We start from the raw sequence: 72,089 nt of genomic DNA, 5'->3' as shown, positions 1-72,089 counted from the left end.
TGCTCCTAGGGGGATAGATTGGTAGGAAAATACCATCACTCGTCCCCGACCGCCACTCATAAGGAAGACAATCAATAAATAAATCATGCTCCGACTTCATCATATAATGGTTCACCATACGTGCATGCTACGGGAATCACAAACTTTAGAACAAGTATTTCTCAAATTCACACTACTCAACTAGCATGACTCTAATATCACCATCTTCATATCTCAAAACAATCATCAAGTATCAAACTTCTCATAGTATTCAATGCACTTTATATGAAAGTTTTTATTATATCCATCTTGGATGCCCATCATATTAGGACTAGTTTCATAACCAAAGCAAACTACCATGCTGTTCTAAATACTCTAAAAATGATATAAGTGAAGCATGTGAGATCAATTATTTCTATAAAATAAAACCACCGCCGTGCTCTAAAAGGATATAAGTGAAGCACTAGAGCAACGACAAACTACTCAGAAAGATATAAGTGAAGATCAATGAGTAGTGGAATAATTATGCAACTATGTGAAGACTCTCTAACATTTAAGAATTTAAGATCTTGGTATTTTATTCAAACATCAAGCAAAACTAAATAAAATAAAATGACGCTCCAAGCAAAACACATATCATGTGGTGAATAAAAATATAGCTCCAAGTAAAGTTACCGATGAACGAAGACGAAAGAGGGGATGCCTTCCGGGGCATCCCCAAGCTTAGGCTCTTGTTTGTACTTGAATATTACCTTGGGCTGCCTTGGGCATCCCCAATCTTAGGCTCTTGCCACTCCTTATTCCATAGTCCATCGAATCTTTACCCAAAACTTGAAAACTTCACAACAGAAAACTTAACAGAAAACTCGTAAGCTCCGTTAGTATAAGAAAATAAATCACCACTTAGGTACTGTTGTGAACTCATTCTAAATTCATATTGGTGTAATATCTACTTTATTCCAACTTCTCTATGGTTTATAAACTATTTTACTAGCCATAGATTCATCAAAATAAGTAAACAACACATGAAAAAACAGAATCTGTCAAAAACAGAACAGTCTGTAGTAATCTGGATCAAACGTATACTTATGGAACTCATAAAATTCTCAAATAAATTGCTGGACCTGAGGAATTTATCTATTAATCATATGCAAAAAGAATTAACTAAATATCACTCTCCAAATAAAAATGGCAGCAATTCTCCTGAGCGCTAAAGTTTCTGTTTTTTACAGCATGATCGCAAAGACTTTCCCCAAGTCTTCCCAAAGGTTCTACTTGGCAGAAACACTAATTAAAAGCATAAAACCATATCTAAACAGAGGCTAGATAAATTATTTATTACTAAACAGGAACAAAAAGCAAGTAACAAAAATAAAGTTGGGTTGCCTCCCAACAAGCGCTAACGTTTAACGCCCCTAGCTAGGCATGATGACTTCAATGATGCTCACATAAAAGATAAGAATTGAAACATAAAGAGAGCATCATGAAGAATATGACTAGAACATTTAAGCCTAACCCACTTCCTATGCATAGGGATTTTGTGATCAAACAACTTATGGGAACAAGAATCAACTTGCATAGGAAGGTAAAACAAGCATAACTTCAAAATTTTAAGCACACAGAGAGGAAACTTGATATTATTGCAATTCCTACAAGCATGTATTCCTCCCTCATAATAATTTTCAGTAGCATCATGAATGAATTCAATAATATAACCAGCACCTAAAACATTCTTTTCATGATCTACAAGCATATATTTTTTATTACTCTCCACATAAGCAAAATTCTTCTCATTCGGAATAGTGGGAGTATCATAAGAAACTCGAATACTATAAATTGTTTCCATATTAAAAGAGTAATGTTCAGAAAAAGGATAACCATAATCATGACAAGTTTTATAAATATAATCACTACTTTTTATAGCATAAGTATCATCACAATAATCATCATAAGTAGGAGGCATGCTATCATCATTATAAATTTGCATATCAAAACTTGGGAGACTAAAAATATCATCTTCATTAAACGTAGCTTCCCCAAGCTTGGGAAAAACATTAATTGCAGCAAATATATTCTCAAAAACATCATCTTCATCAAACGTAGCATCCCCAAGCTTGGGCCTTTTCATATCATAAGCATAATCACTCTCATCATTAATAGTATGGATAGCACCAATAGTATATCAATTATCATATTCTTCCAAGCAAGTGCCAAAAAGATTTTCAAGATCATAAGAAGTATCATTATCTTCCACAATTATATTTTAATGAGGCACAATAGTAATAGGAGTAGCACTATTTGGGGTATATATCTTTTTACCTCTCTTCCTTTTTCTTTTCTTCTTCTTCACCACATCACGTGTGGGTTCAATCCTCTTTTTGGAGCTCCTTATTAATGAGATTGGTTGAATAGGAGGCTCCTCCTCGTTACCTAATTCATCATAAGAAATAATAGGAGGATATTGGGAAGTCTCTTCCCTTTCGTTAGTATTCTCTTCATCTTCTATTTGTTTTCTTTTCTTTATGTAATTGGCAATATAAGGGTTTTCAATGCAATTTACAGCACAGTACATATAAATTTCCCCTAGATCAAAGCCAAGAAGTTTGTAACGGGCAAATTCTAGAAGATGATTAGTTAAACATTTCATTTTTTTCAAAACCCATAAGCAAACTAAGTTCATTATAATGTGCAAGGGAAATCAAGTCATCACAATTTTTGGACACGGTTAGATCATGAAACAATTTGCATCGGATGGCTAAATGACCCTGTTCATTGCAAAGTCCACAAGTACGGCCAAGAAAATTTAAATTTTCAGCAAAATCATCTAGTATTTCTTGCAAAAATTTAGTTTCTAAGTACTTATGCTTCTTGCAATATCTATCTTCCCTTTTTGGTGTGTACTTACAAACCCAATGCACTCCACAAAAATTGACATGTTTATAGGAGACATTTTCATCATAACTAGTGCAATCATCATTAGTATCATGGATATTCAAACAATTCGTACTAACAACATTGCAATCATGCTCATCATTCACATATTTTATGCCAAGCATTCTATGTAATTCTTCTTCTAGTATTTGAGCACAATTTTCCTTTCCATCATACTTACAAAAGATATTAAAAAGGTGAAGCGTATGAGACGGACTCAATTCCATTTTTTGTAGTTTTCTTTTATAAACTAAACTAGTGATAAAACAAGAAACTAAAAGACTCGATTGCAAGATCTAAAGATATACCTTCAAGCACTCACCTCCCCGGAAACGGCGCTAGAAAAGAGCTTGATGTCTACTACACAACCTTCTTCTTGTAGACATTGTTGGGCCTCCAAGTGCAGAGGTTTGTAGGACAGTAGCAAATTTCCCTCAAGTGGATGACCTAAGGTTTATCAATCTGTAGGAGGGGTAGGATGAAGATGGTCTCTCTCAAGCAACCCTGCAACCAAATAACAAAAAGTCTCTTGTGTCCCCAACACACCCAATACAATGGTAAATTGTATAGGTGCACTAGTTCGGCGAAGAGATGGTGATACAAGTGCAATATGGATAGTAGATAATGGTTTTTGTAATCTGAAAATATAAAAACAGCAAGGTAACTAATGATAAAAGTGAGCACAAATGGTATTGCAATGCTAGGAAACAAGGCCTAGGGTTCATACTTTCACTAGTGCAAGTTCTCTCAACAATAATAACATAATTGGATCACATAACTATCCCTCAACATGCAACAAAGAGTCACTCCAAAGTCACTAATAGCAGAGAACAAACAAAGAGATTATGGTAGGGTACGAAACCACCTCAAAGTTATTCTTTCCAATCAATCTGTTGGGCTATTCCTCTAATTGTCACAAACAGCCCTAGAGTTCGTACTAGAATAACACCTTAAGACACAAATCAACCAAAACCCTAATGTCACCTAGATACTCCAATGTCACCTCAAGTATCCGTGGGTATGATTATACGATATGCGTCACACAATCTCACATTCATCTATTCAACCAACACATAGAACCTCAAAGAGTGCCCCAAAGTTCCTACCGGAGAATCACGGCGAAAACGTGTGCCAACCCCTATGCATAGGTTCATGGGCGGAACCCGCAAGTTGATCACCAAAACATACATCAAGTGAATCACGTGATATCCCATTGTCACCATAGATACACACGGCAAGACATACATCAAGTGTTCTCAAATCTTTAAAGACTCAATCCAATAAGATAACTTCGAAGGGGAAACTCAATCCATTACAAGAGAGTAGAGGGGGAGGAGAAACATAAATCCAACTATAATAGCAAAGCTCGTGATACATCAAGATCGTGCCACCTCAAGAACACGAGAGAGAGAGAGAGAGAGAGATCAAACACATAGCTATTGGTACATACCCTCAGCTCCGAGGGAGAACTAATCCCTCCTCGTCATGGAGAGCACCGGGATAATGAAGATGGCCATCGGAGAGGGATTCCCCCCTCTGACAGGGTGCCGGAACGGGTCTATATTGGCTTTCGGTGGCTACGGAGGATTCTGGCGGCGGAACTCCCGATCTATTGTGCTCCCTGATGTTTTTAAGTATATGGAGATATATAGGCGGAGGAAGTACGTCAGGGGAGCCACAAGGGGCCCACGAGGGTGGAGGGCGCGCCCAGGGGGGTGGGCGCGCCCCCTACCTCGTGGCCTCCTCGAAGCTTCCCTACGTGGACTCCAAGTCTCCCGGGTTGCTTTCCTTCCAAAAATAAGTTCCGTGAAGTTTCAGGTCAATTGGACTCCGTTTGATTTTCCTTTTCTGCGATACTCTAAAACAAGGAAAAAACAGAAACCGGCACTGGGCTCTAGGTTAATAGGTTAGTCCCAAAAATCATATAAAATAGCATATATATGCATATAAAACATCCAAGGTTGATAATATAATAGCATGGAACAAACAAAAATTCTAGATACATTGGAGACGTATCATTCACCAAGTTGTTCCAACAGAGCAACGAAGTGCTTCTTGGATTTACCCTTGAGCTTACTCATAAAAGACTCGAATTCATTCTCCTCCACACTAGACCCCTCGTGTTCATCAATGCAATCCATCAAAGAAGGATTATTAATGATGGTAGTTTTGATATTTGGTGTTACCTTGTTAGTAGCTTTAGCCATGAGGCACTTGGCGGTGATGTTCTCATTGGGTGAGTCGAAGAGAGACACCCATGGAGTTGTCGCAATGGCAATGGAGGCCACGGCAACCGACTCACCATCTTCATCATCATCATCATCCTCATTGTACTCTTCTTATGCCACCAACCCCTTGGGAGGAGTCTTCTTGGTGAAGTTGCTCTTATTGGGGAAAGACGTGGCCTTGTCCTTTCGGATGAGCTTGCCACCATTGTCTTCCCTCTTCTCATAAGGACATTCCGCAGAAAATGGCTCACATTGCCACAATTATAGCAATTCCTCACTCGTTGCTTGACCTTCGCGCCACTTGAGTTGTTCTTGTTGAAGTTGGGTCTTGTGTTCTTCTTACTCCAAAATTGCCTTGAAGCAAGAGCCATGTGTTCATGATAAGCATACTTTGTGTCTTCGGGGTTGCTCTCCTCTTCTTCCTCTTCTTCCTCTTATTCCACACTAACCTTGGCCTTCAAGGCGAGGTTGGGCTTCTTTGCTCTTTGAGAGCGTAACACCGCATTGTCGGCGGTCTTGTCCAAGATGCTCATAGCCACAAACTCATCCAACACTTCACTTGAGGAAAAGGTGTGGAAGTCCGACCTTTGACAAATGACGGAGGACATGGCCTTGTGATAAGGCATCATGGCCTTAAGGAATTTGCGCTTGATCCAATTGTCATCCGTATCCTTGCTCCCATGATCTCGGAGTGAGACCGCGAGAGTAGTCAATCTCCGATAAAGCTCATGAGGTTCTACATCTTCTTTCATTACAAACTCATCGGCTTCATCTTGCACCACTTCATAGTTGGAGCGTTGAATGCTTGCGCTTCCCCGGTAGAGGGACACAACATGGCGCCATGAATCCTTGGCCATGGTGAAGGGTCAGAGATGTGCAAGATCTTCCAGTGGAATTGCATCTTGGATGATGAAGAGAGCATTCTCATTGAATTGATTATCCGCGGCTTCTCTAGGGGTGAAGTTGCTTCGGTCATGCGGATAAAATCCTTCTTCAATGATTCTCCGAAGGTTAGTATTAACATGGTTCAAATGACGCTTAAAACGATAAACCCAAGAATCAAAGTCCTCATTTTTCACAATCTTAGGGGGAGGACCGGCATGATACAAATGTGTGGAAGGAATCGGTCCACCGTAAACAAGCGGAGGTTGCACATGGGCAAAGATGTCGGTGCCATTTTTACCACTAGAAGAAGGAGCCTTTTCACTAGTAGCTTCCCCCTTGTTGGAGTTAGCATCCGTCACCTTGTTAGTGGGATCACCCACTTTCATCGGTGCGGTGGATAGTTTAAGCCCTTCTATAAATTTGTTAAACATGCTTTCAACCTCGGTCGTCATGGAGGTTTTCAATGTGTCCAAAGCCACACTGAATTGCTCACGAGAGACCGCGGTTCCCCCATCGGCCGTAGACGAGATCGGATTCACACCGGAGTGCTCCTCCCCACCGTCTACGGTGTCAACCATACTCTTCGGAAGGCAAAGTCCTTAATAAAGAGACGAGGCTCTGATACCAATTGAAAGGATCGAATAGTTGACTAGAGGGGGTGAATAGGCAACTAACAATTTTTAGCTTTTCTTTACCAATTTAAACTTTGCATCAAAGTAGGTTGTCTAGATATGCAACTAGGTGATCAACCTATATGATGCAACAACAATAAGCACACAAGCAAGCAAGGGATATCACACAAATAAGCTTGCACAAGTAAAGGCACGAGATAACCAAGAGTGGAACCGGTGAAGACGAGCATGTGTTACCGAAGTTCCTTCCTTTTGAGGGGAAGTACGTCTCCGTTTGAGCGGTGTGGAGGCACAATGCTTCCCAAGAAGCCACTAGGGCCACCGTATTCTCCTCACGCCCTCACAAAATGCGAGATGCCGTGATTCCACTATTGGTGCCCTTGGAGGCGGTGACTGGACCTTTACAAACAAGGTTGGGGCAATCTCCACAACTTAATTGGGCGCTCCCAACGATACCACGAAGCTTCACCACAATGGACTATGGCTCCACGGTGACCTCAACCGTCTAGAATGCTCAAACAGCCAAGAGTAACAAGATCCGTGAAGGATTAGTGGGGGAATCAAATTTCTCTTGGTGGAAGTGTAGATCGGGGCCTTCTCAACCAATCCCTAGAAAATCAATAAGTTTAATTAGCTAGGGAGAGAGATCGGGCGAAAATAGAGCTTGGAGCAACAATGGAGCTTAGAACTGGAAGAGGTAGTCAACTCGGAGAAGAAGACACCCCTTATATAGTGGAAGAACAAATCCAACCGTTATCCACCAACCCAGCCTGCGAAGCACGGTACTACCGCACCAGGCCCGCGGTACTATCGCAGGGCCCCGCGGTACTACCGCCCGAGCAGCACAAACCAGGACAGCCCAAATGCACTGAAGCAGAGGGTGGTAGAACCGCTGGCGCGGTACTACCGCTCCCCCTTGCGGTACTACCGCAAGACAGGGATGTTCCAAATTACGGGAAGGCACGGACATATAAAAATACATCCGTGGCAACTTCCGCTAAGTTGGAGTCAATGCAAAAATCCGACACGGTAGTACCGTAAGCCAGGAGCGGTACTACCGCGCGGGGTGCGGATGTAAAAAATTACATCCGCTCCTACTGTCGTGCAAGCTGCTGAGCTAGGCGAGAATGCACGGTACTACCGCGCACCGGGCGTGGTACTACCGCGTAGGCCGCGGATGTAAAAAATTACATCCGCCCCTACTACTGCAGCTGCAGCAGTGCTTGGCCTGGGGCCACGGTACTACAGCTCCAAAGGAGCGGTACTACCATGGGCGCTTGCGGTATTAGTGCGCCTGGGCCCGGTACTACCGCTCCTAGGAGCATTACTACCGCATGCCCAAGCTCCGCAAACACGACAATTTGCATAGACGAGAAAAGACGGAGGATGCTCCAAAGAGCCAGAGGAAAGGAGGTGCAAAAGGAGTAGACGTGTACGTGATGATTCCACCCAAACCTTTCCAAAGCGGACCCCTCTTAATAGTACGGCTTTCCTACGACTCAAATTCACCGAAAAGAAACATAGAGAAATGTCGTCTTCAATAGTTTTCGAGGGGCACCAAATCGTCTTGTGGGTAGTGATGAGATGTCTGGAATACTCAACGCACACGATTAGTCTGCAAAAGCATTGTCATCAATCACCAAAACAACTAAGGGGTAAATATGCCCTTACAAACATTCTCTGTCTGTCTCCCGCCTCGTCAGTGAGAGGGCCTGACCGCAGCAATTCCAACTCAGCCTTCAGCTCCTTCAAACGCCAATGGGGAGCCTTCAAGATCGAATGATCCCATTCATGCATGGTGGCGTGTACACTTGCTGTGCGCTCTACAATGGGTGCCAATGGATTGGTTCGATCCCAAGCTTCGCACACAATTTGCATAACATTCTCCTCTTGCAGCCGCCTAGATTCAAAGTACCTCTGATGGGTTTGCTGATGGTCCCCCTGTACATCTCCCTCCGTATCAATGAATATCGGTCTGTGATCAGACTTGGTGTGTGCAGCATTAGTAATCTTTGCCTCGGGAAAAAGCCCATGGAACTGATCATTACATACCTCTTTGTCAAGTCGTTATCTAAGCCTCCTCCTCCTCCAAGTATATAAATCACCACTACAACCCATGTCCTCCAATTGGCAATCAACAAGGGCATCTCTGAAATTTTGCATCATGTGCGTTGGCCTCGGTGCACCGTCCTCCTTCTCGTGGGAGTATAAGAGCTCACCATAAAACCCTGTAAACCTCCAAACCTCATGCGTGCCATCCCCCACGGTAACAACTATGAAATTTTTATCCTTATCTCTGAGTTGAATTGCCAATGATCTCCGCCAAAACAGAAGCAAACCACCACTCACCCCATTACTTTCATGCACCTCCATGGCTATCCATCTTTAACTTTTTTCGGAGTTTTTCCGTCTTAGCTTTGTTCAGATGCGTCTCAGACAGAAAGACGACATCCGGCCCCCACTGCTTCTGGACGTCCAGAAGCGCTCTTTCTGCCGCGGCACTAGCCATGCCACGGCAGTTCCAACATATGAGTTTCATTATCCATGACGATCACCCACCAGTCAAACAAGCCAAAACTTCGTACGTCCAAACCCTAACTCGCAAGAAGCAGAGTAGACGGAAATCAAGACTGCACGAACCTTGCCAAGGGATCGGCCAGAGCTGCAGCACAGAAAACCCATCGCTGCTGAAAACAACGATGGGACGAAACACCGCTCGCTGCCGAGGCCAACGTCGGGACAGAAAACTTGGACGAACTTGAAGTTGTCTCCTGATCCGGTCATCAGCCAAGTTCCTGATGCATAAGCACCAGAAGGAGCAAACGCAACAACGCCGTGGTAGTAGCCATCATGACGAAGAGGCAACACGTGAGAAAAAACGGCCTGCCGGCGCCCCCGCAGGCGGCGGCCGCGCCCAGCTCTAATCCGAGAGATCTGGGAGTAGAAGACTAGTATGATTTTATTTAAAAAATTTAGTAGTCGTTCTACATCCAATTGTCTTTGCAGTATAATTGTCTTTACAGTAAATTCATTTAAAATAGTAAAAAAGTTTTTATTTTTTTTATTCTTTTGTGATGCTAGATGCTCACGTGCGTGAAGTCCATGCCAAATTTCATAAAGTTTGGACATTTCAGTAGCTCTCAGCAAAAATAATAATTTTTGGAGCCGTAAGGAAGTGTATTGTTCATGTACTATTTTGACCGGATTTTTCATTTTTGCCTGGGCTCCTCAGATGTCCAAACAAATTGAAATTTGGCATGGACATCACGTATCGAAACATCTACCATCTAAGAAATTTCGGAAATTTATAAATTTGTTTAGTATTTTTTTTCGAGTTTATTTACTGTTTGCCTGGTGCAGATGAGCGTGGACATCGAATTGAATATCTGTATTGAAGCTTAATTTACTCTTCCCGCTAAAAAAGAGGTAATATCACTCGGAGTCATACAACTTGCGCTCAATGTTTAATTTGGTTCTAAAACTTGCAATATATGAAATTATGGTCACGTAACTTGTTCCAAGGTGCAAATATGGTGTTTTCTGCCGTATCCAAATGTCTGTCGTGCACATGGGGAGTGCCGGTGCAGCGTAGGCCCACCTGTAAGTGGCTGGAAGCGTTTCTTTGCAGATAAATGCCTTGCATTTTATTTATTCAAGTACATAATTCCTCAAATAAAATGAAAAAAATTGCATTTGGCGAGATTCGATCCCACGAAATTCCTGGTAAGTGACTAGCGTAGATAGCCACCAAATCAGACGCACTAGACGTTAAACGTTCACAACTGTTGCTTATCTCTACTATATTAAAGGAGGATCGAACGTTGTGATGGTTTGACCTCCTCGATCTCTCCTCCCATCGCTCTTTTTTCCCATCCCCGCTCGAAAAAAAGAACAAAAAAGGAAGCAACCCACGAGGCCACGACCCACGAAAGCACGTCCCACGCACACGCGGCCTCCTCATCTTTCGCACTCCGTTGCTCCCGATCTCATCTCTCTGCTCGCTCCAATTTTTTCCTCTGACTACCCCCTCCTCGTCCGCCGCTGCGGTCGCGGTCCTGGCCGTTAGCGGTAGGAGCCAGTCTCATCGAGAAATTCTTCACTCCTCCCTCTTATGTGCACAAATCTTGATCACGTCCGTCCATGGGCGAGCTTGGCAGCGACGCAGAAGGAGAGTTCGTAAGCAATTGTGTAACGAACCACTGAAGCAGAGGATCGCTACAAGGGGGAGGAATCGGGATCGAGATCCAAATCAAGTTCCTTGCCGAAGAAGATGGTGAGGTAGAGAGAGAGGTAGGTGAGGTACAGAGAAAGGGAGGGGAAAAAGGTTCACACTACACGCATGCCGTGGCTGGGTGCCTAGCACCAATACTTATACAGCCATCCACACCTGCCCTGTGGGCCCTAGCTAATCGGTCCAGCCACTCCCGGTTGTCCACCTACATCAGGGAATGGAGGTGTGACACTCCCCTCTTCTTCAGAAAAAGCCTCCTCTTCAACAGCAGGTTCGTCGGGCTCCGACATCACCGGCTCATCGTCGTGCCAGATGCTGGCGCCGGAAAGCGGTGCCGCAGTGTGTCGTAGTCCTCCCAGGTGGTGTCCGTAGTGGAAGAAGACCAGCGGGTGCGGAGCTGGACCAGGGCGTTTTTGCCGCGCTTGACCATGCGGCTCTCGAGGATCTCCACCGGTTCGACGTCGCCTGTCGCCAAATCTGGTGGCTTGGGTAGCTCGGCGAAGACCGTCATGTAGTTGGGCGTGAACGACTTCAACTGTGAGACGTGGAAGACATCGTGGATGTGGCTGTCCGGCGGCAGCTCGAGCTTGTAGGCGAGGGTGCCGATCTTCTCCAGAATCTTGAAGGAGCCGAAGAACTTGAAGGAAAGCTTGGCACACGGCCTGTTGACGACGGAGGACTGTGCATACGGTTGTAGTTTGAGCAGGACGGAGTCGCCCACCTGGAAGCTGCGCTCAGTGCGGTTGCGATCGGCCTGCTTCTTAAAGCGGTGCTGGGCGCGTTGGATTTGCTCCTGCAGGCGAGTCGTGTTGGCGCCCCAGTCCTAGTGCTTGGTGTCGAGCACGGGTGTCGTCTTGTCGTCCCATAGCGCCATGCCCCCGAGATTGGGATCGGTGCCGTAGAGGACCTTGAACGGAGTACAGTTGATTGCCGAATGGAAGGAGGAGTTGTACCAGAACTCCGCGGTGGGCAACCAGCGTCGCTAGCGGTGAGGCGTGTCGTGGATAGCACACCACAGGTACATCTTGAGGCATTGATTGACGTGTTCGCTCTGGTCGTCAGTTTGCGGGTGGTATGCTGTGGAGTAGAGTAACTTGGTACCCGCCGTGGTGAACAGCTCCCGCCAGAGCGCGCTGGTGAACACTCGGTCGCGATTGGAGAAATGGACTTGGGAACACCGTGCAGCTTCACAATGTTGTCCCAGAAGACGCGCGCCACCTGCACAGCATTGAACGGGTGGCGAAGGGGGATGAAGTGGGCAAACTTTGTCAGGCGGTCGATGACGACCATGATCGAATCGTGCCCCTCGGACTTGGGCAGGCCTTCGATGAAATCCATAGTGAGGTCTTGCCATGGCGCGGTGGGCACTGGCAGAGGGGCGAGAAGGCCCGCTGGGCGGCGGTGTTCGTGCTTGGCATGCTGGCACACGGCACATTGCTTGATGTAGTCGTCGATGTCCTGTTTCAGACATGTCCAGATGAACAGCTTCTTGACCCACTGGTAGGTAGCCGTGGCGCCGGAATGCCCTCCCACAGCGCTGTCGTGCAGGGAGCTGATAAGCTTGGTGCGCAGCGCTGTGTTGCTGCCAATCCAGAGCCGGTTCTGCTTGCGGATGAGGCCCTTTTACAGCTCGTAGCCTTCGTCATCAGGGCTACGGATGGCCAGGCGTGACAGCAGGTCTTGTGCATCAGCATCAGTGGCTTACGAGTTGGCCACTTCTTGCACCCACGCAGGCTGGCACAAGGACAGGGAGTTGATGTCCATGGCTGCGCCCACCCGTGAGAGCGCGTCGGCTGCGCCGTTGTCAACGCCTCGACGATACTGGAACTTGAACTGCAATCCCACCAACTTGGACATGGCCTTGTGTTGTAAATCTGTTTCCAGTTGCTGATCCCCCAAGTTGCACAAGCTTTTATGATCTGTGACGATTGTAAACTAGCCTCGCTGAAGATATGCACGCCATTTATCCACTGCCATCATAACTGCAAGAAATTCCTTCTCGTACGCCGATAACTTCTGGTTACGTACGCCCAGCGCTTTGCTGAAGTATGCCACCGGGTGACCCTCTTGTACCAGTACCGCGCCAATGCCCGTGTCGCAGGCATCGGTTTCAATGCTGAATGGCTTCTCGAAGTCTGGTAATGCCAAGACCAGAGCGCTGGCCATGGCGCGCTTGAGGAGCTCGAAAGCATCCTGTGCCTGGTCAGACCAGACGAAGCCCTTCTTGGTGAGCAGCGCTGTCAGCGGCTTGGCGATGATCCCGTAGCGTGCGACAAACTTGCGGTAGTAACCCGTAAGGCCGAGGAAGCCGCGCAGCTCGGTGGCCGTGGACGACGTGGGCCAGTTGAGCATGGCCTGGGTCTTCTCCGCATCTGTGGCCACGCCGTCCTGAGAGATGACGTGCCCCAGGTAGTCGATGCTCTCTGTGGCGAAGGAGCACTTGGATAGCTTGACGTAGAGCTGGTGTTGGCGGAGTAAGTCGAAGACGGTGCGCAGGTGCTCCTCGTGCTCTTCCAGTGTGTCACTGAACACCAAAATGTCGTCAAGGAAGATGATGACAAATCGACGGACGTACCTTGCAAAAATTTGGTTCATCAGACACTGAAATGTGGCTGGCGCGTTTGTCAGCCCGAATGGCATGACGTGGAAGTGAAAGTGGTCGTGATGAGTTTTGAAGGCCGTTTTCTCTTCGTCGCCCGGCCTCATACGAATCTGGTGGTAGCCGGCGCGAAGATCGAGCTTCGAAAAGAACTTGGCGCCGGCGAGCTCATCCAGCAGCTCGTCGATGATGGGCAGAGGGAAGCGATTCTTGACGGTGAGGTCGTTGAGCCGACGATAATCCACACAGAAGAGCCACGTGCCGTCTTTCTTTTTGACCAGTAGTAGGGGAGCAGCGAAGGGGCTCATGCTGTGCTCAATCACTCCGGTCTCGAGCATTTCCCGAACTTGTCGCTCGATCTCATCCTTCTGCAATGGTGAGTAATGGTATGGTCGCGCATTTTCTGGTTGAGCTCCTTCGACCAGCGTAATCGCATGATCATACTGCCGGTGCGGGGGAAGCTTCTTGGGCTCGCTGAACACGTCGCTGTAGTCGTCGAGCACCTTCTGAATGGCGACTGGAAGCTTGTCGGGTGGTTCTGGTTGTCTTGGTTGGCGATCAATGAGCGCCATGTACCAAATCTCATTACCCGCTTGCCATTTGTTGAACTGCTCCGGCTCGATCATGTCCAGAGCGTGCACATCATTCGGTCGAACACCTTGCAGCGTCACCTTGTCGCCGTTGTGCTCGAATGTCAGGGTCTTTTTGCGCCAATGGCAAGTCATGGGGCTGAACTGGTCGAGCCAGTCCATGCCCAGCACCCCATCATACGCTCCCAGGTCCAGGAGGCGCATGTTGGTGACGAATGTGTGTCCTTGCAGCCACCACTTGACTTCTGGAATGAACTTGCCGCAGATCAGCCGGTCGCCGTTGGCCACCCGAACGTCGACGGCGGCCATAGCTGAGGGAGTAGCGCCGATGCGGTGCGCGAAGGACGACGAGATGAAGCTGTGCGTGCTGCCGGAGTCGACCAGCAACAGCATGACTTGATTGCCGACCAAGGTGCGCAGGTGGATCGTGCGTGGCGCATCCCCTTCGGACACTGCGTGCGTTGAGATCATGCAGCACTCCGGCTCGGCGACCGGCTGTTGGGGCTCATCCAGAAGATCCAGAGCATGAATGGTGTCGTCGGAGAGTACCTCCCCATGGTCACCGACATGGATGGTGAGCAGCTGCGTTTGCTGCTTGCACCGGTGTTCACAGGAGTATTTGTCGGCGCACTTGAAATAGAGCCCGTGCGCACGTCTGTGGTCACGCATTTGTCTTTCGCGCGTGAAGTCGTCCGCCCCCGCGGCCGGTCGAGGGGCAGCCAGCGGTCGCGCCAGTGGTGGCGCCGGATGCGGTGGCGGTCTTCCCGCAGGAGTAATGCGTGGCCGCGCCCGATGCATCTCCGTTTCTTCCTCTTGGATCCTGGCGAGCACCGAGGCACGCATAATGCTGGTGGGCGCCTGTAGACGTACGATAGCCCGCAAATCATCCCACAGGCCGAGCAAAAACTGCGTGACGAAGAACTTGGTGCTCAGCGATGCGTCCAGAGCCAACAGGTGGTACATGTGCGCCTCGAACGCGAGCCGGTAGTCCATCACCGTGCCGGTTTGCCATAACTGCAACAACTTGTGCATCTCCAATTCAAACTCGTCGGGGCCGAATTCTTCCTTGATCGCGGTGCAGAAGGCGGTCCAGGAGAGCGCTTGATGTGCTTGTTGAAATGCCTGCAGCCAGTGTGCAGCGTTGTAGCGCCCCGAGACTGATGTGCCAGGTGTCGTCCAGTATTCGTTGTTGTTGCCTTGTCATTGCTTGCGTGTCATGCATTGCATATCATGTCATCATGTGCATTTCATTTGCATACATGTTCTTCTCATGCATCCGAGCCTTTTTCCCGTTGTCCGTTTTGCATTCCGGCGCTCCTATCTCCTCCGGTGGTCATTTCTACCTTCTTTTCATGTGTGGGGATTAAACATTTCCGGATTGGAATGAGACTTGCCAAGCGGCCTTGGTTTACTACCGGTAGACCGCTTGTCAAGTTTTGTACCATTTGGACTTCGTTTGATACTCCAACGGTTAACCGAGGGACCGAAAAGGCCTCGTGTGTGTTGCAGCCCAACACCCTTCCAATTTGGCCCAAAACCCACCTAAACCTCCTCCATCATCTCGGTCGTTCGATCACGATCGCGTGGCCGAAAACCGCACCTCATTTGGACTCTCCTAGCTCCCTCTACCTATAAATATGCCCTCCTCGGCCATTTTCGCGGACGAAACCCTGGTCTACCACCTCCCCGCGCCGCCGGACGCGTCCTCACCGCGCCGGACATGTCCACCGCGCCCCTCCACGTCGCTCCGTCCAATCAGTGACCGCCACGTCAGCTCTGCCGCCCCTCTCCTCCACTCGCGCGCCGCCACCTGGCCTCCTGCCTCCTCCCCGCCGCCGCGGCCCGCCGGGCCCAGGGCAGGCTCGCCCGGGCCCGAACCTGCCGCGCCGCCTCCGATCGAGCGCGCCCGAGCCGCCCGGGATCCCCGCCGGCGAAGCCGCGCCGTCTCTCCGCCGGCGATAGTCGCCGACCATCGCCGGGTTCCGCGCCCCACCGCCTCCGCCTTGCGCCGCCGCCTCTTCGCCGCTCCGCCGCCGCACACCGCGCGCCGCGCGCCTGCTCCGCCCGCCGCCGGCGCCCCGCGACGCCTCCTGGCCGACCGCCCGCAGCGCGCCCCCTCGCCGGACCCGCCCTCCGCCGCCGTCTCCCACGCCTCCGGCCACCTCGCCGTCGTCGGACCCGATCCGCTCCAGATCTGGTCGGGTGGACCAGATCCACCACTTCGTCCATCCAAACGGCCCCTCCGATCTGGATCCACGTCGTCCCGCACCGCGCCATCCCGCGTTGACTTTTCGCGGAGGTATAATTTCTACTAAGTCCCCGAGATTTCCAGATTCAAATGCCCATTTTCATCATGTCGTAACTCCGCATCCGTAACTCTGATTCATGCATATAGCATATCAAAATGTTCATCTCAGAGAGTACATCATTTCATCTCATTGCATCATTTTCATTTGAGTTCATCTTGATGCCCGAAATGCTGTTGGAAGAGTGCTATTTGAGATAATAGTCAGATCTGCTGCTCCAATTAGATATTTGTCATTTTTGCCATGTTTAATGTGTGCATGATATGCCCCTCAGCTCTTCATGAGTTTTGATATATGCTTTGCCATCTTTCGAGAGGTGCAACCCATGTATTTTTGTGATGTGTGTGGTGACTAGCACAAGCTTGCAAAGTGGAGCATTCGTTAATGCTGATTTCAGGGACTTAGGAATTCTCTAAGTCCTTGATTTGTTTATCTCATTAGGCCATATGTTCATGTTGTTTCCTAGTGATCCGTGCCTCTTTTAAGGATGATCATTAAGGATGATTTGTTAATCTTGTGGTGCTCTATCCATCCATGTCTTTGTTTGCAATTATGGAGCACCCTAGCTTGAGTCAATCGAGCTCTACTTTTGCTATTTTGTGAATCTGGGCAGATTCTCTACTTGTTAGCGATTTTGCCGAGGATGTTGCAGTTGATCCGTGCATGCTATGTTATTGTTCTTGCCATGTCTAGCTTGTATAATGTGTATTCTTGATGGGTGTATGCTTAGATTGTCATGCTTTGCTCTGTAGTGAGTGCATCGAGCTCGTAAACATGCCTACTTGATATCTGATTTGCATGCTCCAGTTTTTCTCTAAGTCTGTGATCTGTTTATGTTTTTGCCATGTTCACATGCTTGCAGTTGTATTATCTGATCCCTTTTGGCTCAAGGTCACTAAGGGACTTTTGTTAAGCTCTTTGAGTATCTCCATGGCATGCCTTGATTTGCCATGTTAATTTCCTGTAGCATATAGTTTTCATGCTCCAAAGTGTGCTATCTGATCTGAAATTCCAGGCAAGTGTTAATTTCACTAAGTCTGAAATCTGTTTACCAAATGCATTTTTGCCATGCTTGTTTGAACCTGTTAATGGATGAATTAGCCGTAGCTCACTGTTCATCTTTTGTTAAGCATCATGAATGGATCCCTGCCATGTATTTTGTTGCCATGTTTGAGTGCTGTAGCATGTTCATCTTGTTGCATTTAGATGGCTACTTGATGTATATCGCAGAACGTGGTCATATTTGAATTGCTTGCCATTTCCAAACCGTAACTCCGATTCCGGTGATCTTTATATCGTTTTCAAGCGATTTCATCTCATCTTTCCAGTGGCATACTTGGATTTCCAAATTGAGGCCAGGTTCAATCATTCCTTGTCAAATCATGCATATGCATCGCATACCGCATCCCGCATATCATATCATGTTCATGTGTTGGTTGTTTACTATGTTGTGTGCTGTGCTTCTTTTCCGGTGTTCGCTTCTTCGGGTTGGTTTCGGTAACGTCGCGTTTGTGAGGACCCGTTCGTCTACGTCCGTTTGTCTTCTTCATGGACTCGTTCTTCTTCCTTGCGGGATCTCAGGCAAGATGACCATACCCTCGAAATCACTTCTATCTTTGCTTGCTAGTTGCTCGCTCTTTTGCTATGCCTATGCTGTGATGCCTACCACTTGCTTATGATGCCTCCCATATTGTTGAACCAAGCCTTTAACCCACCTTGTCCTAGCAAACCGTTGTTTGGCTATGTTACCGCTTTGCTCAGCCCCTCTTATAGCGTTGTTAGTTGCAGGTGAAGATTGAAGTTTGTTCCTTGTTGGAACATGGCAATGTTGTTCCTTGTTGGAACATGTTTTACTTGTTGGGATATCACAATATATCTTATTTAATTAATGCATCTATATACTTGGTAAAGGGTGGAAGGCTCGGCCTTATGCCTGGTGTTTTGTTCCACTCTTGCCGCCCTAGTTTCCGTCATATCGGTGATATGTTCCCGGATTTTGCGTTCCTTACGCGGTTGGGTAATAATGGGAACCCCTTGACAGTTCGCCTTGAATAAAACTCCTCCAGCAAGGCCCAACCTTGGTTTTACCATTCGCCACCTAGCCTTTTTCCCTTGGGAGTCGCGCATCCCGAGGGTCATCTTTATTTTAACCCCCCCCCTCGGGCCAGTGCTTGTCTAAGTGTTGGTCCGAACTAGAGTCCTTTGCAGCGCCACCTCGGGGAAACTTGAGGGCTGGTTTTAGTTGCACGGAGCGCTCATCCGGTGTTGCCCTGAGAACGAGATATGTGCAGCTCCTATTAGGATGTCAGCGCATCGGGCGGTCTTGCTGGTCTTGTTTTACCTGTCGAAATGTCTTGTAACCGGGATTCCGAGCCTGATCGGGTCTTCGCGCTAGAAGGAATATCCTTCGTTGACCGTGAGAGCTTGTGATGGGCTAAGTTGGGACACCCCTGCAGGGTTTTGAACTTTCGAAAGCCGTGCCCGTGGTTATGGGCAGATGGGAATTTGTTAACGTCCAGTTGTAGAAAACCTGAAGTTGACCTTAATTAAAATACATCAACCGCGTGTGTAACCATGATGGTCTCTTTCCGGCGGTGTCCGGGAAGTGAACACGGTGTTGGAGTTATGTTTGACGTAGGTTGTTCTAGGATCACTTCTTGATCATAGTTTCACGATTGTGCTTTCCCTTCTCTTCTCGCTCTCATTTGCGTATGTTAGCCACCATATATGCTAGTCGCTTGCTGTAGCTCCACCTCATACCTTCACCTTACCCATAAGCTTAAATAGTCTTGATCGCGAGGATGTGAGATTGCTGAGTCCCCGTGACTCACAGATACTTCCAAAACCAGCTTGCAGGTGCCGATGAACCGTGCAGGTGACGCAACCAAGCTCAAGGAGGAGCTCTATGAAGATCTTGTCCTTTGTGTTGTTCCATTCTAGTTGATCAGTAGTGGAGCCCAGTTGGGGTCGATTGGGGACCTTGTCGCATTTGGGGTTCTTCTTTTATTTTGGTTCCATAGTCGGATCTTGATTGTATTTGGTTGATGTAATGCTTTATTCATGTAATTGTGTGAAGTGGCGATTGTGAGCCAACTATGTATCTCTTTTCCTTATGTATTACATGGGTTGTGTGAAGATTACCTCACTTGCGACATTGCTTTCAATGCGGTTATGCCTCTAAGTCGTGCTTCGACACGTAGGAGATATAGCCGCATAGAGGGCGTTACACGCGTGCCCCTCGATGTAGAGTGCGGTCGTGGTCACCCAAATGTGAGGAGGAACGCGGTACAACTCGAAGTAGGTCTCGCACCGATCGATCCACAGGTACGGCGCCGTGCCATTGAACTTGGGGAAGTCGTGCTTGGGCGGTTTGACGGTGTAGTGGTCACCGGTCGCGTCGTGGCGCTGCTCCTGGTGATGATGATGCTGCGGCGCAACGTGCGCTGTTCCGTGGAGCGGCATCAGCGGGCGCGTAGTGAGGAGGGGCGGCCCGTTGTTGGCAAGGCGGACCGGCAGGCCGTGGATCTCCGAACCGCGCGGATGCTCGAGCGGTGTGATGGAGGAAGCCTGCGGCTCGCCCTCCCGTGGCGTACGTGGCTGGCGGGTTGGGGACGATGGAGCCGACGGCCTGGACTGCTCGTGTTGCTGGCCCACCTCGTCGACGTCGGACTGCGTCAAGTCGATCTTCTTGCGGAGGTGGTTCAAGTCGCTGGAGACCTGCTGGTTGAAGGCGAGCTGCGCCTCCACGTGTTTTTCGGCGGTGAGCTGGCTCTTCTCAACCCGCGACAGGAGCGACTCCAGCAACGATTTGATTTCACCCGATGTTTCCGACATGGCGGAGAGGATGTGGCGTGTTTGGGCAGAAGGCTTGGAAGATGGCGCCGTCGCCTCGCTCCAAATCCGATCAACCCCGCCGGAGATTTCGAGCAGATCACCGAGGTGAATCCGCACCCGCGACGGTGGATGTTACGATCCGATCAAGAAGATAAGAGGACGAACTAGCGGAAAAAAATTGGAGGAGGTGAGGAAATGGCTCTAATTACTAGTTTGTAATGAACCACTAAAGCAGAGGATCGCTACAAGGGGGAGGAATCGGGATCGAGATCCAAATCAAGTTCCTTGCCGAATAAGAAGGTGAGGTACAGAGAAAGGTAGGTGAGGTACAGAGAAAGGGAGGGGAAAAAGATTCACACTACACGCATGCCGTGGCTGGGTGCCTAGCACCAATACTTATACAGCCATCCACACCTGCCCTGTGGGCCCTAGCTAATCGGTCCAGCCACTCCCGGCTGTCCACCTACATCAGGGAATGGAGGTGTGACAAGTTGTCATTGGTGTGCGCATCCGTCCATGGGCGAGCTTTCCTGCGTTGCCAGGGGTGGTCGTACTACAGTCTGCCAATGTACGCCGGTGACGTACTGGGCCTAGGCATGGTGTGCAAGTGCAGGTCGATTTTGGTCGTCCCGTACGACTTTGCCATGGAGGATCCCCTGGCCGCCGAGAACGCCACCGACGGGGACGCCGTGAGGGCGGGGTTCTCGGTGCGACGGAAGTCTGACGTCGGCTGGTACAGCGAGTGGAGGCCTCCGGACGCTTCTGCTCCGACGCTCAGGCTAGCGGGTCGTGTCCTACTCTTTTGTCAGGTTCAGGTAACCAATAGTTGATCTGAGAGATAATTTGTTGGTCAACGTTGTTTGATTGATCTACACAACCTTGAGATGTGCGACAGGCGGGACGAGCGCGAGCAGCGGCGGGACATGGACTCAAGCCAACACAGGTTCATGGCGGAGCAGCTCACCTGCTGGTCTCCAGTCTCCACTTCGTAGAGTCGGCAGCAACTGCCTCACCAATTGATGTGCTCTTTTATTCCTTCTCAGATCCATCTTTTTCATACGTACCTCAATAAAAGTTGGGGATCAAGAAATTGATCGCTTCGAAGTACTGAGCATGCCTATTCTTTCTTATGCATGAGGGTATGAAACATAGGGGATTTTTGGTGGTCAAATGGTCAACCAATCAGCCAATGCCGTCAAGATCTTCATTGGGTGTGCTTGTGCTTTTTTGGAAGATGCCAGGGCAGTAGCGCTGTTTCAGTATATTAAGAGAAGATTTACAAAATCTGAAGATGTATAATTACACTCGATCTATGCATGTTTGCCCAGATTTGAATAACTTTGAGTTTGTGACCATCACACTAGGTATCTTTTCTAAAGTATTTTTTGTTTTGCTAGGTCAAGTAGTGAAATGACTTTGGGAATGGTGTGGTTCACCGGGATAATTAGTGGTAGCACCTCATGCTGACAGGGAGTGCATGATCGAGGTATGTATTTTCAGCTTGTTAGTCAGGATGAAGTGGAATACATCCTAATATCCATGAACTGTCAGGGACATATCACCACGTCCACTTAATCAAGTTATCCATGTTCAGTACCTTAGATTGCCTACCTGTGTTCGGATTTACCATGTGTTATTTGACTGGAAAAATTGCATTGTTAATCGCTTCAGAGAACAAGTGAAAATGTAGGTTGTATCCCTCTTTAGTTTGTTAACAATCTGTTCACGGAGTCACTACTCCATCATCACATAAGACACATATGTTAAGGTCAAGAATTTGTCATCTATACTTCTGATCCCTTTTTAGTTATGCTGAACTTGATAAAGTGAATTATACGAACAAGTGAATAAATTGTCAATCTGTTACATGTGGGAAGAGGCCTTTTGGAACAAGTGAATTATTTGAAAATTAAAATCTTCAAATTTGTTAAAAGTGAAGTTACACTACTAGAAAAAGGCCTACTAGTGACGCACCAGTTTTGCCTACTAATGACGCACTACTGGTGCGCCACTAGTACCACGCCACTAGTATTATATACTAATGGCGCACCACAGGTGCGCCATTAGTATCTAGTATACTAATGGCGCACCACGCCGTGCGTCATTAGTATAGACCAACATGCGCCATTAGTATGCCTCCCAGGGGGCATATTTACCCATCTGCTTTGGCATACTAATGGCGCAATGTGGGGTGATGCGCCATTAGTATGAATATTAGGTTTTTTTATTTTTCTGATTTTTGCACAGGTTACAAAATATATTATTAGACAGAATATAGACAGCACCACACAGCAAGAGCAGATTCATCGAATACAATAGAAGAATAGTCTCCAAATATAATTCATCATATTAGTCTCCGAATTCAAAAGACCGAACAAAAATAGAACATTACAAGTCTCGAGACCGCGAGTAGCGAGTTTGTCGGAAGTAATACTAATCCTAACAAGTCCTACTAATCATCATCATACAACTTCTACTCGTTATTAATAACAAGTCATACGATCATCATCTTGATAGTCATCGAACCAACCCTACTTAATTGTTCTTAGCACATGATATCAGTATTAGGCAGGACCTAAATACCCTATTTAAGGTAAAATAGCATAAAACAATATAGACCCTGACTCTCCATTATGGAGAATGGAGATCATCCTGTCTCCAATTATTGCACTTCGCTTCCTTTTGCTTCCAAGAACCTCCTTACGACTGTCCATACTGAAAGTGCTAGTGATCGACTAGAGGGGGATGAATAGGCGATTTTTATGAAAGTCTTCAAAACATGGAAGTTTAGAAGACAAACGATAGAAATAAACCTATTACCATGCAGCGGAAGGTAGACTACACTAAGCAAGCCATAGTCAAGTATTCAATGAAGTGAAAGCACAATGACTAATAGCAGTTATGCAGTATAGATCAGGTAGGAAGATAGTGTGAAGCCAATCAGAACAATCAGTTACTCAGTGAAGACAAAAGATAATGCAATGACTTCACCAGGGCCAACAGTAAGTAAAGGAATGAGAAGGACGAAACCAGTGACTCGTTGAAAACAATGATTTGTTTGACCAGTTCCAGTTGCTGTGACAACTGTACGTCTGGTTAGGGAGGCTGAGATTCAACTCAGAAGAGCGCGTCTTCACCTTATTCCCCTTGAGCTAAGGACACCCAGTCCTCGCCCAATCACTCTGGTAAGTCTTCAAGGTAGACTCCCAAACCTTCATAGACTTCGTTCACCGGCGATCCACAATGACTCTTGGATGCTCAGAATGCGACGCCTAACCGGCTGGAGGATTCACAGTCCTCAAGTGTAATAAGTCTTCAGATCACACAGACAGGAAGACTTCAATGATGCCTAACACTCTTTGGCTCTGGGTGGTTAGGGCTTTATCCTCGCAAGGAATTCTCTCTCAAAGGCTTCGAGGTGGGTTGCTCTCAAATGATAAAAGCCGTACACTAACTCTGAGCAGCCAACCGTTTATGGTTGTAGGGGTGGGTTATTTATAGCCACTAGGCAACCCGACCTGATTTGTCCGAAATGACCCTGGGTCACTAAGGAACTGACACGTGTTCCAACGGTCAGATTTCAAACACACGCGGCAACTTTACTTGGGCTACAAGCAAAGCTGAGTCATCCAGCTCTGGATAAGATTTGCTCTCATTGTCTTCGCTCGAAGACATAGGATTTTGGTTGAGCATCACTTCAGTCACTCTGACTTTGTTCACTTGGACCCCACTTAACAGTACAGTGGTTCCATGACTCAACAAAGAAGAAAAGGAGACAACGAAACAACTAAGTCTTCGCGCCCCATAGTCTTCACGCAATGTCTTCTCTTGAAATAGTCTTCAATGTGAATATCTTCACATACCACCATTGTCTTCAATGTCTTCATACATTTTTAGGGGTCATCTCCGGTAGATAAACCGAATCAATGAGGGACTACTACCTGTGTTATCCTGCAATTCTCACAAACACATTAGTCTCTCAACCAGGTTTGTCGTCAATACTCCAAAACCAACTAGGGGTGGCACTAGATGCACTTACAATCTCCCCCTTTTTGGTGATTGATGACAAACTGGTTGAAGTTTTCAACGGGGATAAGAGTATGTGAAATGTAAAGGATTTAGGTATTGTCTTCATAAGTGGCAAAGGCTCCCCCTGAAGATGTGCATATAAGTAATTTACTTTTGGAATGCAAATGCATATGGCAGGTTGTACTTGTGGAGATCCTCTTCAACTTATGACGACAATTCATCATGCATGAAAAGTATGTGAAGATAATGACATGCATAATGAAAAATGGACGTCTGCTGAATGACCTAAGTGCAGAAGTTATCATCGCACATGCGGAATTTATCATCGCATCACAGAATAGCAAATAAGTAGCAGACGACCATCGAGTTTAAGTGTTACAACTCAAAGAACCAAATGTATCAAAAAGCGAGAGTTGTAAACACTAGGCAAAATATAAAACCACCGCCCATATGGACCCGCTTGAAGACTATCAAACTCATATGCTTCTCCCCCTTTTGTCAGTAAGGACCAAAAAGGTCTGAAGACATAGAGCACCTACTCGTTCCCATGAGGAGTTGGTGAAGCAGCAGGGTCGTCGGTGTTGGTTGGCGGTGCAGACGAACTTGGTGCAGTGTTGATTCGCGCTGAAGGTGGTGAAGTTGCATCGTCTTCATCATCGATGACACGTGCATTCACTGTTGCAGCAAAGGAGGAGAACTCAGGGTCTTCAAGAGACGGAGTACGCCACAGCACGGTCATTCTCGGAGGTGTTGAGTCAAACTTGAAGCGTTCAGAGAAGCCATCATCTTGAAGATCATCTTCAGAACACATAAGCGTCAGCCCTTTCCATGTACGCCGACAAGTTTCATGGGCGACAAAGGCATTCTTGGTGGCAAGGTTGCGAATCCTGTTTACGTCCACCAAGAGGCTTTTCATTTGGCGCTTCAGTCTGTCATGATGCTTATCCTGTTTCTGATGAAGGGAAACCAGAAGCTCTCGGTCATTCAGAACACGAGATCGCTTCTTAGGCCATTGTGCAATGGTGCTTTTGTTGGAAATATGCCCTAGAGGCAATAATAAATTAGTTATTATTATATTTCTTTGTTCATGATAATCGTTTATTATCCATGCTATAATTGTATTGATAGGAAACTCAGATACATGTGTGGATACATAGACAACCCCATGTCCCTAGTAAGCCTCTAGTTGACTAGCTCGTTGATCAATAGATGGTTACGGTTTCCTGACCATGGACATTGGATGTCGTTGATAACGGGATCACATCATTAGGAGAATGATGTGATGGACAAGACCCAATCCTAAGCCTAGCACAAGATCATGTAGTTCGTATGCTAAAGCTTTTCTAATGTCAAGTATCATTTCCTTAGACCATGAGATTGTGCAACTCCCGGATACCGTAGGAATGCTTTGGGTGTACCAAACGTCACAACGTAACTGGGTGACTATAAAGGTGCATTACAGGTATCTCCAAAAGTGTCTGTTGGGTTGGCACGAATCGAGACTGGGATTTGTCACTCCGTGTAAGCGGAGAGGTATCTCTGGGCCCACTCGGTAGGACATCATCATATGCGCAATGTGATCAAGGAGTTGATCACGGGATGATGTGTTACGTAACGAGTAAAGAGACTTGCCGGTAATGAGATTGAACTAGGTATTGGATTCCGACGATCGAATCTCGGGCAAGTAACATACCGATAGACAAAGGGAATTGTATACGGGATTGATTAAGTCCTTGACATCGTGGTTCATCCGATGAGATCATCGTGGAACATGTGGGAGCCATCATGGGTATCCAGATCCCGCTGTTGGTTATTGACCGGAGAACGTCTCGGTCATGTCTGCATGTCTCCCGAACCCGTAGGGTCTACACACTTAAGGTTCGATGACGCTAGGGTTATAAAGGAAGCTTGTATGTGGTTACCGAATGTTGTTCGGAGTCCCGGATGAGATCCCGGACGTCACGAGGAGTTCCGGAATGGTCCGGAGGTAAAGATTTATATATAGGAAGTCCTGTTTCGGCCATTGGGACAAGTTTCGGGGTCATCGGTATTATACCGGGACCACCGGAAGGGTCCCGGGGGCCCACCGGGTGGGGCCACCTACCCCGGGGGCCACATGGGCTGTAGGGGGTGCGCCTTGGCCTACATGCGCCAAGGGCACCAGCCCCAAGAGGCCCATGCGCCTGGGGAAACCCTAAAGGAAGAGTCCCAGCAGGGGAAGGCACCTCCTACACTGGTAGAAAAAGGGCTTTTAGTCGACTAAAGTGTCGGTACTAATACCTCCCCCCTTTAGTCCCGGTTCAATCCAGAACCGGGACTAAAGGCCCTCCACGTGGCCGGTCCACCTTTAGTCCTGGTTGGTAACACCAACCGGTACTAAAGGAAATTTCCTGATTTTTTTTTGAATTTTTTTTTTGAATTTTTTTTTGAATTTTTTTTGAATTTTTTTATTTTCAAATTTCTGAATTATTTTAACCTCTAATCTCTAATCACCCCTCATCATTCCAAATCATCTCACTTCCCGAACGGTCACCCATCCTCTCACTACTCCAGCCTGAGCACGCTTAACTTCCGGGTTCTATTCTCCCTCGTTTCCCAGTCTGCACTTGTTGTTTTCCTGACAATAGTAAGATGACAATCCTATTAACCCTCAGGAATTTAGCTTGAGCATGAAGTCACATATTTCACTGTTTGAGTTTAAAACTATTGTTCTAAAAAACAATAATTTTTTAGTAACACTAATATTTTTGAATAAGTAGTTTGACCATTGTTTGACCACAGTTTGACCAGATTTGACCAAAATTCAAAAAAGGTGAAATAATTATTTAATAACACTAATATTCTTGAATAATTATTTAGTAACACTAATACTTCTTGAATAAGTATTTAAAAAAACTGAAATTTAAAAAAACTGAAATTTGAGCATAACTTTTTTTGCTTTTGGAATTTGAGGATTCTAGAAATTTGCAAACAGGCCGTAGGCGGTCTCCATCGGATGTAACTTTTCGAGTAGATGATTTTTCATATAAAAATTTTTTTCATCCGAGTTCGTATGCAAAAGTTATGCCCATTTTACAAATTCCAGAGAGATTTTGTAAATAAAGTCGAAATTCATATTTGTAAATTTTCCCAACAACTAGACCACATATCACATGTGAAACTTATTTTCTTTTATTTTTTTGACATTTCCATCATTTTCTTTTATTTTTTTAAAAACTGAAAAGGCGGTCCACCGAGGGGGGGGTAGAGTTTGAAAATGGGACCTTTAGTACCGGTTCGTGGCACGAACCGGGACTAAATGTCTCATCCCCATTAGTCCCGGTTCCTACCTCAAACCGGGACTAAAGGTCTAATCTTTAGTCCCGGTTTGTGGCACGAACCGGGACCAATGGTTGTGGGCCAGGAGCGAGGCCCATTGGTCCCGGTTCATCCCACCAACCGGGACCAAAAGGTCCAGATGAACCGGGACTAATGCCTTAGCCGCACGAACCGGGACCAATGCTCACATTAGTCCCGGTTCTAGACTGAACCGGGACTAATGTGCTAAGCCGGCCTGGACCATAGCCCTGTTTTCTACTAGTGCTAGGTGCCTTGGGGGGAAGGACTCCTCCCCTGGCCGCCGCCCCCTCTTGGAGATTGGATCTCCTAGGGGCTGGCGCACCCCCCTTGGGATCCCTATATATAGTGGGGTAGGAGGGCTCTCAAACACACCTTATGCCTTTGGTGCAGCCCCTCCCTCTCTCCTAAGTCCTTCTCCTCTCCCGTGGTGCTTGGCGAAGCCCTGCAGGATTGCCACGCTCCTCCACCACCACCACGCCGTTGTGCTGCTGCTGGATGGAGTCTTCCTCAACCTCTCCCTCTCTCCTTGCTGGATCAAGGCATGGGAGACGTCACGGGCTGTACGTGTGTTGAACGCGGAGGTGCCGTCCGTTCGGCACTAGGATCTCCGGTGATTTGGATCACGACGAGTACGACTCCATCAACCCCGTTCTCTTGAACGCTTCCGCTTAGCGATCTACAAGGGTATGTAGATGCACTCTCCTTCCCCTCGTTGCTGGTTTCTCCATAGATAGATCTTGGTGACTGACACGTAGGAAAATTTTGAATTTCTGCTACGTTCCCCATCAGTGGCATCATGAGCTAGGTCTATGCGTAGTTTCTATGCACGAGTAGAACACAAAGTAGTTGTGGGCGTTGATTTTGTTCAATATGCTTGCCGTTACTAGTCTTATCTTGATTCGGCGGCATCGTGGGATGAAGCGGCCCGGACCAACCTTACACGTACTCTTACGTGAGACCGGTTCCACCGACTGACATGCACTAGTTGCATTAGGTGGCCGGCGGGTGTCTGTCTCTCCCACTTTAGTCGGATCGGATTCGATGAAAAGGGTCCTTATGAAGGGTAAATAGCAATTGGCATATCATGTTGTGGTCTTTGCGTAGGTAAGAAACGTTCTTGCTAGAAACCCATAGCAGCCACGTAAAACATGCAAACAACAATTAGAGGACGTCTAACTTGTTTTTGCAGGGTATGCTATGTGATGTGATATGGCCAAAGGATGTGATGAATGATATATGTGATGTATGAGATTGATCATGTTCTTGTAATAGGAATCACGACTTGCATGTCGATGAGTATGACAACCGGTAGGAGCCATAGGAGTTGTCTTAATTTATTTATGACCTGCGTGTCAACATAAACGTCATGTAATTACTTTACTTTATTGCTAACCGTTAGCTGTAGTAGTAGAAGTAATAGATGACGTGACAACTTCATGGAGACACGATGATGGAGATCATGATGATGGAGATCATGGTGTCATGCCGGTGACGATGATGATCATGGAGCCCCAAGATGGAGATCAAAGGAGCTATATGATATTGGCCATATCATGTCACTATTATTTGATTGCATGTGATGTTTATCATGTTTATACATCTTATTTGCTTAGAACGACGGTAGTAAATAAGATGATCTCTCATTAAAATTTCAAGAAAGTGTTCCCCCTAACTGTGCACCGTTGCGACAGTTCGTAGTTTCAAAGCACCACGTGATGATCGGGTGTATAGATTCTTACGTTCGAATACAATGGGTGTTGACGAGCCTAGCATGTACAGACATGGCCTCGGAACACATGCAAACACTTAGGTTGACTTGACAAGCCTAGCATGTACAGACATGGCCTCGGAACACAGAAGACCGAAAGGTTGAGCATGAGTCGTATGGTAGATACGATCAACATGAAGATGTTCACCGATGTTGACTAGTCCATCTCACGTGATGATCGGACACGGCCTAGTTGACTCGGATCATGTAATCACTTAGATGACTAGAGGGATGTCTATCTGAGTGGGAGTTCATAAGATGAACTTAATTATCCTGAACATAGTCAAAAGGTCTTCGCAAATTATGTCGTAGCTCGCGCTTCAGTTCTACTGTTTAGATATGTTCCTAGACAAAATTTAGTTGAAAGTTGATAGTAGTAATTATGCGGACTAGGTCCGTAAACTGAGGATTGTCCTCATTTGCTTCATAGAAGGCTTATGTCCTTAATACACCGCTCAGTGTGCTGAACCTCGAACATTGTCTATGGATGTTGCGAACATCTGACATACACATTTTGATAACTATGTGATAGTTCAGTTAAATGGTTTAGAATTGAGGCACCGAAGACGGTTTTTGAAACGTCGCGAAACATATGAGATGTTTCGAGGACTGAAATTGGGATTTCAGGCTCGTGCCCACGTCAAGAGATATAAGACCTCCGACGATTTTCTTAGCCTGCAAACTAAGGGAGAAAAGCTCAATTGTTGAGCTTGTGCTCAGATTGTCTAAGTACAACAATCGCTTGAATCGAGTGGGAGTTGATCTTCCAGATGAAATAGTGATGGTTCTCCGAAGTCATTACCACCAAGCTGCTAGAGCTTCGTGTTGAACTATAATATATCAGGGATATATATGATGATCCTTGAGATATTCGCGATGTTTGACACCGCGAAAGTAGAAATCAAGAAGGAGCATCAATTGTTGATGGTTGGTGAAACCACTAGTTTCAAGAAGGGCAAGGGAACAAAGGGATGCTTCATGAAATGGCAAATCAGCTGCTGCTCTAGTGAAGAAACCCAAGGTTGAACCCAAACCCGAGACTAAGTGCTTCTGTAATAAGGGGAACAGCCACTGGAGCAGAATTACCCTAGATACTTGGTAGATGAGAAGGCTGGCAAGGTCGATAGAAGTATATTGGATATACATTGTGTTGATGTGTACTTTACTAGTACTCCTAGTAGCACCAAGGTATTAGATACCGGTTCGGTTGCTAAGTGTTAGTAACTCGAAATAAAAGCTACGGAATAAACGGAAACTAGCTAAAGGTGAGCTGACGATATGTGTTGGAAGTGTTTCCAATGTTGATATGATCAAGCATCGCACGCTCCCTCTACCATCGAGATTGGTGTTAAAACTAAATAATTGTTATTTGGTGTTTGCGTTGAGCATAGACATAATTGGATTATGTCTATCGCAATACGGTTATTCATTTAAGGAGAATAATGGTTACTCTGTTTATTTGAATAATACCTTCAATGGTCTTGCACCTAAAATGAATGGTTCATTGAATCTCGATCGTAGTGATACACATGTTCATGCCAAAAGATAGTAATGATAGTACCACCTACTTGTGGCACTGCCACGTAAGTCATATCGGTATAAAACGCATGAAGAAGCTCCATGTTGATGGATCTTTGGGCTCACTCGTTTTTGAAAAGTTTGAGACATGCGAACCATGTCTATTGGTGTATATGCATGAAGAAACTCCATGCAAATGGACCGTTTGAACTCACTTGATCTTGAATCACTTGAGACATGCAAATCATACCACATGGGCAAGATGACTGAAAGCCTCGGTTTCAGTAAATTGGAACTAGAAAGCAACTTGCTGGAAGTAATACATTTTGATGTGTGCAGTCCAATGAGTGCTGAGGCGTGTAGTGGATATCGTTATGTTCTCACTTCACAGATGATTTGAGTAGATGTTGAGTATATTTACTTGATGAATCACGAGTCTGAATTATTGAAAGGTTCAAGTAATTTCAGGGTGAAGTTGAAAGATCGTCGTGACAAGAGGATAAAATATCTATGATATGATCATAGAGATGAATATCTGAATTACGAGTTTGGCACATAATTAAGACATTGTGGAAATTGTTTCACAACTAATACAGCCTGGAACACCATAGTGTGATGGTGTGTCCGAACATCATAACTGCACCCTATTGGATATGATGCATACCATGATGTCTCTTATCGAATTACCACGATAGTTTATGGGTTAGGCATTAGAGACAACCACATTCACTTTAAATAGGGCACCACGTAATTCCGATGAGATGACACCGTATGAACTATGGTTTAGAGAAACCTAAGCTGTCATTTCTTAGAAGTTTGGGGCTGCGACGCTTATGTGAAAAAGTTTCAGGCTGATAAGCTCGAACCCAAAGCGGATAAATGCATCTTCATAGGACACCCAAAACAGTTGGGTATACCTCCTGTCTCAGATCCGAAAGCAATAAGGTATTGTTTCTAGAATCGGGTCCTTTCTCGAGGAAAAGTTTCTCTCGAAAGAATTGGGTGGGAGGGTGATGGAGACTTGATGAGGTTATTGAACCGTCTCTTCAACTAGTGTGTGGCAGGGCACAGGAAGTTGTTCCTGTGGCACCTACACCAATTGAAGTGGAAGCTTATGATAGTGATCATGAAACTTCAGATCAAGTCACTACCAAACCTCGTGGGATGACAAGGATGCGTCCTACTTCAGAGTGGTACGTGATCCTGTCTTGGAAGTCATGTTGCTAGACAACAATGAACCTACGAGCCATGGAGAAGCGATGGTGGGCCCAGATTCCGATAAATGGCTCGAGGCCATAAAATCCGAGAGAGGATCCATATATGAAAACAAAGTGTAGACTTTGGAAGAACTACTTGATGGTCGTGAGGCTGTTGAGTACAGATGGATTTAAAAGGAAGACGGACAATGATGGTAAATGTCACCATTAAGAAAGCTCGACTTGTCGTTTAGAAGTTTCCCGACAAGTTCAAGGAGTTGACTACGGTGAGACTTTCTCACTCGTAGCGATGCTAAGAGTCTGTTGGAATTATATTAGCGATTACTTCATTATTTATGAAATCTTGCAGATAGGATGTCAAAACATTGTTTCCTCGACGATTTTCTTGAGGAAAGGTTGTATGTGATACAACCGGAAGGTTTTGTCAATCCTGAAAGATGCTAATAAGTATGCAAAGCTCCAGCAATCCTTCTAAGGACTGGAGTAAGCATCTTGGAGTTGGAATGTATGCTTTGATAAGATGATCAAAGATTTTGGGTGTATACAAAGTTTATGAGAAACTTGTATTTCCAAAAAGGTGAGTGGGAGCACTATAGAATTTCTGATGAATATATGTTGTTGACATATTGTTGATCAGAAATGATGTAGAATTTCTGGAAAGCATATAGGGTTATTTGGAAAGTGTTTTTCAATGGAAAGCCTGGATTAAGCTACTTGAACATTGAGCATCAAGATCTATAAGGATAGATCAAAACGCTTAATGGTACTTTCAAATGAGCACATACCTTGACATGATCTTGAAGGTGTTCAAGATGGATCAGTCAAAGAAGGAGTTCTTGCCTGAGTTGTAAAGGTATGAAGTTAAGACTTAAAGCTCGACCACGGCAGAGTAGAGAGAAAGGACGAAGGTCGTCCCCTATGCTTAAGACATAGGCTCTACAGTATGCTATGCTGTGTACCGCACCTGAAATGTGCCTTGCCATGAGTCAGTCAAGGGATACAACAGTGATCTAAGAATGGATCACAAGACAGCGGTCAAAGTTATCCTTAGTAACTAGTGGACTAAGGAATTTTCTCGATTATGGAGGTGGTAAAAGAGTTCGTCGTAAAGGGTTACGCCGATGCAAACTTTGACACTAATCCAGATTATTCTGAGTAGTAAACTGGATTCGTATAGTAGAACAGTTATTTGGAATAGCTCCAAATGTAGCGTAGTAGTTGCATCTACAAAATGACATAAGAAATTTGTGAAGTACATACGGATCTGAAAGATTCAGACCCGTTGGCTAAAACCTCTCTCACAAGCAAAACATGATCAAACCCAGAACTCATCGAGTGTTAATCACATGGTAAATGTGAACTAGATTATTGACTCTAGTAAACTCTTTGGGTGTTAGTCACATGGGGATGTGACCTTGAGTGTTAATCACATATCGATGTGAACTGGATTATTGACTCTAGTGCAAGTGGGAGACTGTTGGAAATATGCCCTAGAGGCAATAATAAATTAGTTATTATTATATTTATTTGTTCATGATAATCGTTTATTATCCATGCTATAATTGTATTGATAGGAAACTCAGATACATGTGTGGATACATAGACAACCCCATGTCCCTAGTAAGCCTCTAGTTGACTAGCTCGTTGATCAATAGATGGTTACGGTTTCCTGACCATGGACATTGGATGTCGTTGATAACGGGATCACATCATTAGGAGAATGATGTGATGGACAAGACCCAATCCTAAGCCTAGCACAAGATCATGTAGTTCGTATGCTAAAGCTTTTCTAATGTCAAGTATCATTTCCTTAGACCATGAGATTGTGCAACTCCCGGATACCGTAGGAATGCTTTGGGTGTACCAAACGTCACAACGTAACTGGGTGACTATAAAGGTGCATTACAGGTATCTCCGAAAGTGTCTGTTGGGTTGGCACGAATCGAGACTGGGATTTGTCACTCCGTGTAAGCGGAGAGGTATCTCTGGGCCCACTTGGTAGGACATCATCATATGCGCAATGTGATCAAGGATTTGATCACGGGATGATGTGTTACGGAACGAGTAAAGAGACTTGCCGGTAACGAGATTGAACTAGGTATTGGATTCCGACGATCGAATCTCGGGCAAGTAACATACCGATAGACAAAGGGAATTGTATACGGGATTGATTAAGTCCTTGACATCGTGGTTCATCCGATGAGATCATCGTGGAACATGTGGGAGCCATCATGGGTATCTAGATCCCGCTGTTGGTTATTGACCGGAGAACGTCTCGGTCATGTCTGCATGTCTCCCGAACCCGTAGGGTCTACACACTTAAGGTTCGATGACGCTAGGGTTATAAAGGAAGCTTGTATGTGGTTACCGAATGTTTTTAGGAGTCCCGGATGAGATCCCGGACGTCACGAGGAGTTCCGGAATGGTCCGGAGGTAAAGATTTATATATAGGAAGTCCTGTTTCGGCCATCGGGACAAGTTTCGGGGTCATCGGTATTATACCGGGACCACCGGAAGGGTCCCGGGGGCCCACCGGGTGGGGCCACCTACCCCGGGGGCCACATGGGCTGTAGGGGGTGCGCCTTGGCCTACATGGGCCAAGGGCACCAGCCCCAAGAGGCCCATGCGCCTGGGGAAACCCTAAAGGAAGAGTCCCAGCAGGGGAAGGCACCTCCTAGGTCCCTTGGGGGGGGAGGACTCCTCCCCTGGCCGCCGCCCCCTTGGAGATTGGATCTCCTAGGGGCTGGCGCACACCCCCCTTGGGATCCCTATATATAGTGGGGTAGGAGGGACTCTCAAACACACCTTATGCCTTTGGTGCAGCCCCTCCCTCTCTCCTAAGTCCTTCTCCTCTCCCGTGGTGCTTGGCGAAGCCCTGCAGGATTGCCACGCTCCTCCACCACCACCACGCCGTTGTGCTGCTGTTGGATGGAGTCTTCCTCAACCTCTCCCTCTCTCCTTGCTGGATCAAGGCGTGGGAGACATCACCGGGCTGTACGTGTGTTGAACGCGGAGGTGCCGTCCGTTCGGCACTAGGATCTCCGGTGATTTGGATCACGACGAGTACGACTCCATCAACCCCGTTCACTTGAACGCTTCCGCTTAGCGATCTACAAGGGTATGTAGATGCACTCTCCTTCCCCTCGTTGCTAGTCTCTCCATAGATAGATCTTGGTGACACGTAGGAAAATTTTGAATTTCTGCTACGTTCCCCATCAGCTTTCAGTGGCTTCAGTGAGGGCACGATGAGGTGCACGGGTAGTACTAGCTAGAGGATAAACACGAGTGACTACTTGGACTCCTTCAATGTGTTGTGAGAAGCTTTGATTATCAGCATTTTGAAGACTAAGGGGCTCCTTGGCAGGCTCTGGATAGATGGCTTCAACTGACATATCGACGTTAGGCAGAAAAATCAGATGATTGCGAGCAGAGGGCTGATAGGTGACAGCTGAGTGTAGTTTGATCAGACGCATAATCCATGGAGCGTAAAACTTCAAGCCAAAGAGATCGGATCCTGATGCAGCAAGTTGGCGGATGAAGAAGTCTTATGCATTGAAGCTTTTGCCGTGAAGAATATGGAAGACCAAAGTCTTCATTGCACCTTCAAGCTTTGCATGTGGAGAATGTCCTTTTATGGGCCAGAGAGTTCGTCTTATAATGTGATAGATAGTACGTGGCAGATACTCAAGGTCTTCAACAAAGAACTCCTTAGGATATTCAGCATCGGGAGGCAAAGGCTTCATCATGCTAAGCATCTGACTCATGTTGGGTTCAGGCTTGTGAAAAATGCTTTCCATAGCAGCACCGTGAAGCTGACAACCAGGTTCATAAAGATCACCTGGAGTGGGCAGGCCAGTGAGCTCAATGACATCAAAGGCTTTGGCTTCATGATGAACATTGCCTGTCATCCACTCAAGGATCCAAGTCTTCGGATCCCTGTTGTAGCCATGAATATGAAGAGTGGCATAGAATTGGAGCAGCAATTCTTCGTTCCAGTGCTCCTTGTCAGTGACGAACTGCAACAAGCCAGACTCTCTGAAGCAATCCAGCGCTTCTTCCAAATAGGGCAGACCAGTTATGGCTTCAGTGTCAAGACGCACATGTGGAAAAATGCGACCTTGATTGTATAAGATGCATGAGTAATAACTGCGCTGCTGATAGCTCCAGAACCGATCAGAAGATATTCTTGCCTTAGAGTAGGGGTTCTTGGCGCTATCAAAGAAGGTGTTGTGTGCTTTGAAGCCATTGATATTGAATGATCCGGGTGCAGATGCAGTGCCTGGAAACCTAGGCAGCCTTGGCATTGGCTTCTGAACCTGAGGCATGCGCTCGATGTGATAGTCAGATTGGGGACCAGCAGCAGGTGGAGGAACAAGAAGAGGCCATTTGACAGTGATAAGCTGGCCATAGTTGTATGCTTGCTCGATAGTATGTGGCCTTGGTGACGGAACAGGAGCAGTGGTATCAACAGAGGCGTCGGGCTGGACATCTGTTGCAGGTGCATCATTGGCTTCATTGGCTTCTAGCATAGTGTTTGGTGCAGGCTCCACATTGTCTTCAGCTATGACCACGTTATTGGCTTCAGTGGTGTTAGTGGTGGCTGCTTTAGGATTCTCAACCTCCACTTGAGGAGCTGGAGGGTCGGGCACCGACATGTTCACTTCAGGAACAGCTTCTTCAGTGATGGGGGGAGTAGGGACACGTTCTTTTGCTTGTTTTTCTTCGGCTAATGCAGCCGGATTGTCTTCAGCAACTTTAGCTTCAGACTCGGAGACATTCACAGTAGGAGTGGCTTCTGGGAACACCTGACGTGCAACAGATTGGTGGTGCACTTCTCCTTCTGGAACGCTCGAAAGAGGGACTTGGGTCCTTGGTCCTTTGCGAACCCTGCGTAACGCTGGCGACGCCTGTGGAGATGGAGTTGGCTGGGCCTCAAAGTCATCTTCTTCTTCTTGCACTCATGGGGTGACTTGTTGTTGGGGAGTACTCGGGGTGTCTTGTTGTTTTGGGTGATCAGCCCATGATGCATCCTGAGCAATTGGCGTCAGAGGACGACCAATGCTGATGAGTTCACTCTTCGTGAGAACAGGCGATGATACCAAGTTGTGCTCGATCTGAGGAAGAACTACATCATCTTCAACATTGTCATGGTGACCAATGTCTTCAGCAGCGGTGGGGTCAACTGCTGGAATGTCTTCAGCTTCAGGAGCCTCTATGGAAGCAAGCTCATGAACTACCATCCGTCGTTCTTGATGCGAAGAGTCAGGACAAGCAACCGAGATGGGCTCGACAACAAGGGGCTCTGTGGGAGCAACCCGGTCTTTCTTGGTTTTGCGCTTCTTCTTGGAGGGAGAGACATCAGAAGCTACAGGATTTTTCCTCTTTCTGGCTTCAGCCTCGGCAGCCCTTGTCTTCTTCAGTTCTGAAGCGGTTGACTTGACCTTTGGCTTCGAGCCGGACATGCTGCTTGGGAAGACAATGCGAGGTTCTTCCTGCCTTGAAGGTGCAGATTTGTCAGTCGATGGCTTCTTCTTCTTTGCAGCCATTATGGGGTCGATGCCAGGATGCCCAAGAGCCTTGCGCTTCTCAGCTTCATTGTAGGCTTGCACGCACTTGTCAGCCAGACTCTTCATGCGCTCACGAGAACCTTTAGCTTCTTCTCGTTTCTTGAGAAAAGCTTCCTTGAGCTCATGCAGCATAACCTTGAAGTTTTTGACATCTTGCACGCTGAGCTTTGCCATGTGCTTCTTGAACTGAGCTTTCTCATAGTTGATCTTGTGCTTCAGTTCAACGATGCGCTGAGCTAGAGCTAGATCAGAAGCAATGGTGCCATTGAAAGAGATGCTGAGGCCAATTGGAAGTTGCAGATCGTCAAAGCTGAGATTGGGGGTTTCAAACCACTCATCAATGAAGTTGTGGATGATTCCCACGTCAAAGAGAGGCAAATCATTGAAAATTTCTGCTTCTTCCTTGCTCTTAATCAGTTGCTCAAGAGCGTCATCTGCAAGATCTTTATCACTGGACAGATCAATGTGTTCGTCTCGCAGAATGGCAGTAGGGGTCAATGCCTTATCAGTATTCTTTTTCATCTCTGTCTTCTTGGAGATACGTGATAGATCTTCAGACTGCACGCTGTCTTCAGGAGGTGCAGTAGCCAGTGGCTTCGCACGTGAAGCTTTTGGAGGAGCAGCTGACTTTGAAGCTTTAGCCTTCTTCTGCTTCTGCGGCTTTGGAGTAGGAGCTGGGGCTTCATCAGTGTCGGCATCATCATCAGAATGATCCTCTTTGGCACCTTGAACAGAAATGTGAGTGATAAGGCCATCAAGGTTGTAGAAAGGTCCGATGATATTGGGTACAGCATCGCGTGTGCCGTCAGCCCGGGGAGCAGAAGGACCAGGGTTGAAGTCTAGTCCCAATGACTTCTTGTTTTCCTTGGCCGATGCCTTTGCGTGCTGGAAGTTGCGCTTGAAGAGATTATCGTCACGACACCAGAGCAGTGATGATGGGTCGGCATTTTCAGGCTGTGGTCCACGGACCATACAGGGATAGAAACACTGAGCAATAGCTTCAGCTCTGGTCTTGGGTGGAAGGCTTCGGAAGAGAATGTCACCCCAAGGACTCTTGATGGCATTCTTCTCAGCATACTCCTGGGTCACAAACTTGTATTTAAACCATTGTTCGGCCCAATATCTTCGAATCCATTGTATTCGTGTCTTGCGCTGATTGTAATCCTCTTCTGGATCTGTCTTGTACAGCTCTGAGAGGTCATCAGGCAGATCTCTTGATGTTCCCCCTCGACACTGTCTGCCACCCTTCCTTGCTGATTTCTCTGTAGCCATGAACTTCAAACTGAATGGCTTCAACATGTTCAAAGGCTTCAAAGGCTTCCGCTTGCTGGTCAAACAGGAACTGGCTTCGGGAGAGTTAATGTGATGCTGTAAGAATTCTGCAAACGAATGTAGACTATGAGAACCAAGGGATTCTCCCACGGACATGTACCTGTGACAGCATTAGAGATGCGAGGGAAGGGGAGAGGTCATATGCATTCTTAGAAGATTTTGAAGATAAATCAGTTTGAAGACATTGACCTCATGGTGCGAAGACATTCACTTATGTGTTTGAAGTTGGTTCTAGATTTGTACGAATCAGGAATAGGTACAAGTGAGGAATCTAACTCGTTATGAAGCTTAAGTGAATATACTAGGCATTATATGAGATGCAGACATGATAGATCTAACATTGAGTAGGCAGAAACCACTTTTGATAAACAGGATGAATCTTTTAGGATCAAAAAGATGGTAAAAAGAGAGTTTTATTTACCACACGATGAACTGCTAGATGGGAAGAGTAGGAGACCGAGTAGTTCAATCCACCGTGCCCTAACTTGGCGACGGAGGACACCTACGGCAGCGGTGGAGAGGACGATGACCGCGGCCGGCGTGAGGACGGCGTCGGTGAAGTCGCGGCAGCTAAGCGCTTCATCGCCGGCGTCGTCGAGAGCTAGCGGTGGCGCTAGGGTTTTGACGAGGTGGAGAGGTGGAAGAAGGTTTTCTTGACCGTAGGGGACATGTATTTATAAGGAAGTATGCGGCACAGCGTAATTATGCAGGTGCCCCTGGCGGTTCACATCTGAGGGACACATGGCAAGCATGCAACATACTCGGAGTTGTCCCACGTTCCCACGCCCGCCGAACTGTCGGATGGTCGTTCCTTCTTCTCCGGATTTTAGGCAATAAGGATAGAGCATTTAAAACAGACTTAATGTTTGTCTCTGTATCTTCTGCTGACAAGGACGCAGAGAAGACATTCGACAGTTTCAATAGAATGCATATGATTTGGACAGATAGAGTTTGAGATAGAAAGCATAGAGAGATTAGGGTCCGATCACATTCACTTAGTTCAAAAGATTCAACAAGGAAGACGTAGCTATAAGTGAATGCTGTAGAGGACAGAACACTAATATGTATATATTAGAAGACAGTCAAATCAACATAGTGAAGATAATCATGAAGACAAGTTGAAATTGAAGACAAACCAAATGTGAAGACATAGCAAATGTAACGCCATGAGTAAAACACTTCAAACAGAAGAATTTGGTGGTGGCGTTACCCACCGTATTGGAAGTATTAGACCCAGACACGGTGCACAATTATCGTGGCGCTCCGAATTCAAATTCCACGTTAATGTATTCACACTCAGAATGTAAGTCTTCATTGATTGAAGATATACTTTACTTCGTGTGTTGCACATCTATGTCATCAACATGCTTAAGTGTTAGGATGTGTGCCTGATCACAGGACATTTGAGGATTCCAAGATATTTAGCTCACACCGTAACTTGCAAAACCTCTTCTCATCCAAGGGCTTGGTGAAGATATCTGCCAATTGCTCTTCAGTGTTGACGTGTATGATATCAATATCTTCCTTCATAACATGATCTCTGAGAAAGTGATGATGAATTTCAATGTGCTTTGTCTTCGAGTGCTGAACTGGGTTGTTGGCAATCTTGATGGCACTTACGTTGTCGCAGTAGAGTGGCACTTGCTTCAGATGAATGCCATAGTATTTGAGTGTTTGCTTCATCCATAGAAGCTGAGCGCATCAAGATCCAGAAGCAATGTATAAAGATTCAGCAGTGGAGAGAGATACACAGTTCTGCTTCTTTGAAGACCAACATACAAGTGATCGTCCCAGAAAATGAGATGTGCCTGATGTAGACTTGCGATCCACCTTGTCACCAGCATAATCAGCATCCGAGAATCCAACTAGATCAAACTCTAAGCCCTTTGGATACCATAATCCTAGTGTTGGGGTGTGGGCCAAATATCTGAGAATTCGCTTCACAGCTAAGTGATGTGATTCCTTTGGTGCCACTTGGAACCAGGCACACATGCAAACACTAAGCATGATATCTGGCCTAGATGCACATAAATAAAGCAAGGAACCAATCATGGAGCGGTATATCTTTTGATCGAACTCTTTACCATTGTCGTCGGGACCCAGATGATGTTTGGCTGGCATTGGCGTCGTGAAGCCTTTGCAATCTTGCATCCCAAATTCCTTCAGGCAATCTTTGAGGTATTTCTCTTGAGACATAAAGATGCCGTTGCGTTGCTGACGTATTTGAAGACCAAGGAAGAACTTCAGCTCACCCATCATGGACATCTGATATTGCTCTTGCATCATATATCCAAACTCTTCACTGTATTTCTGATTGGTGCAGCCAAAGATAATGTCATCCACATATATTTGACACACAAACAATTCACCATCATATGTCTTCGTGAAGAGAGTGGGGTCGAGGGAACCAAGTTTGAAGCCTTTGCTCTTCAGGAAGTCTTTGAGTGTGTCATACCAAGCCCGAGGGGCTTGTTTGAGGCCATACAGTACCTTGTTGAGCTTCTACACCATGTCAGGATGTTTTGGATCTTCAAAGCCAGGCGGTTGTGCAACATACACTTCTTCTTCAATCTTGCCATTGAGAAAAGCACTCTTCACATCCATTTGATACAGAAGAATGTTATGATGATTTGCATAGGCCAGCAGTATGCGTATGGCTTCAAGCCTAGCCACAGGAGCAAATGTTTCATCGAAGTCAATCCCTTCAACTTGAGTGTATCCTTGAGCAACGAGACGAGCTTTGTTTCTGACAACTTGACCATGCTCATCTTGCTTGTTGCGATATATCCATTTAGTGCCTATTATGTTGTGCTTACGAGGATCAGGACGCTTAACCAGTTCCCATACATTATTCAGCTCAAACTGTTGAAGCTCTTCTTGCATAGCTTGAATCCATTCAGGTTCCATGAAGGCTTCATCAACTTTCTTGGGTTCAGATATTGAGACGAATGTGAAGTGCCCACAGAAATTTGCTAGCTGTGTTGCCCTTGAACGAGTGAGTGGACCTGGTGCATTGATGCTATCAATTATTCACTCAATCTGTACTTCATTTGCAACACGAGGATGTACAGGACGAAGATTTTGCTCTTGCTGATCATTGTCATTGTTAGAAGGATTGTCTTTAGGCTGAGCATTGTCTTCAGGTTGATCAGGTGCGGAGATGATAAGTTCCTCTTCAGGCTGAGCTTCAGATGGTATGATTTCTCCAGTTCCCATAAGTTTGATTGATTCACTGGATGGAACTTCATCTAGCACATTTGGCAGGTGCTCTCTTTGCGAGCCGTTAGTCTCATCGAACCGCACATCCACAGTTTCAACCACTTTATAGTGAAAGAGGTTGAAGACTCTGTAGGAGTGTGAATCCTTTCCATATCCAAGCATAAAACCTTCATGTGCTTTCGATGCAAATTTTGAAGTGTGATGTGGATCCTTGATCTAGCACCTGGCACCAAATACTCTGAAGTAACTGACATTTGGCTTCTTGCCAGTAAGGAGCTCATAGGATGTCTTGTTGAGAAGCTTGTGAAGATAAACACGGTTGATGATATGGCATGCAGTATCAATGGCTTCAGGCCAGAATTTTCTTGGAGTCTTGTATTCATCAAGCATCGTCCGGGCCATCTCAATAAGTGTTCTGTTCTTGCGTTCCACGACGTCATTCTGCTGCGGCGTGTACGGAGCTGAGAATTCATGTGTCATACCCAAAGTATCAAGATACGTATCTAGGCCAGTGTTCTTGAATTCAGTGCCATTGTCACTTCTGATGTGCTTTATCTTGACGCCATAGTTGTTCATGGCTCGATTGGCGAAGCGTCTAAAGACATCCTGCACTTCGGTCTTGTAGAGGATTATATGGACCCAAGTATATCTAGAATAATCATCAACAATGACAAAGCCATAGAGACAAGAAGTAGTAGTAAGAGTTGAGTAATGAGTGGGACCGAAAAGGTCCATGTGGAGCAGTTCGAAGGGTTGAGTCGTTGTCATGATTGTCTTCGAGGGATGCTTGGCCCTCATCATCTTTCCTGCTTCACAGGCACCGCATAAGTCATCCTTCTTGAACTTGACGCCCTCGATGCCTATGACATGCTTCTTTCTTGCAAGAGTGTGCAAGTTCCTCATGCCAGCATGCCCTAGCCTCCGATGCCAGAGCCAGCATTCTGAAGCTTTTGCTAGAAGACATACGGCAAGTTGTGGTCCTGCTAAGAAATCTACCACGTACAAATCATCTTTCCGATACCCTTCAAAAACTAGAGACTTGTCAGATTCCATTAGAACAAGGCAACGATATTTTCCAAACATCACAATCATGTTTAAATCGCAAAGCATTGAGACAGACATTAAGTTGAAACCAAGGGATTCAACAAGCATGACTTTATCCATGTGTTGATCCCTTGAGATTGCAACTCTACCTAGACCCAATTCCTTGCTTTTACCAGTGTCAGCAAATGTGATGTGACTTTTGTCAGATGGACGTAAGGTTGAGTCCATAAGAAGACTTCGCTTGCCAGTCATGTGATTAGTACACCCACTATCAATAATCCATTCTGAAGCAGCTGGTGTCGTACCCTACAGTGCAGTTAGGGGGATAGGCTTCACGAAGAGAATTGTGAAGCATAAACATTTGACGAGCAAGTGGATTATGAAAGCTTAGATCAAAGTTAGGACTGATCGGGCAAGTAGCAAGCGACTCAGGAACAAAATACATAATAAGACCATTTGGGCATTTGATCTTGCGCCCTACAAGATTTTTAAGGTCCCCAGCAATAGCTTTAGACGATTTTGGTTTTCGGCTGGAGACCTTTCCCTGCAAAAGAGAGTTAAGCTTTCTTAGCCACCCACATCTTCAAGGGTGGCTTCGAAGCAATGAGTCTAAGTGCAGCATCTGAGAACTTTGGCTTTGGAGCCCTAGCAAAAAGTCTTGCAGGTGGACAATTGAAAGTGTGTTATATCGACTAGAGGGGGGGTGAATAGGTGATTTTTATGAAAGTGTTCAAAACATGGAAGTTATGAAGACAAACGATAGAAATAAACCTATTACCTTGCAGCAGAAGGTAGACTACACTAGGCAAGCCATAGTCAAGTATTCAATAGAGTGAAAGCACAATGACTAATAGCAGCAATGTAGTAAGGATCAGGTAGGAAGATATTGTGAAGCCACACAGAACACGCAGTCACTCAGTGAAGACAAAAGATAGTGCGAACATACAATGACTTCACAAGGAGTAACAGTAAGTAAAGGGAAGGGAAGATGAAACCAGTGACTCGCTGAAGACAATGATTTGTTGGACCAGTTCTAGTTGCTATGACAACTGTACGTCTGGTTAGGGCGGCTAGGTATTTAAACGTTAGGACACACAGTCCCGGACACCCAGTCCTCACCGTATTCCCCTTGAGCTAAGGTCACACAGACCTCGCCCAATCACTCTGGTAAGTCTTCAAGGTAGACTCCCAAACCTTCATAGACTTCATTCACCGGCAATCCACAATGTCTCTTGGATGCTCAGAACGCGACGCCTAACCGGCTGGACAGTCCTCAAGTGTAATAAGTCTTCAGATCACTCAGACAAGAAGACTTAAGTGATGCCCAATTCTCTCTGGCTCTGGGTGGTTAGGGCTTTATCCTCGCTAGGTATTCTCTTTCTCAAAGGCTTCGAGGTGGGTTGCTCTCAAACGACAAAAGCCGTGCACTGAATCTGAGCAGCCAACCGTTTATGGTTGTAGGGGTGGGCTATTTATAGCCACTTGGCAACCCGACCTGATTTGTCTGAAATGACCCTGGGTCACTAAGGAACTGACACGTGTTCCAATGGTCAGATTTCAAACTCACACGGTAAATTTACTTGGGCTTACAAGCAAAGCTGACTTGTCCGACTCTGGACACGATTTGCTCTCATAGTCTTCACTCGAAGACATAGGTTTATTTTGTTGAGGCATCACTTCAGTCGTTCTGACTGGTTCTCTTGGACCCCACTTAACAGTACGGTGGTTCCTATGACTCAATCACAAATGAAAGAGAACTACGAAAGATCTAAGTCTTCGAGCTCCATAGGCTTCACGTGGTGTCTTCTCTTGTCATAGTCTTCAATGTGAATATCTTCATATACCACCATTGACTTCAATGTCTTCGTACATTTTTAGGGGTCATCTCTGGTAGGAAAACCGAATCAATGAGGGACTTCTACCTGTGTTATCCTGCAATTCTCACAAACACATTAGTCCCTCAACTAGGTTTGTCGTCAATACTCCAAAACCAACTAGGGGTGGCACTAGATGCACTCCCCCTTTTTGGTGATTGATGACAAACTAGTTGAAGTTTTCAACGGGGAATATAATCTGTGAAATTGTAAAGGATAAGGAATTGTCTTCATAAGTTGCAAGGGCTCCCCCTGAAGATGTGCATATAAGTAATTTGCTTTTGGAATGCAAATGCACATGGCAGGTTGTACTTGTGGAGATCCACTTCATCTTATGATGACAATCCACTATGCATGTGAAAGTATATGAAGATAATGACATGCATAATGGAAAATGGACGTCTGCAGAATGATCTAAGTGCGGAATTTATCGTCGCACATGCGGAATTTATCATCGCAACACAAGGTGGAAAATAAGTAGCAGACGACCATCGAGTTTAAGTGTTACAACTCAAAGAACCAAATGTAGCAAAACGAGACTTGTAAGCACAAAGCAAAATATAAAGCACCCGCCCATATGGACCCGCTTGAAGACTATCAACCTCATATGCTTCTCCCCCTTTTGTTAGTAAGGACCAAAAAGGTTTGAAGACATAGAGCATCTACTCGTTCCCATGAGGAGTAGGTGAAGCAGCAGGGTCGTTGGTTGTGTTTGGCGGTGCTGAAGAGCTTGGAGCAGAGTCGAAGCGTGCTGAAGGAGGTGGCGGTGAAGTAGCATCATCTTCATCCTCGATTACTCTGGCATTCACAGTTGCAGCAGAGGAAGAGAACTCAGAGTCTTCAAGGGATGGAGTTCGTCGCAGCACTGCCCTTCGAGGAGGTGTGGAGTCAAACTTGAATCGCTCAGTGAAGCCATCCTCTTGAAGATCATCTTTAGAGCACATCAGTGTTAGCCCTTTCCATGTGCGGCGAGAGGTTTCATGGGCAACAAAAGCATTCTTGGTGGCAAGATTGCGAATGCGATTAACATCCACCAAGAGGCTTTGCATCTGACGCTTCAGCCAGTCATGATGCCTATCCTGTTTATGATGAAGAACCACAAGAAGCTCTCGGTCGTTGAGAACATGAGTGTGTTTCTTGGGTCGTGGAGCAGTTGTACTGTTAGTGGCTTCAGTGAGAGCAGGATGCGGTGCACGTGTAGTGCCAGCCAAAGGATACACACGAGTTACGGCTTCAACGCCTTCAACATTCTGAGTGAAAATTTGGTGCTCTGCATTCTGAAGACTGAGAGGTTCCTTGGCAGGCTCAGGATAGATGGCTTCAATAGACATATCCACATCAGGCAAAAAGAACCGATGGTTGCGGGCCGAGGGCTGATATGAGATAGCGGAGTGAAGTTTGATCAGCCGCATCACCCAAGGGGCCTAGAACTTCAAACCAAACAGATCAGAGCCAGATGCAGCAAGTTGGCGAATGAAGAAATCCTGTGTATTGAAGCATTTTCCATGAAGAATGTAGAAGACCAAAGTCTTCATTGCACCTTCCAGCTTGGCATGGGGAGAATGTCTTTTGATTGGCCAGAGAGTTCGCCTTATGATGTGATAAATGGTTCTTGGCAGATACTCAAGGTCTTCAACGAAGAACTCCGTGGGATAAGCAGCATCTTGGGGCAATGGCTTCATCATACTGAGCATCTGACTCATATTAGGTTCAGTCTTCTGAAAGATGCTCTCAATAGCTTCACTATGAAGCTGACAGCCATGCTCGTAGAGATCGCCAGGAGTGGGCAAACCAGTGAGCTCAATGATGTCAAAGGCTTTGGCTTCGTGATGAACGTTTCCTGTCATCCACTCCAAGACCCAAGTCTTCGGATCTCTGCTATACCCGCGGATGTGAAGTGTGGCATAGAATTGGAGCAGCAACTCTTCATTCCAATGCTCTTGGTCAGTGACGAACGGCAGCAGTCCAACCTCTTTGAAGCAATCCAGAGCTTCTTCCAGACAGGGCAGACCAGCTATTGCTTCAATGTCAAGGCGCTTGTGTGGGAAGATGCGACCTTGGTTGTAAAGAACGCATGAGTAATAGCTTCGCTGCGGATAACTCCAGAACCGATCAGATGATATTCTTTCCATGGAGTACGGGTTCTTGGAGCTGTTGAAGAATGTGTTGTCTGCTCTAAAGCCATTGATATTGAAGGAGCCAGGTGCTGATGCAGGACCTGGGAACCTTGGCAATCTTGGGATTGGCTTCTGTACCTGAGGCATGTGCTCAACATGATAGTCGAATTGGGGACCGGCAGCAGACGCAGGAACAGAACAGCGGGATCAGTGGCTTCACTGACTTCTGGTGCTTTTGTTGGTGAGGGCTCCACATTTACTTCAGCCATGACAGCGTCAGTGGCTTTAGTGGTGTTGGTGGTGGCAGCCGCAATATTTTCAACCTCCACTTGATGAGCTGGAGGGTCGCTTACGATCACGTTCTCCTCGAGAACTGCTTCTTGGTGGGACAGGGGAGTAGCAGCTTGTGGTACTTCTTCTTCATCGGCTAATGCAGCCGGAATGTCTTCAGCAGTTTTAGCTTCAGACGCAGAGACTTGAGGCCTTGGACCTTTGCGAAGCCTGCGCAACGTGGGCGACGCCTGTGGAGTTTGTGTTGGCTGGGCCTCAGAGTCTTCTTCCTCTTGTGGGCGATCCGCCCACGAAGCATCCTGTGCTATTGGTGTCAGTGGACGACCAATGCTGATGAGTTCACTGTGCGTGAGCACAGGCGATGATACCTGTTGGTGCTCTAGCTGAGGAAGGGCTGCATCATCTTCAACATGGTCATGGTGACCAATGTCCTCAACAGCGAGGGGATCAGCTGCTGGAAAGTCTTCAGCTTCATGAGCCTCTGTGAAAGCAGGCTCATGGACAGTCAGTTGACATTCTTGTGGATCGGCGTCGGGGTGAACCATGGAAATGGGTTCAACAATCAAGGGCTCTGTGGGAGCAGCCCGTTCCTTCTTGGTCATTCTTTTCTTCTTGGCGGGGGCAGTAGCAGAGGCTTCAGGATGTTTTCTCTTCCTTGCTTCAGCCTCAGCAGTCCTGGTCTTCTTCAGTTCTGAAGCGGTTGACCTGGCCTTTGGCTTCGGGCCAGTCATGCTAGTTGGGAAGACAAGGGGATCTGCCTCCTGCCTTGGTGCTTCAGGTTCAGCCATAGCGGGCTTCTTCTGCTTCTTGGCAGCCATCCTGGGGTCGATGCCAGGACGCCCAAGGGCCTTGCGCTTCTCAGCCTCATTGTAGGCTTGCACACACCTATCAGCCAGGACCTTCATGCGCTCACGAGAACCCTGAGCTTCTGCACGTTTCTTTAGAAAGGCTTCCTTGAGCTCGTGCAACATAATCTTGAAATTCTTCACGTCTTGCACGCTGAGCTTGGCCATATGCTTCTTGAACTGAGATTTCTCAAAGTCAATCTTCTGCTTCAGTTCGACAATGCGATGGGCGATAGCTAACTCTGAAGCAATAGCGCCATGGAAGGCGACACTAAGGCCAATGGGTAGTTGGAGATCGTCGAAGCTGATGTTTGGCGTGTCAAACCATTCATCAATGAAGTTGTGAATGACTGTTACATCAAAGAGAGGCAGATCATTGAAGATTTCTGCTTCTTCTTTGCTCTTGATGAGTTGCTCAAGAGCGTCATCTACAAGATCTTCATCACTTGACAGATCAATGGCATCATTGCGCAGAATGGCAGCAGCTGTTAGCTCTTGGCCGGTGTGTGGCAGAGGCATCTTGACCTTCTGGGGCTTGGAGATGCGTGATAAATCTTCGGACTGCACACTGTCTTCAGGAGGTGCAGTTGCCAGTGGCTTCGCCCGTGAGATTTTTGGTAAAGGGGCAGGCTTTGAAGCTTTAGGCTTCTTCAACTTCTTTGGCTTCGGTGCTGCAGGCGCTTCATCTGATTCAGCGTCAGCTGCAGGCTCATTCACTGCAGTCCCTTGAACCAAGATATGGGTGATGAGGCCTTCAAGGTTGTAGAAAGGACTGACGACATTGGGTTCTGCATCTCGTGTGCCATCAGCCCTTAGAGCTGAGGGACCAGGGTTGAAGTCTAGTCCCAATGTCTTCTTATTTTGCTTCACTGAGTTCTGGGCAAACTGGAAGTTGCGCTTGAACAGAATGTCGTCACGACACCATAGTAGTTACGATGGGTGTGCATCAGCAGGCTGTGGCCCACGGACCATGCAGGGATAGAAGCCTTGTTCAATGGCTTCATCTCTGGACCTGGGTTGAAGATTCTTGTATAGGATGTCTCCCCACGGTCTCTTGATGGTATTTTTCTCAGCATATTCCTGGGTTACAAATTGGTATTTGAACCATTGCTCTGCCCAATATCTTCGAATCCATTGGATTCGGGTCATGCGCTGATTGTAATCCTCTTCAGGATCTGTCTTGTACAGTTCTGAGAGGTAATCTGGCAGATCTCTAGATGTTTCTCCACGACGCTTTCTACCACCCTTCCTTGCTGATTTCTCTGAAGCCATGAACTTTAAACTGAAAGGCTTCAACACGTTCAAAGGCTTCAAAGATTTTCGCTTGCTGGACAAACAGGAACTTGCTTCGGGAGAATTTATATGATGCTGTAAGAATTCTGCAAATGAATGCAGACTATGAGAACCAAGGGATTCTCCCACGGACATGTACCTGTGACAGCATTAAGGTGCGAGGGAAGGGGAAGAGGTCATATGCATTCTCAGAAGATTTTGAATATAAATCAGTTTAGAAGACATTGACCTCATCCTGCGAAGACATTCACTCATAGATAAGGAGTTGGTTCCAGATTTGTACGAATCCAGAGATCAGTACAAGTGAGGAATCTAACTACTTTGTGAAGCATAAGTGAATATACTAGGCATGTTATGAGATGCAGTATGAGAGAGATCTAACTTGTGTGAATAGAAACTGCTTGTGGTAGAAAGTGACAAAGCCATAGGATCAACGGTGCCGTAAAAAGGAAGTTTTATTTACCACACTAAGAACTGCTAGACGGAGTGGAAGATGAGGCCGAGCAGTTCGATCTTCCGTGCCCTAACTGGGCGACGGCGGAGAGGACGATGTCCGTGGTCGGCGTGAAGACGGCGTCGGAGAGGTTGCGGCAGCGAAGCGCTTCATCGCCAGCGTCGTCGAGGGCTAGCGGTGGCGCTAGGGTTCGTGCGAGAGTGGAAGAAGAGATAATGACCGCCGTGAAGTGTGTATTTATAGGTACAGGGGCGGCATTGCGTTATTACACAGGTGCCCCTGGCGATTCGCATCTGAGGAACACGTGGCCATCATGCAGAATTTTGGAGTTTGTTCCACATCCCACGCACGCCTGGATTGTCGGGTGGTCGTTCCTACTTCTCCGGGTTTCATGTGGAGGAATGAGCATTGAAAGTGGACTTAAGGTTTGTCTTTGTATCTTCTGCTGACAAGGACGCAGAGAAGACATTCGACAGTTTCAATAGAATGCATATGATTTGGAGAGATAGAGTTTGAGATAGATAGCATAGAGAGGTTAGGGTCCGATCACATTCACTTAGTTCAAAAGATTCAACAAGAAGACATAGCTATAAGTCAATGCTGTAGAGGACAGAACACTAGTATATATATATAATCAACATAGTGAAGATAATCATGAAGACATGTTGAGATTGAAGCCAAACCAAATGTGAAGACATAGCAAGGTAACGCCATGAGTGAAACACTTCAAAATAGAACATTTGGTGGTGGCGTTACCCACCGTATAGGAAGTATTAGACCCAGACACGGCGCACAATTATCGTGGCGCTCCGAAGTCAAATTCCACATTAATGTATTCACACTTAGAATGTATGTCTTCATTGATTGAAGATATACTTTACTTCGTGTGTTTCACATCTAAGTCATCAATATGCATAAGGGTTAGGATGTGTGCCTGATCACAGGACATTTGAGGATTCCAGGATATTTAGCTCACACCGTAACTTGCAAAATCTCTTCTCATCCAAGGGCTTGGTGAAGATATCTGCCAATTGCTCTTCAGTGTTGACGTGTATGATATCAATATCTTCCTTCACAACATGATCTCTGAGAAAGTGATGACGAATTTCAATGTGCTTTGTCTTCAAGTGCTGAACTGGGTTGTTGGCAATCTTGATGGCGCTTTCGTTGTCGCAGTAGAGTGGCACTTGCTTCAGATGAATGCCATATTCCTTGAGTGTTTGCTTCATCCACAAAAGCTGAGCGCAGAAAGATCCAGCAGCAATGTATTCAGATTCAGCAGTGGAGAGAGATACACAGTTCTGCTTCTTTGAAGACCAACATACAAGTGATCGTCCCAGAAAGTGACATGTGCCTGATGTAGACTTGCGATCAACTTTGTCACCAGCATAATCAGCATCCGAGAATCCAACCAGATTAAACTCTGAGCCCTTTGGATACCATAATCCTAGAGTTGGGGTGTGAGCCAAATATCAAAGAATTCGCTTCACAGCTAAGTGATGCGACTCCTTTGGTGCCGCTTGGAATCGAGCACACATGCAAACACTAAGCATAATATCTGGCCTAGATGCACATAGATAAAGTAAAGAACCAATCATGGAGCGGTATACCTTTTGATCGAACTCTTTACCATTGTCGTCAGGACCCAGATGATGCTTGGCTGGCATTGGCGTCGTGAAGCCTTTGCAGTCTTGCATACCGAACTTCTTCAGGCAATCTTTGAGATACTTCTCTTGAGATATGAAGATGTTGTTGCGTTGCTGTCGTATTTGAAGACCGAGAAAGAACTTCAGCTCTCCCATCATAGACATTTGATATTGCTCTTGCATCATATATCCAAACTCTTCACTGTACTTCTGATTGGTGCAGCCGAAGATAATGTCATCCACATATATTTGGCACACAAATAGTTCACCATCATATGTCTTCGTGAAGAGAGTGGGGTCGAGAGAACCAGGTATGAAGCCTTTGCTCTTCAGGAAGTATTTGAGTGTGTCATACCAGGCCCGAGGGGCTTGTTTGAGGTCATACAGTGCCTTGTTGAGCTTGTATACCATGTCAGGATGTTTTGGATCTTCAAAGCCAGGAGGTTGTGCAACATACACTTCTTCTTCAATCTTGCCATTGAGGAAGGCGCTCTTCACATTCATTTGATAAAGAAGTATGTTGTGATGATTTGCATAGGCCAGCAGTATGTGTATGGCTTCAAGTCTAGCCACAGGAGCAAATGTTTCATCGAAGTTAATGCCTTCCACTTGAGTATATCCTTGAGCAACGAGACGAGCTTTGTTTCTGACAACTTGACCATGCTCATCTTGCTTATTGCGGTATATCCATTTGGTGCCTATTATGTTGTGCTTCCAAGGATCAGGACGCTTGACCAGTTCCCATACATTATTCAGCTCAAACTGTTGAAGCTCGTCTTGCATAGCTTGAATCCATTCAGGTTCCATGAAGGCTTCTTCAACTTTCTTGGGTTCTGTTATTGAGACGAATGCGAAGTGCCCACAGAAATTTGCTAGCTGAGTTGCCCTTGAACGAGTGAGTGGACCGGGTGCATTGATGCTATCAATTATTCTTTCAATCTACACTTCATTGGCAACGCGAGGATGTACAGGGCGAAGATTTTGCTCTTGCTGATCATTGTCGTTGTTAGAAGGAATGTCTTCAGGCTGAGCATCGTCTTCATGTTGATCAGGTGCTGAGATGATAAGTTCTTCTTCAGGATGAGCTTCAGAAGGTATAATTTCTCCAGTTCCCATTAGCTTGATTGATTCACTGGATGGAACTTCATCTAGCACATTTGGCAGTTGCTCTCTTTGTGAACCGTTGGTCTCATCGAACCGCACATCCACTGTTTCAACCACTTTGTACTGAAAGAGATTGAAGACTCTATAGGAGTGCGAATCCTTTCCATATCCAAGCATAAAACCCTCATGTGCTTTTGGTGCAAACTTTGAGGTGTGATGTGGGTCCTTGATCCAGCACCTGGCGCCAAATACTCTGAAGTAACTGACATTTGGCTTCTTGCCAGTAAGGAGCTCATAAGATGTCTTGTTCAGAAGCTTGAGTATTCTATAGTCTCACCTAAATAGCTTGGCGTAATCATGGTCATAGCTGTTTCCTGTGTGAAATTGTTATCCGCTCACAATTCCACACAACATACGAGCCGGAAGCATAAAGTGTAAAGCGTTCGACGACCCCATTCTGCTGTGGCATGTACGGGGCTGAGAATTCATGTGTGATGTCCAAGGTATCAAGATATGTATCAAGGCCAGTGTTCTTGAATTCGGTGCCATTATCACTTCTGATATGCTTTATCTTGGCGCCATAGCTGTTCATTGCTCGATTGGCGAAGCGTCTGAAGACATCCTGCACTTCAGTCTTGTAAAGGATTATGTGCACCCAAGTATATCTAGAATAATCATCAATAATGACAAAGCCATAGAGACAAGCAGTAGTAGTAAGAGTTGAGTAATGAGTGGGACCGAAAAGATCCATGTGAAGCAGTTCGAAGGGTCGAGTAGTGGTCATGATTGTCTTCGAGGGATGTTTGGCCCTCGTCATCTTTCCTGCCTCACAGGCACCGCATAAGTGATCTTTCTTGAACTTGACGCCCTCGATGCCTATGACATGCTTCTTCTTTGCCAGGGTGTGAAGGTTCCTCATGCCAGCATGCCCAAGCCTCCGATGCCAGAGCCAGCATTCTGAAGCTTTTGCTAGAAGACATACGGCAAGCTGTGGTCCTGCTGAGAAATCTACCATGTACAAATCATCTTTTCGATACCCTTCAAATACTAGAGACTTGTCAGATTCCATTAGAACAAGGCAACGATATTTTCCAAATATTACGATCATGTTTAAATCGCAAAGCATTGAGACAGACATTAAGTTGAAGCCAAGGGATTCAACAAGCATGACTTTATCCATGTGTTGATCCCTTGAGATTGCAACTCTACCTAGACCCAATACCTTACTTTTACCAGTGTGAGCAAATGTGATGTGGCTCTTGTCGGATGGACGTAAGGTTGAGTCCATAAGAAGGCTTCTTTTGCCAGTCATGTGATTTGTACACCCACTATCAATAATCCATTCTGAAGACGCTGGTGTCGTACCCTACAGTGCAGTTAGGGGGATAGGCTTCACGAAGAGCATTGTGAAGCAAAAACATTTGACGAACCAGTGGGTTATGAAAGCTTAGATCCAAATTAGGACTAATAGGGAGAGTAGCAAGCGATTCAGGAACGAAGTACATAGTAAGACCATTCGGGCATTTGATCTTGCGCCCTACAAGATGTTTAAGGTCCCCAGCAATAGCGTCAGACGATTTTGGTTTTCTGCTGGAGACCTTTCCCTGCAAAAGAGAGTTAAGCTTTCTTAGCCACCCACATCTTCAAGGGTGGCTTAGAAGCAATAAGTCTAAGTGCAGCATCTAAGAACTTTGGCTTTGGAGCCCTAGCAAACAGTCTTGCAGGCGGACAATAGTACTCATAAGAATAAGCAGAATAGTTCTTGGTCTTATGAACATGGCGGTTTGATGAACCGCTCTCATATTCATATGCCTGAGTATGGTTTCCCTGCAAAACATTTGCGTTAGTGCGACTCAGGTGAGTCCTCTATCTGTATGAAGCCTTTGGACCGTATGAAGCCTTTGGTCTGAGGTTTGTCTTCTTCACGTGAGGTGTCATGATGACATTCACAGGAAGATTCTCCAGACACCTTTTCGGAACCCAGATCTTCTTCATAGGCGGTCCATTCCTGCAGTTAGTACCAATGTACCTGGCAAACACTTCACCATTCTGATTCTTAAACAGATTATAGTTTGCATCAAAGGATTCATCAATGACAATGGGGTTAGCACAAGTGAACCCAGATAGAGTGGATGGATCTGCTGAAAATTCCTTTGCAGCAACCCATGTGGTTTTGGGGTACTACTCAGGTTTCCAGTAAGAGCCATCAGCATTCATTTTCCTTACGAACCCAACACCCTCTTTCCTCGGGTTTCGGTTCAAAATCTGCTTTTTGAGGACATCACATAGTGTCTGATGCCCTTTAAGACTTTTGTACATCCCTGTTTCAAGCAATGTCTTCAACCTAGCATTCTCATCAGCAATAGCAGTGGAATCCTCAGCAGAGGGGTTAGTTCCCACATCAACAGTTGAAGATATTGCAACAGTAGCAGCAGTAGAACATTCAGCAACAGTAGTAGCATTATCACGCTCAATGCATTTAAGACATGGTGGTTCAAATCCTTCCTGAGCGGAGCTGATCTGTTCGGCGCGACGTGACTCGTTTTCCTTTTGAAGATCTTCATGAGCCGCTCTCAATTTCTCAAGATCTTGCTTCCTTTGAAGATAATCATAGGAAAGCTTTTCATGAGTTGTTGAGAGAGTTTCATGATGACTTTCAAGTTCCTCATACTTAACGTGAAGATTTTTTATGTCTTCAATTAAGAATTCAAATCGAGTCATTTCAGCACCTAACAGATCATCGCTTCTGTCTAACAGTTTTTGAATATGTTCCATAGCTTTCTGTTGTTCAGTTGCAATTTTAGCAAGTGTTTTGTAGCTAGGTTTTGAACCACAATCAGAGTCATCGTCACTAGATGTTTGATAGTGAGTAGTGCGTGTGTTTACCTTGGCACCGCGTGCCATGAAGCAGTAGGTAGAAGCGGAGTAGTCCTTGTCATTTGCATCGGTGTCGGTGATGAAGTCATTGTCTTCAGTGTTGAAGATGGACTTGGCAACGTATGCTGTAGCCAGACTTGCAACGCCTGAATCGGACTCCTCCTCAGACTCCACCTCCGCCTCCTCAGAAGCGGACTCCTCCTCTGAATCCATTTCCTTGCCAACAAACGCACGTGCCTTGCCAGATGAGCTCTTCTTGTGTGATGAAGACTTTGAGGAAGACTTGGAAGAAGACTTTGAGTATTTCTTCTTCTTCTTGTCGTCAGAGTCATATTCCTTGCTCTTCTTCTTCTTTTTGTTCTCATTGTCCCACTGTGGACACTCAGAGATGAAGTGGCCAGGTTTCTTGCACTTGTGACATGTTTTCTTCTTGTAGTCGTGAGCAGAAGCTTCATCATTCCTTGAGCTTGATCGGGAAGACTTTCTGAAACCTTTCTTCTTGGTGAATTTTTGGAACTTCTTCACAAGCATAGCAAGTTCCCTTCCAATGTCTTCAGGATCATCCGAACTGCTGTCAGATTCTTCTTCAGATGAGGAGACAGCTTTTGCCTTCAAGGCACGATTTCACCCATGGTTTGGACCGTAGATATCTCTTTTCTCAGAAAGCTGAAACTCATGTGTGTTGAGCCTCTCAAGTATGTCAGACGGATCGAGTGTCTTGAAATCAGGACGTTCTTGAATCATCAGGGCTAGGGTGTCAAACGAACTATCAAGTGATCTCAGTAGTGTCTTGATGACTTCATGTTTGGTGATCTCAGTAGCGCCGAGGGCTTGAAGCTCATTTGTGATGTCAGTGAGTCGGTCAAATGTGAGCTGGACATTCTCATTGTCATTTCGCTTGAAGCGGTTGAAGAGGTTGCGAAGGACACTGATTCTCTGATCTCTTTGGGTTGAGACGCCTTCATTGACCTTGGAGAGCCAGTCCCAGACCAGCTTAGATGTTTCCAAAGCACTCACACGGCCATACTGTCCTTTGGTCAGATGACCACAGATGATATTCTTGGCAGTAGAGTCCAGTTGAACGAACTTCTTGACATCAGCAGCAGTGACACCTTCTCCAGCCTTGGGAACGCCATTCTTGACGACATACGATAGGTCGACGTCAATGGCTTCAATATGCATGCGCATCTTATTCTTCCAGTAAGGATATTCAGTTCCATCGAAGACGGGGCACGTAGCAGAGACTTTAATTATCCCTGCAGTCGACATAGCTAAAACTCCAGGTGGTTAAACCGAATCACACAGAACAAGGGAGCACCTTGCTCTGATACCAATTGAAAGTGCGTTATATCGACTAGAGGGGGGGTGAATAGGTGATTTTTATGAAAGTCTTCAAAACGTGAAAGTTATGAAGACAAACAATAGAAATAAACCTATTACCCTGCAGCGGAAGGTAGACTACACTAGGCAAGCCATAGTCAAGTATTCAATAGAGTGAAAGCACAATGACTAATAGTAGCAATGTAGTAAGGATCAGGTAGGAAGATATTGTGAAGCCACACAGAACACGCAGTCACTTAGTGAAGACAAAAGATAGTGCGAACATACAATGACTTCACAAGGAGTAACAGTAAGTAAAGGGAAGGGAAGATGAAACCAGTGACTCGCTGAAGACAATGATTTGTTGGACCAGTTCCAGTTGCTGTGACAACTGTACGTCTGGTTAGGGCGGCTAGGTATTTAAACCTTAGGACACACAGTCCCGGACACCCAGTCCTGAACACGCAGCTCAGGACACCCAGTCCTCACCGTATTCCCCTTGAGCTAAGGTCACACAGACCTCGCCCAATCACTCTGGTAAGTCTTCAAGGTAGACTCCCAAACCTTCACAGACTTCGTTCACCAGCAATCCACAATGTCTCTTGGATGCTCAGAACGCGATGCCTAATCGGCTGGAGGATGCACAGTCCTCAAGTGTAATAAGTCTTCAGATCACACGGACAAGAAGACTTAAGTGATGCCTAATTCTCTTTGGCTCTGGGTGGTTAGGGCTTTATCCTCGCAAGGAATTCTCTCTCAAAGGCTTCGATGTGGGTTGCTCTCAAACGACAAAAGCCGTACTCTGAATCTGAGCAGCCAACCGTTTATGGTTGTAGGGGTGGGCTATTTATAGCCACTTGGCAACCCGACCTGATTTGTCCGAAATGACCCTGGGTCACTAAGGAACTAACACGTGTTCCAACGGTCAGATTTCAAACTCACACGGAAACTTTACTTGGGCTTCAAGCAAAGCTGACTTACCCGACCCTAGACAAGATTCGCTCTCAAAGTCTTCACTCGAAGACATAGGTTTTGTTTAAGCATCACTTCAGTCATTCTGACTGGTTCTCTTGGACCCCACTTAACAGTACGGTGGTTCCTATGACTCAACACAGAATAAAGAGAACTACGAAAGATCTAAGTCTTCGAGCTCCATAGGCTTCATGTGGTGTCTTCTCTTGTCATAGTCTTCAATGTGAGTATCTTCATATACCACCTTTGACTTCAATGTCTTCATACATTTTTAGGGGTCATCTCTGGTAGGAAAACCGAATCAATGAGGGACTTCTACCTGTGTTATCCTGCAATTCTCACAAACACATTAGTCCCTCAACTAGGTTTGTCGTCAATACTCCAAAACCAACTAGGGGTGGCACTAGATGCACTTACAACAATAGTACTCATAAGAATAAGCAGAGTAGTTCTTGGTCTTACGAACATGGCGGTTTGATGAAACACGCTCATATTCATAGGCCTGAGTATGGCTTCCCTGCAAAACATTTGCATTAGTGCGACTCAGGTGAGTCCTTTGTCTGTATGAAGCCTTTGGACCATATGAAGCCTGTGGTCTGGGGTTTGTCTTCTTCACTTGTGGTGTCATGACGACATTCATGGGAAGATTCTCCAAACACCTTTTCGGCACCCAGACTTTCTTCATAGGCGGCCCATTCCTGCAGTTAGTACCAACATACCTGGCAAACACTTCACCATTCTGATTCTTAAACAGTTTATAGTTTGCATCAAAGGATTCATCAATAACAATGGGATTAGCACAAGTGAATCCAGATAGGGTGGATGGATCCACTGAAGGTTCCTTTGCAGCAACCCATGTGGTTTTGGGGTACTGCTCAGGTTTCCAGTAAGAGCCATCAGCATTCATTTTCCTTTCGAACCCAACACCCTCTTTCCTAGGGTTTCGGTTCAGGATCTACCTTTTGAGAACATCACATAGTGTCTGATGCCGTTTGAGACTTTTGAACATCCCTGTTTCAAGCAATGTCTTCAACCTAGCATTCTCATCAGCAATAGCAGTGGCATCCTCAGCAGAGGGGTTAGTTACCACATCAGCAGTTGAAGATATTGAAACAGAAGCAGCAGTAGAACATTCAGCAACAGAAGTAGTGTTATCACGCTCAATGCATTTAAGACATGGTGGTTCAAATCCTTCCTGAGTGGAACTGATCTGTTTGGCGCGAAGTGACTCGTTTTCCTTTTGAAGATCTTCATGAGCCGCTCTCAATTTCTCAAGATCTTGCTTCCTTTGAAGATAATCATAGGAAAGCTTTTCATGAGTTGTTGAGAGCGTTTCATGACGACTTTCAAGTTCCTCATACTTAACATGAAGATTTTTGATGTCTTCAATTAAGGACTGAGATCGAGTCATTTCAGCGTCTTACAGGTCATCGCTTTTGTCTAATAGTTTTTGAATATGTTCCATAGCTTTCTGTTGTTCAGTTGCAATTTTAGCAAGTGTTTTGTAGCTAGGTTTGGAACCACAATCAGAGTCATCTTCACTTGATGTTTGATAGTAAGTGGTGCGTGAGTTTACCTTGGCACCGCGTGCCATGAAGCAGTAGGTGGGAGTGGAGTTGTCCTTGTCATTAGCATCGGCGTTGGTGACGAAGTCATTGTCTTCAGTGTTGAAGATGGACTTGGCAACGTAGGCTGTAGCCAGACTTGCAACGCCAGAATCGGACTCCTCCTCAGACTCCACCTCTGCCTCCTTAGAAGCAGACTCCTCCTCTGAATCCATTTCCTTGCCGACAAACGCGCGGGCTTTGCCAGATGAGCTCTTCTTGTGTGATGAAGACTTTGAGGAAGACTTGGAAGAAGACTTTGAGTATTTCTTCTTCTTCTTGTCGTCAGAATCATACTCCTTGCTCTTCTTCTTGTTCTCATTGTCCCACTGCAGACACTTAGAGATGTAGTGACCAGGTTTCTTGCACTTGTGGCATGTTCTCTTCTTGTAGTCATGAGCAGAAGCTTCATCATTTCTTGAGCTGGATCGTGAAGACTTTCTGAAGTCTTTCTTCTTGGTGAATCTCTGGAACTTCTTCACAAGCATAACAAGCTCCCTTCCAATGTCTTCAGGATCATCAGAACTGCAGTCAGATTCTTCATCAGATGAGGAAACAGCTTTTGCCATCAAGGCGCGAGTTCGCCCATAGTTGGGACCTTAGATGTCTCTTTTCTCAGAAAGCTGAAACTCATGTGTGTTGAGCCTTTCAAGTATGTCAGACGGATCGAGTGTCTTGAAGTCAGGACGTTCTTGAATCATCAGGGCTAGGGTGTCAAACGAGGTGTCAAGTGATCTCAGGAGTGTCTTGACGATTTCATGCTTGCTGATCTCAGTAGCGCCGAGAGCTCGAAGCTCATTTGTGATGTCAGTGAGGCGGTCAAACGTGAGCTGGACATTCTCATTGTTGTTTCTCTTAAAGCGATTGAAGAGGTTGCGAAGGACACTGATTCTTTGATCTCTCTGGGTTGAGACGCCTTCGTTGACCTTGGAGAGCCAGTCCCAGACTTGCTTGGATGTTTCCAGAGCACTCACACGGCCATACTGTCCTTTGGTCAGATGACCACAGATGATGTTCTTGGCAGTGGAATCCAGTTGAACAAACTTCTTGACATCAGCAGCGGTGACACCTTCACCAGCCTTGGGAACGCCATTCTTGACGACATACCAGAGGTCGACATCAATGGCTTCAAGATGCATGCGCATCTTATTCTTCCAGTAGGGATATTCAGTTCCATCGAAGACGGGGCACGCAGCGGAGACTTTGATTATCCATGCAGTCGACATAGCTAAAACTCCAGGTGGTTAAACCGAATCACACAGAACAAGGGAGTACCTTGCTCTGATATCAATTGAAAGTGCTAGTGATCGACTAGAGGGGGGGTGAATAGGCGATTTTTATGAAATTCTTCAAAACATGGAAGTTTCGAAGACAAATGATAGAAATAAACCTATTACCATGCAGCAGAAGGTAGACTACACTAAGCAAGCCATAGTCAAGTATTCAATGAAGTGAAAGCACAATGACTAATAGCAGCTAGGCAGTATAGATCAGGTAGGAAGATAGTGTGAAGCCAATCAGAACGATCAAATACTCAGTGAAGACAAAAGATAATGCAATGACTTCAGAAGGACGAAACCAGTGACTCGTTGAAGACAATGATTTGTTGGACCAGTTCCAGTTGCTGTGACAACTGTATGTCTGGTTAGGGAGGCTGAGATTCAACTCAGAAGACCGCGTCTTCACCTTATTCCCCTTGAGCTAAGGACACCTAGTCCTCGCCCAATCACTCTGGTAAATCTTCAAGGTAGACTCCCAAACCTTCACAGACTTCGTTCACTGGCGATCCACAATGACTCTTGGATGCTCAGAACGCGACACCTAACCGGCTAGAGGATTCACAGTCCTCAAGCGTAATAAGTTTTCAGATCACACAGACAAGAAGACTTCAGTGATGCCTAACACTCTTTGGCTCTGGGTGGTTAGGGCTTTATCCTCGCAAGGAATTCTCTCTCAAAGGCTTCGAGGTGGGTTGCTCTCAAACGACAAAAGCCGTACACTAACTCTGAGCAGCCAACCGTTTATGGTTGTAGGGGGTGGGCTATTTATAGCCACTAGGCAACCCGACCTGATTTGTCCGAAATGACCCTGGGTCACTAAGGAACTGACACGTGTTCCAACGGTCAGATTTCAAACACACGCAGCAACTTTACTTGGGCTACAAGCAAAGCTGAGTCATCCAGCTCTGGATAAGATTTGCTCTCATTGTCTTCCCTTGAAGACATAGGATTTTGGTTGAGCATCACTTCAGTCACTCTGACTTTGTTCACTTGGACCCCACTTAACAGTACGGTGGTTCCTATGACTCAACAAAGAAGAAAAGGAGACAACGAAACAACTAAGTCTTCGCACCCCATAGTCTTCACGCAATGTCTTCTCTTGTCATAGTCTTCAATGTGAATATCTTCACATACCACCATTGTCTTCAATGTCTTCATACATTTTTAGGGGTCATCTCCGTTAGATAAACCGAATCAATGAGGGACTACTACCTGTGTTATCCTGCAATTCTCACAAACACATTAGTCCCTCAACCAGGTTTGTCGTCAATACTCCAAAACCATCTAGGGGTGGCACTAGATGCACTTACATTTTTTCCATCCTTTGATTTTCATGTCTCCACTTCTTTTAGAAATCTCGTATGGACAGTTGAGATTCGTAGGATGACCTGGCTGTATGTTCAAAACATTAAGACTACCTTTCTGACACATCAAATGAGGCACACAATTCTCTGGGATTATCTGTTGAAAAACATAGTAATAACTTCATAGTTAGCAATGATGTACTAGTTTTAGAAGTATGCAAAAGATGCACGGATGTCGTAATAGTAAAAATCTTACCAGGGTATCTCCATGGTAGTTACCATAGTTGAACACATGCACTAGTGGCACGTATTGACCCTAATATTGAGGAGTTTGATTGTGGATATTGTAATTCTCAATGTTAGTATAAAATCCGACCAGATATTTTTTCTCCTTGTAAGTTGTTAATTCGGAGCCATCGGTGTAGTGGGTTTTGTTTACCATCTCCCGCACATTCTTTGAACAATAAAAATAAGCTGTCAACTATTTTGAAATAAACAATATAAATTAGCTAATAACTATGTTTGAGAAACTCACATAGCGGTAGAACTAGAGGCATATCAATAAGGACCCAAATGTCCATATTGTCTTGGTCGATGTCAGGATTACCAAGATCCATGGTGATAAGCATACCCTCATCAAAACCATACATCTTGCAAAATGCTTCCCAATTTTTGTAACCAAAATGGGTTACGCTCTCAGAATTATACAGATTTACTTCAAAGTCCACATCATGATGAGTCCTTAGGTGAATTTTCTTTGTTTCAGAAATTTCATGGTCTTCAAAATCCATCCTCTCCAAGACATAGCGTCTTGCATGGCATGGGATAAGCTATACTCGAATTGTAAAAGATGGAAATTACACGTCGAAATATTTGAAGTCATGCTTAATTATGAAAATAACACTTGTCGTCGTTGTGTACCATTTCAACTTCGAAGGTCTCCTCGAGCTTAATGCTGAAGCGCCGATCATCGTCCAGGTGAGGCATGTCGCACAGACCTCGATCGTCGTGGCACCAGCCGCACTCCCCCAGGAGACTTTCGTCGTCCGATGACGACATATCCTATGTTCATAATTCAAAACTACATCATCTCTTGCGTTGCGTTAGGTGAATATTGTTAGTCATGCACACTTGTGCATTTTCAGCCAGGCCCAGTGGAGTTGGCCTAAAAACATTTCTTTCTTTAGGTCTGCTACATCCATCTCAAGTATTTATGGTCAAGGATTAGCAGGGCCATCCAAATAGAATATGTATAACACAAGAGGCAGTTGATCCTACTTAATTAAGTACTAAGATACCCCGGCCCATGCATTAGTAGCAAGTACCCCATATGTCCGATTTTTAGCAAAGTCATGCTAAAATTCACAGAAAATTTCAGCATGACCTTTGCTGAAAATAGGACATATGGAGTACCCGAATTTGCCAGAACGGAAGTTAATCGACATTCCGGCAAACTCAAGGGCCTCTCGGGGTACCTGCAAAATCATCACGACACGATGGTTGGAGACAAAACCCAGCAAACTCAAGGGCCTCTACTTTCATATGGATGAAAAGGCCACACACCATATGGTCCTCTACTTTCATATGGATAAAAATCAGCTCAACTTATGTGAGCTTCCATTCCAGATCTAATAGGTCACCCAACAAAAAATCATCAATAGTTTTAGCTGAAAAAAATCATGGATTGCTGTTAACTGAAAATTAGTGAAAGAAACTGTTGCCGGTCATGGATTACTGTTGATTAAAAATAGAGCATCTGGCTTGTCTTACCATGTTCACTAAGTCCACAAAAATGAATAGGTTCAGTAAACTTAAACTCTGAGCAAGTGTACTGCTTATTGTTAAGATTTGAGCTTCTTTTCGATAACTATAACACAACAGTTTTTACGATCTGGGCAGGTTTGGTAGCATCACAATTTGTTGACTTTAGCATGCCAATCTGTACTTACAGCATAAAATTAATTGCTTGCAAACTTAAAATAGAAGTTAGCTGCCTCTTGGAGAAAGTAAAATGGAGATACGACTTTCTAAGCTCTTGTTAGTCGAGGTCCTTCTTTTGCGGGGTCTTGTTAGTCTAGTTAGATAGGTAGGACTAAGCATTTTGATCATAGGATTGTGAAAAGATTGTTTCCGTTGAGAGATGATCTTTACTATGCCACTAGAAATATTATGTCTCCCTGAAACAGTGTGTTAGTTGTTAGTCTAGCCATGTTGATTATTTTCTGAAGCGGGTTTCATGCCAAAGAATATCCAGCATTTGATAAGGAATCGTTCCCTTACAATTTGGGATATTGCCAGACTGGTATGATTCAGTCAAATGCATATGAAGTCTTAATCTAAATTTTCCTTGCACTATGTGCTTGCATTTGATTAAAAAATTCACTACCTTAACAGAATCTAATGTGCCGTATGACGACTCTATGAATCTGATGCCAGATGGAACTATTTATCAAGACATGATACACGACTATGTTCAGATTGTAAGGACAATATATGAAGGTTTGATTTGTCATTGTACCTGTCACTGACACAAGCACTTACTAAAAAAACAAAAACCTAACTGTTCTCTGAATAATCATTCATGGGAAGGGGAACAATATGTGTGGTGCTAAAATCATTTATGGGCAGGGAATGGGGAGGAAGGGTGGAGAGGGAGGAAGGAGGAAGGAGGAGAGGTACCTGGGCGGGCGCGGCCGGTCGCCGGAGGGGTCGGGGTCGGGGTTGGGGTCGGGGTCGGCGGCGGCGTCGAAGGGATGCAGGGATGCCTCGGTTGGTCGTGGGGAGGCCGCGGTCGTCGTCCTGCACCCCATGCCCGGGCTGAGGTAGAGGCGGCGCAGTGCAGGGGCCGACGCGGGGAGGCTGTCGGCGGCGACGGCGACGTGGGTGGGGCGGCGGTGTAGTGGGTTGGTGGCGAGGACCGAGACGGCGAGGCGGGGCGCGGGGGTCGTCGGAGCGGGTGTGGAGCGAGGGGGAAAGTGGAGGAAGGGACGAAGCGATCGGACGAATTAGCTAGGGGGAAAAAACTTAGTAATGGCGCACTGTCTACGTGATGCTCCATTAGTATGTTTGGAAAAATGAAAAAAAATTGTTACTAGTGGCGCACCATGTATCTGGTGCACCATTAGTGTCTTCCACACTAATGGCGCACCTGTACATGGTGCGCCACTGCTAAATTGTAGTGGCGCACCACATGTCAGGTATGCGATTAGTATCCATTTCATCTATAGCCCTTTTCCTAGTAGTGTTACTCTCCAACTACAATTCTATGCAAGCACTGATCTTCAAATTGAAGGTGATTATTCTTTTTAAGAAGGGAGAATGATTCACTTTGGTGTACATGATCCTATGGTCTTTTTTATTGATTGCTATGGATGTTCCTATTATATCCTCTAATTGACCAAAAACCCAATTCGGTGCCCAGGCTCATCTGCACCCGGTCAGAAAAAAATAAAGAAATACTAAAACTATTTTTTTGTGTGTGATAGACAATTGTATGCGTGAGGTTCGCTCCAAACTTCAACTTATTTGGACATCTGAGCAGCTCAGCAAAAAAAACAAATCGGGTCAGAACAGTGTGTGAACAGTAAACTTTTTTACAGACCCTGAATTTGTTTTTTTTCTGAGAGTTGCTCAAATGTTCAAATGAGTTGAAACTTGGAGCGCACCTCACGCATACAATTGTCTATCACACAAAAAAAATTGGACTTTTTTAAACACTTTTAGTATTTCTTTTTCGTCAGGGGGGTGCAGATGACCTCAGGAGCAGAAACGTCACACTCCTAACTGAACCAACTTGCCATTTCATACTCATGCTATTAGATCGGGTGCTCATGCACAAGGGTTACTTCTCTTAAGGGTGTGTTACTATTTATTTGTGGTTTAGACTTGAACACATACTTCTGTTTGAAAACAACAAGTGCCAGCATCTCATGATTACGGTAACTAATTGTTCATTTAACACATGCAGATTATCAGATACAACCGGATTCCGCCACTTTGCAGTGTCAGATTTTTGTTGGTGAGCTAGCCCATGTTGTTCATGGAATGGCCTGATGTGAAAGGAAATGGGTCCATAGGTCGAGAAGAGAAGCTTTCATTTAGCATAAGTGTGGTGTTGTTGCAATTTTTTATATTAGTTAGATATTCAGATAGCCTTTGTTTGGAGGTTAGATAGTCTTATTATGAGAATCAAGTATGAAATTATGACATTCTATGAGGACTATGTTTAGGCACATAAATTATGAACCAATTATTCCTTCTTGAGAGGCGTTGTTTTTTCAGAAAAATACTACTATGATTTCAGAATTTTAGCAAAACATGCAAGTTGTCATCTTGAGATTAGTTGTTAACTAGCATTTGAAGGCATGTGATATACAAAGAGACTAATGGGTATGTATTGTGCTTTTATATAAAAATATACAATATCACCTGTTGTGCATGTGGAATCTATCTAAAGATATAGGTTATCCTTTATCGGTATTGATCCACAAGAATGTGTATGTCCCCGTTGCAACGCACGGGCAATTAATTAGTCTACCTTATTAAAGACGGGCCGTACACATTATTTGAAATTTTAAATTTTAAACTAAGGGGAGCACCACGGCCTGTGACCACCTGGTCGAACCTCGCATGTGCGTGGGCTAATCACCAAACCAGGCTACCCTTCGTGCTTTCAAAGGATAAACAATATTTATGTTGTCAGTCCTTGTAAAAAATATTTATGTTGTCAGTTCTTATGTCATGAATATCAAAAACTATATTTATGAATTTTTAAGGTTTTTCTTTGAGAGTAGTGAAACTTTTCATCGTAAAAAAATGAGGCGGCTTAAGACTACTCTCTATATTTAGGTTGAATTGACAGCTATCCATAGATAATAATAGGGTGACCAAGACTACAAATTTGCACGAAGTACCTAACTTTAAATATACCTTCCCCACGAAAGAAATTGTGTAGCTGGCTGGCCTACGGACTCATAAACTTGAAACTATACAACACACATCACTCTTATATATATTTATCTCTAAAAAACTCAAATCAATTCTATCTTTAATTAGCTAATTGACGGTGTGTATACTTAGATTGCAATGCCCACAAGGATATCTGAACAATGTAAAATACAAAGGTAACATAAAGAAATAAAAAGATACACCAGAGTATAAGCTGTTATTTTTTTAAAAGAATATACTCCTAAGTTTTTTCTTACGTAGAGCAAAAAAAAGAATATTGGACAACAAAATTTGGGTCCCTTTATAATACCAAGTATCATCATGGTCGGGTGGTTAGCAGGACAAAGGTTCGAACAGCGGGGCTCCACAATTTTTTTAGATTTCAATTTTAATTTGTACGGTCTTCAAAAGACATATACACTACAGTTGTCACATTTAAATGCGAACCATCCTTGGTCTCGTGGCCATCCATGACAGGCTATTAGCTCGGGATTATAGGTTCAATCTACACCGGCCGCATCTTTTTACATTTTATTTGTGGAATTATGCACATAAATAAATAAAATGCAAGAAAGTTATCTGCAAAAAAGCCACTGACAGGTGGGCCTAGACTGCGCTGGTACGCCACATGTGCAGGCTATACGTCGGCATCTTTTTTTATTTTTTTGTGGAATTTTGTGAGTAAATAAATAAAATGGATGAAAGTTATCTGCAAAAAAAGCCACTTATAGGTGGACCTAGGCTGCGCTGGCAGGTCACATATCGAGGTCATATGCCCGGATACGGTAGAAAGCACCGTATTTGCATGCCGAGATAAGTTAAGCGACCACAATTTCGTATTTTGTAAATTTTAGAATCAAATTACACATCAAACACAAGTTCTATGACTTTCACTGATATTGACTCGCTAAAAAAAACCCAATGCCCCAGTCTACTCTATTTAGGCTCATAATTCGAACCAACCTAATACTACTCCCTCTGTCCCATGCATATCATATCAAATATACAGTATGTCCAACACACGCATATTAGATTTCGCAACTAATGTATTTGTTGCAAGAATGGTTAACGATTCCCTAGCAAACATTATAGTATGGTATTCATGAATAAATAAATAATGAAAAACAGATTTTTTTTTTTGTTTTGCTTTACCTCGGTCTTACGAAGATGCTTATATAGTATACACAGTTTTCGATTCTGACACCATATTAGCTAACCAGGTCTTTTATGTGATGTAAACTTTGCTTTCTTTCAAACACCATGTTTTTTTTTCAGAATTATTATTAATATAGCTTCGTTCTTCCTAGAGCACTGGCAGCAACCGCATCATGGAAGGGTCGAGGGAAGACGATCCGATATGCGTCAGTGACAGCGAAGGTAAAATTCCAATGTACAAGTGCATGTCGTGTATTAAAGATAATTGTTCTCTGTCCTGAAGGCATATGGGTGGGTTATGGCATTGTATAGGTTTCAGACTCTTTGAACCTTTCTGCATGCTCTTATAACAATGATGTGAGGTGTGAGATTTGTCTGACTCTTGTATGATTAACTTTTAAGGTATCATTAACCATTCATGAATGTTTAGCCCCTCTCTTCACATGTTAGATTTTCAGATCGGCAGTAGGAGGATATCGACACCTGTGCTCAAAACGGAAGTACGTATATAGTTGAGGCATTGCTTGCACCTGTATAGTTGAGCCCCTGTATGCATGTACATCAGTGGATATTGTTTAGCTGTTTGGGCTATATTCTGTTGCATCAACAGTTCTACACAGTGACTTCTACAATATCATTTTTATCCTACTCCTCAAACTAGATTCTTCCTTGTCTCATATTTTCCACTCTTATCTGTTATCCCTGGTCAGAAACAGTTCAAATGGAAACCAATGGGTTATCTCTCAAGACTCAGGAAATCGAGTCAAAAAGAAAGTGGGAGACAGCCGCAGACCTCAGCAGCCGCTTTTGCAGTAACCAACATGAAAGTCCATGGGAAGGTGGTACAGCGAAGCACATCGCATGCCATTCGTCTGGGCACCAAGGTCACTCTTCGCAAGAGTGGCCTCGATGGAATGATGGTTCGCTCACTACCACGCTAGGGGAAGTACTGGCCCCCGACAAGTCTAGTCCAATATTCAGAGCATGTAAAACAAAAAACTCAGGGAAGAGATTCAAGAGAAGGATATGCTTTACATGCCGTGAAGAAGGTCACTATGACCGTCAGTGTCCTCAAAAGTTAAGAGCTATATCTGCCAACCTGTCAAAAGTAGTAGAAGAGTGGCCTCTATGGAATGATGGTTCACTCACTACCTCACTAGGGAGGCAAAGCAGTAACCAACATAAGAGTCCATGGGAAGGCCGCACAACGGAGCACATCGCATGCCATTCCTCTGGGTACCAAGGCCAATATTCGCAAGATTGGCTTCTATGGAATTATGGTTTGCTCACTACCTTGCTAGGGTGGCAAAAAGATTTCCGCTTTTGCAGTAACCAACATGAAAGTCCATGGGAAGGCGGCAAAACAGAGCACATCGCATGCCATTCCTCTGGGTACCAAGGCCACTATTCGCAAGAGTGGCCTCCACGGAATTATGGTTCGCTCACTACCTCACTAGGGAGGCAAAAAGATTTCCACTTTTGCAGTAGTCAACGTGAAGGTCCATGGGAAGGCGGTAGAACAGAGCATCAGGACAAAATGAATGGGATAATCACTTGTTTGGTTTGTGGCAAGGAAGGACATTACAGTTGTGACTACCCTTTCAAGGATCAGGAGCACAAAGTCTTTTGCACACTCTGTAGCAAAAATGGCCACTGTAGCATGTGGTGTTGCCAGCAGAACAAGTCGGAGAGTCGCGCTTGCACCCGCTGTGGAGAGATAGGGCATACTGCTAGTACACATGGTCTCGGTTGCTCAAGCTGTGACGAATATCATCTGGATGGAGAGTGCCGACTGAGCGAAGTTAAATGCTTTGTTTGTGAATGTCAGGATCATTATCTTGCTCAGTGCCCCTTGAATTTCCAAGGTGCTCTGTGGCTTGCACTATCAAAACGAGGCAGCACATCATCTACACCTGCCAAGTGTTCCGCAAAATCAGAAGAAAAAGTACTTAGAGCCGATGGGTCTAGTCCAATTTGCTTTACGTGCCGTGAAGAAGGTCACTTTGCCTTTCAGTGTCCTCAGAACAGCCCCAGCGTGTCCGAAGAATTTGAAGAGAGCAGCACTATAGCTACAGCCACCAACCTGTCCAAAGAATTAGAAGGCCAGGACCCTGGTACTGCCAAACAATCATCAGAAACAAAGCCGATATTGTACGATCAGTGTTGCCCCTCAAAAGCAAAAGTACTGACCTCCAACAAGTCTAGTCCAATGGTTAGAACATGTAAAACAAAAACAGAAGGGGAGAAAAGGATGTGCTCTACATGCCGTGAAGAAGGTCACTATGCCCGTATGTGTCCGCAGAAGTTCGGAGCTATATCTGGCAACACGTCAAAAGAATTAGAAGAGAGCAGCACTATAGCTACATCCTCCAACATGTCCAAAGTATTGGAAGAACAGGACCCTGGTACTGCTAAACATTCATCAGATATGAAGTGGGTTCTTCGATGTGTTAGCTGTGGTCAGGAAGGGCACAAGGCCAGGAGCTGTCCAACACGAGTGTTTGTATGCTCCTTATGCAATGAAGAAGGCCACAAAGCCAAGAAATGCCCTCAGAAGCGCCAGAAGCGTTAAGACTGCCGCACCAAAAGCTATCGGTTAAGCAAACAGTGATACACACTATACTGTCATTAAATTTTCAATCACGCCAAGAAGCAGCTGGGAAAGAGATGTTGACACTAAGATACAACCAAGGAAGCTTGGTAAGATACTCTCTGAGCTGAGCCAGACCTCCACCTTTGACCAAGACATAGTGTTCCCTGTTTCGCTGTCAAATCCTCGCCTCGAGTGTCTACCTCAGGGCTAGGAAGGGACCACCTGACTCAGCCTCCTTCCCTCTGTGCAGCACCATTGCCGAGTCGCTGGTCGATGGAAAGCAGGGACGAGTTGTCGCCGGAGGTCGCACAGGGGAGCCAAGGTTGGCTAGAGCAGACGCTCCTGGGCAACAGCCGGCAGAGCGTCGATGACTGTCGCAACGAGCGGCATTGAAGGCAATGTCGGAGGTCCTCACTAATGGTGTTGAGGCTCGGTCTCGGGTCTTTGTCCATGATAATAGGTATCCACCCCCTTCCAGAGGACTCGTCCACCCTGGCGATGTGCGTGTGCGGTATCCTTTGTTTGATTGTCGTTCCCGTTGCAGGCATGCTATACTCGATGAACCTTTGGACTGCTATGGAGGTGCAGGCCATCCATGGTGCCATATCGATTCTGCATGGCGTGCCGCGTGTGGGTCGGTTTCTTGAAATTCCTAATTGGCAGCCGATTGTTCTGAGATAGCACCAGTGCATCTAGCTTTGGAGTTGTAAACTGTCCTGAGCTCAATGGTTGAACTGGATGTTTGACAAACTGTGATGAATAATGTTCTTGCTAGCTGCACTGGATGCTTGACAAGTTGTACATAATATTTTTTTTCTAGCTTCAGACACTTCAAATAAAGTTCTGTAGCAATATTTTTTTCTAGCTTCAGACACTTCAAATCGGCACTGGAAGATTGTAGCAATAGACTCCAAATATAAATATAGCTTCTTTTTTCTACGGACAACAATAAGGGCCTGTTCTGGAATTCTCCTAGCTCCACCGAATCCACGATTTCAGCTTCTGGAGCGAGCTCCTCACTTGCGATCAAAAAACGTTCTGAAGAGACGCTGGCTTCTCCCTTTGCTGCAGCCTAGTTGGGAGGCAAAAAGCCCGTTAGGCTCCCCATTGGGCTGGCTGGAGGCAAAGATGTGCAACAAAAATTCAGTTTCCATTAACAGTACAG

At 45.5% G+C, this 72,089-nt stretch overlaps 2 protein-coding genes across 3 annotated transcripts; both read left to right on the top strand.

The window, feature by feature from the left end:
* Positions 1–20,732: 20,732 nt before the first annotated feature.
* On the top strand, positions 20,733–66,657 carry LOC125555579. 2 transcript variants are annotated; one of them, XR_007304765.1, is made up of 4 exons: positions 20,733–21,030; positions 21,111–21,508; positions 21,613–21,701; positions 66,197–66,657. XR_007304765.1 is itself a non-coding variant. In XM_048718484.1 (2 exons), exons 1-2 carry the CDS (start codon positions 20,782–20,784, stop codon positions 21,285–21,287), a joined length of 426 nt encoding a protein of 141 aa, XP_048574441.1. In that variant the 5' UTR covers positions 20,733–20,781; the 3' UTR covers positions 21,288–21,562. The 2 variants fall into 2 exon arrangements, 1 of the variants encoding a protein (XP_048574441.1); XM_048718484.1 differs by lacking the exons at positions 21,613–21,701; positions 66,197–66,657 and having other exon boundaries at positions 21,111–21,562.
* A 1,817-nt stretch (positions 66,658–68,474) lies between these two features.
* On the top strand, positions 68,475–70,952 carry LOC125555578. The gene is made up of 2 exons (XM_048718483.1): positions 68,475–68,553; positions 69,042–70,952. The coding sequence occupies exons 1-2, from the start codon at positions 68,505–68,507 to the stop codon at positions 70,901–70,903; spliced, it is 1,911 nt and encodes a 636-aa protein (XP_048574440.1). The 5' UTR covers positions 68,475–68,504; the 3' UTR covers positions 70,904–70,952.
* The last annotated feature ends 1,137 nt before the right edge of the window (positions 70,953–72,089 follow it).

Source organism: Triticum urartu, chromosome 5, assembly GCF_003073215.2.
Source record: "Triticum urartu cultivar G1812 chromosome 5, Tu2.1, whole genome shotgun sequence".
NCBI lineage: Eukaryota > Viridiplantae > Streptophyta > Magnoliopsida > Poales > Poaceae > Triticum > Triticum urartu.
Note: the sequence above shows the minus strand (reverse complement) of the source record. Positions and strands in the feature narration are given on the sequence as shown.

What these genes read in the sequence shown, in the direction of transcription:
- LOC125555579 (XM_048718484.1), top strand. Translation starts at nt 20,782, where the DNA reads ATGTACGCCGGTGACGTACTGGGCCTAGGCATGGTGTGCAAGTGCAGG. An exon ending in TACTCTTTTGTCAGGTTCAG is followed by an intron (nt 21,031 to 21,110) that starts GTAACCAATAGT and finishes GATGTGCGACAG; the next exon opens with GCGGGACGAGCGCGAGCAGC.
- LOC125555578 (XM_048718483.1), top strand. Translation starts at nt 68,505, where the DNA reads ATGGAAGGGTCGAGGGAAGACGATCCGATATGCGTCAGTGACAGCGAA. An exon ending in ATGCGTCAGTGACAGCGAAG is followed by an intron (nt 68,554 to 69,041) that starts GTAAAATTCCAA and finishes ATCCCTGGTCAG; the next exon opens with AAACAGTTCAAATGGAAACC.